Source organism: Apium graveolens, chromosome 4 (genome assembly GCF_009905375.1).
Source record: "Apium graveolens cultivar Ventura chromosome 4, ASM990537v1, whole genome shotgun sequence".
NCBI classification, from domain to species: Eukaryota; Viridiplantae; Streptophyta; class Magnoliopsida; order Apiales; family Apiaceae; genus Apium; species Apium graveolens.
Window position 1 is genome coordinate 282,813,737 of NC_133650.1, and position 72,089 is coordinate 282,885,825.

General features: G+C 35.7%; 2 protein-coding genes, 1 non-coding gene and 1 pseudogene across 3 annotated transcripts; 1 reads left to right on the top strand and 3 right to left on the bottom strand.

Moving 5' to 3' along the window:
- Positions 1 to 1,758: 1,758 nt before the first annotated feature.
- Positions 1,759 to 6,177, bottom strand: LOC141721091 (UDP-glycosyltransferase 82A1). Its single transcript, XM_074523837.1, has 2 exons — positions 5,579 to 6,177; positions 1,759 to 2,743 (listed from the first exon to the last, which is right to left on the bottom strand). Exons 1-2 carry the CDS (start codon positions 6,060 to 6,062, stop codon positions 1,854 to 1,856), a joined length of 1,374 nt encoding a protein of 457 aa, XP_074379938.1. The 5' UTR covers positions 6,063 to 6,177; the 3' UTR covers positions 1,759 to 1,853.
- A 28,178-nt stretch (positions 6,178 to 34,355) lies between these two features.
- Positions 34,356 to 36,995, bottom strand: LOC141721094 (protein ROLLING AND ERECT LEAF 2-like; annotated as a pseudogene).
- Positions 36,996 to 37,141: 146 nt separating this feature from the next.
- LOC141721093 (N-(5'-phosphoribosyl)anthranilate isomerase 1, chloroplastic-like) lies at positions 37,142 to 41,843 on the bottom strand. The gene is made up of 6 exons (XM_074523838.1): positions 41,681 to 41,843; positions 39,822 to 39,894; positions 39,541 to 39,603; positions 38,550 to 38,923; positions 37,952 to 38,115; positions 37,142 to 37,532 (listed from the first exon to the last, which is right to left on the bottom strand). Exons 2-6 carry the CDS (start codon positions 39,835 to 39,837, stop codon positions 37,292 to 37,294), a joined length of 858 nt encoding a protein of 285 aa, XP_074379939.1. The 5' UTR covers positions 39,838 to 39,894; positions 41,681 to 41,843; the 3' UTR covers positions 37,142 to 37,291.
- Positions 41,844 to 51,006: 9,163 nt separating this feature from the next.
- LOC141722049 (small nucleolar RNA R71) lies at positions 51,007 to 51,113 on the top strand. The gene has a single exon (XR_012575083.1). It is a non-coding gene; the product is annotated as a small nucleolar RNA R71 (small nucleolar RNA).
- The last annotated feature ends 20,976 nt before the right edge of the window (positions 51,114 to 72,089 follow it).

Below are 72,089 nucleotides of genomic sequence, written 5' to 3' on the forward strand. Positions count from 1 at the left end.
ATACATAGAAGGGATTGGCAATGTTTTACAATCCTCAATCTTGAAGGCGGGTGATAATATATACAGAAGGAATTTGCAATATTTTTTAATCCTCGATCGTGATGGCGGGTGACAATACACATATTAGTCAAGTTAATCATAATCATAATGATTAATAATCAAATCTAGAGATAGGGAAAGTTAGTTATAATTGGATACATTTTATTAGGGTTAAATGACATTTTGGTCACTCAACCAACTGGAAACTTACATCTGGGTCATCCAACTCAAAAAACTTTCAATCGCATCATTGTCTCTCAAAAAATTTCGTTTAGGTCATTAGCCATTACATTTCGTTAAAAATTTGAAGGAAAGCTGACTAAACTTCGTGACTTGGCTTGAATAAATTCATTGTGGAAAGCACAGTCAACTGAAGAGCGCTTTGATTACTCAACTGACTCAGAACTTGCAATTTTGTTATAATGAAAAAACTTTCATTCAGGTCACTGATCATTACATCGGTTAAAAACTGAAAAGAAACTGGGTAAATAGCTCTCCTACAACAACATCAAGGGCTCTCCTACAACTTCTCTTTATAACAAGTACATAATATCATCAATGATTTCACTCATAAAAACTTTATCTTTTTTAATCTATTGTCATTTTATAAATTTTTAGATCATTTATTTGTGAGTGTGTGTATTTTTTGCATTTTTTTATAAGTTTCAAAGTTTTTTAAGAAAAAAAAGTGGTGTTGTAGAAGAATTCTCTTTCCGGTTTCTTTTCTGTTAACGGATGTAATGGCCAGTGATCTTAATGAAAGTTTCATGAATTTGATGACTCGATTGCACGTTTGCAGTCAGTTGAGTAATCAAAACGCCGGTTCAACTTACTATACATAATATTGGCGGATTTGTTAAAGCCAACTAACCAAATTTAGTCAGATTTTCCTACAATTTTTAACAAAATATAATATCAGTTACGTCAATAAAAATATTTAAGAGAACAATAATGTGATGAAAACTTTTTGAATTGTGTGACCGAGTTGCAAATTTTCGGTTAGATGACCGAAACACTATGTAACCCCATTTTAATATGCTCATCGTAAAGTAAGACCGAGTTCTCATTTCTCTATTATCAAGTTGTAATCATTTAATACACACATACGATATATAGAAAGACAGCGAAATCATCTTCTTCATGTATGTTCATTAGCTTAATCAAGCTTTCACCTTCATGTCGACTAGTAGGTATATTTATAAAATTTTAGACTAATGTATTTCGCTATATTAAAGACTAGATTCATTCCGGTTACTAGATTCATTCCGTCCGGTTTTTTGCATTAAAGACTAATGCCCAATATCCACAACTAAATTGTAATGACCCAAACACAACTTAAACAAAGGTGGATGACAAAGCTGATCCAATTGGACAAGTGGTCAAGAACAAACCCAAAGTTTATCTAGTTTGCTGCAGAAATCAATAATTCTTGGGTCGATGTCATGCATGATATCAAAAAACAAATTACAACAGAATAGTTCTGTTGACCGCTTTGCGTATTAGTTTGTTTTTTATATGCGGTGGCTTTACTACAATTTTAGACTTTTGTTCAAAATATGTAATTAGCAGAGTTTAATATCAATTATAAATAAATTAAAATAATGTTGTGTGTATGAGTGTGACAGTATGTAACGATATTCTCATGACCTTGATTATTGATGAAGGTGAGTCGTGTCAGCTGGGAATTTCAAAAAAACTTGGGTTAAAACATTTGGTGCATTTTCTGAAACTTTGTTGAAGAAACTTACATGACCAAGACGAACTATGTCAGTGATGAAGTCCATCAAATAAGACTTTAATTAGCAAGACTATCTTTACAAATTCTTAAGTATAGAATTGGTAAATGTAGCTACATTATTCATCATTCTGAATCTAGCTTCTTTTCCCATCATTCTTTCTTTCATTTCCACTAATCTCTTATCCATTGTTTCTTCCTTCATTAATTTTTGTATACCTGTTTCCAAATCTTGGTACTCGAATCCATTTAATCTGATGCCGACTCGCCAAACCTGAACAACGTACTTGCAATTTAGAAATTGATCCCCAGCAAGCGGATAACATAACATCCGTTTCTGGCATTGTATTGCCTCCAGTGTCGAATTCCATCCGCAATGTGTTAAATAATATCTTACCGCCTTATGTTGTAGCACTTTCAGTTGCGGTGCCCATGATACAATCTGGCCAAATTGTGACACTTTTTCGATATATCCTGCTGGTAATCCGTTTCGCCAATTAGCTCCAAGTACCCATATAAATGGTTGTGTCAAGGCTTCAAGAGCTAATGCTAGACGTTTCACTTTTGTTTCTTCAATGGGGCTAACCCAACTTCCAAATGAAATGTACAAAACAGAGCCATCCTTTTGCTTATCTAGCCAATCTAAGCAACTGTGATCTTCTTCCAAGAAGCTGACATTTCTGCTTCTATGGTCATCATGAGTGAATCCGGCTGGGAGAATTTGTGGGTAATCATCACACACATCATTAGTATTGATCAGTTTTAGTTGCTTGGTTTTATCACAATAATTATCCGGGTAACTAGTTACCAGGAGCCATTCAAGGGACCTGGATCTATCCAAGGTTCTGGTCCAAAAATTAAATCTTGATTGTCTTTCAGCTGAGGTCCCAATTAACCATGGCAGATCTTCTGAACTTAAACTAGGCTCCTCCGATTTCGCAAACATTGGACCTTGACATTGTGGAATACCTGTCATTTTATTTGTCAGTTGCAATCACTTTCTTATTCCTATAATTAATGTGCACACTTTTTAGATAACATAAAAATAAATATAACATAATGAGTATTTGACTTTGAAATCATATAAAATAATGTGCACACTATTTAGATTACATAAAAATAACATAATGAGTATTTAACTTTGAAATCATATAAAATAACCTTATTATGGTGATTTTCGGTAAATCATCTACTCGCAAAAATGGATAAAAAAGGATTCTAAAAGAAAAACCTTTATGCGAATAGAGTAATATCGCCCCCATACTTTCATATTTCAGTGTCTGAAAAACTTTCACAAACATGACTAGAAATATTAATTATTTATTTGAATATTCATTCGATTTACTGTAAATTTGTAAATAGGTATCCGATCGCACTCCCTTGTATAAGATGCTAAAATATGATAAAAAAAAATTATTTATTATTATCAATATATGGGTGATGCTATGTTCGGGAATTGTTATCGTCAAATAAAAATAAATAGCATTGTGGTCTTATTTTATATTAATTTTTAAAAATTAATTGTATCTTTATATATTCTTAAAAAATAAACCTTCTTTTTGAAAATAAATGTAAGATACGAACACAATTTTGCTATTTATTTTAATAAATTAGTAGTTGATGGCCAATCAATAATTGAACAACTAAGGTCATGTTTGGTTCAATGTAACCTAGCAGAGTTCCTTGAAACTTCTTAAAATCCCGTGTTTGGTTGTAAAATTTTCTGATTTAGCTAAGTAACTCAAAGTTCCATGGTAGTTCTAGTTCCTACAAAATACCTAACCTAATTACTTAGCTAATACGTGGTTTTTTTTGTTACGTAGATGTTGCATATTCATAATTTTTATAACTGCTAGCATATATCAATTACCAAAACTTTTATTTTATAAAATAAATAAAAATTTGTATATTCAGATTAAGTGTTAAATAAATTAATTTCAATTTAAAATTTATTCATCTTATCATATTTTATATATGTAAGTATAAATTTAAAGTATTTTTAGTTTTAATTTAACATTATATATTATTTTATATTAATAATTTCATTATATATTTTTGTTTGTCTTTAAATCATTGTATATATCGTATCTTATTTACTATCTTATTTTAAGTTTAGTTGCTACATAAAAATTCATATTCTTTTATTTTACTATTATTATTTATAATTAAATTGATTTGTCATTCAATAAGTAAATTAGTTTTATTATTATAAATGAATAATAATCAATAATATAGCTTTAGACAGATTAAAAAGAATAAAATAACCATGAATTAGGTATTTACAACCAAACACAGGTTTTATTTACAACCAAACACAGATTTTTATTTTTTCACGTAACTAGTACACTGTAACTAGGTTCCATGAAATTTCAAGTTACCGCGTAACTATAAAATCCGTAAAACAAACGAGGCCTAAGTGTGAAAAAAATCGACAATATTTCTGAATATTTTGAAAATTTTTGCCGTCTTTTCAAAATCAATATCTAATACCAACATAAGTATAATATTACTCTTCTAATATTAGGAACTATATTCGATAATTTTTTACTTGATAGTACCTTACATACGTACCAAAATCGAAAGAGTGAAAAAGAAATGTCAAAAATTGGGCAAATGGTTTCTTAATATACACGGTTTCTCCGCGATGGCTTGTGTTACAACTTACAGGTGACCATTATGAAGAATTTATAACAGATTCGCTAACTGTCAATTAAGTATCGCCGTACTACTCCTAATACTTTAATAATTGTGATGGGAATACTTCTATTATTTGATTAGATTAGATAAATGTCAAAGGATGATGAGTGAGAAATATATTCCCTCAGTCTAAGATATATATTTATTTCGTCTCAAATTATATGTCTTACTTGATTATTTATGTTCTAATTGACTCAATTTTAATTATAAATTAAAATTCAAATATTTTCATTATTTTAAAAAACTAAAACATATTTATTAAATCAGATTAGATGAAGTTTTTAGTGACATAATTTTTATATTTATTTTTGTTTATATATTGTATGAAATTTTTAGTCAAAATTTAATAAATTTGACCATAAAAAATCAAGACATGTAAATTTTTGGTGCGTTATAATACTTAATGCACAAAATTGTGTATAAAATTTTTAACAAAACGGCGTGTTAAATTTTATTTGTAATGGGCCCCAAATATTCAATTAAATAGCACCAATTAAATATCACACTTCATTTATCATATTATTTTGTACAAAATTTTGTACCATATTTTGTGCTGCTAATATTAAGTAAAAATATATGAGGTATATTTATACAAGGTTAATAGAAGAGTTGACCAGAACTTCACCAACATGCACATGCAAGTACTTGGGGGGTTGGGGGTCTGTATATAGAATTTCAGTCAGCCTTCGTGTACTCAATTAGAAGCAAGTCCAGATGTTCCAAAAACTTACAGAATGTAATCAAAATTAGGATTTATAGCACTTCTCTTTGGGTTGATCAATTTTGGAGTTATAGTAAGGAATAAATTGTTTCCTACTAAGTATCTAATAATCTAATCGTTTTTTCTGCAGTGTGTCTATGAGAACATGTTAAGTACAAAATTTTATAATTTTAGCTTATTTTGATTGGTTTACATTTTTTATAATTGTGAACCTCCTGCATTTACAACAATCATACCAATCAAAATGTATACAAATCCTAATCTAATATACGGATATCATGTTCTGTCTCACAGAGGCTAAATATATATTGTTTCCAAGAATTCTTGAATTTGACATTGCAATAAGATTGGAATGCATTGTGATATTCTAAAGTAAAGAAACTCACCTGTATTAGAAATAAAGCCAGTTCGGATCATATCAGGTATAGCTTTGATCAAGTGATAAGTCTCTACCATAGCAGGCCAAAAGCCAGCAACTGGTATCCCACACTGGCAGCCAACTTTGATGGCCCATGAGGCTAACAAATCTACGACGAAACATGCAATTACTCCCCCGCCGTCTTCTTCTTCCTTTCGAGATTTCTCCACTAACTTTTCCAGATACTTAGGCATAATGTTCTCCATAGCCCTTTCTACGGCGAAGAAGTCACGAGGACTCCCTTCTTCTATCTCGTCGGGTATGCCAATAAGCGAAATCTCGGTCCCACTGCCAATTTGATGCGATATCGAACGATGAATAAACTCTGTTGTGACAATTACAGGTTTGAAACTCTGACGAGCAAGAACAGAAGCTAGATTAATAATCGGAGTGACATGCCCTTGTGCCGGATAAGGAACTAATAAAATTTTGGGCCTCTTTTTGTTTGTCATGGTTGTAGGCCTCTAGATAGAAGCAACCACGTTTTGCATGTTAGACGAAGCTCGGTTCATTCTCATCAATTTATATACTTCTAGGATAGATTGTACCGTGTTTTTTTATTGTGAGGCGTTTGTTTTAAAGTTAAATATACGTTGGATGTCGACAGAAAGTATTTCCAGCCAGCAATTTGGCAGTTTATTGGAGTACCCGTTTTTAGAAGTGGACAAAACAGAGATGATAGCTGCTCCAAAATGCATCCCCAAGATATTTGTCCATACATGCATTTAACAGTTACTATTGGGGGTCCATCTCTTTCTTTTGTCAGAATTTAGGGGTCCATCTTAATTACGAAAGAATGATAGTACAGCTCAGCAATTCAAAGCAGTTGAAGGAAGGATTTTAGAGCATTAGCAATGCAAAGACCCGTCTTCTTGTTTATCTGATCCGCTGTTTTAAAAATCGGCCGATTAATTGGAGTTCGGATGGATTCCATCTCGAATAATCAGAAAATGGGTCAAAGTGTGTTTTTAAAAAAAATCGGTCAAAAGTCGGTTGATTCGGTCAGAAATCAGTCAGTTCGGATCAAAAATTGGTCAGTTTGGTCAAATGGCGAAAATTAATAAAAATATATATTTTTCTTTTTAAAAAAATGAAATTCAAAATAATTATTAATATGTAATAAATATTGACTTATATTGAATATCACATGCCCCTAAATCCTAATTTTTAATAACTGAACAAGTTTCTTCAATTAAATTACTCTTATTCATCATTCACAATTTCTAATTTTAGCAGATTACGAAGTTATATATAATTTATATATAGTAATTAGTAACTTTTGAACTATTAAATAGTTCGTATTAATTATTATCTATAAATCAACTATCAAAAAAATGTATAAAACACTTAAATACCAAATATGAACTAATGATACATGATATTATTTTTATAAAATTTATGAAAGGTTAATGAAATTTAAATTGAATTATATTATTATTTAATTAATTAAATTATTTCCGATTAATGCTCTGATTAATCGATCTGATTAATCACCGATTATCCGATTAATCACTAAAAGGTACCTCCACCGGCCGATTTCCAATATTTAGAACACAGTTTGACCCCATTAATATGTCAACTCAGAAAAAAAAATAGGTTCGGGTTTAAATACTCCAGCGCTCAACTGTTACAAATGATTTATGTGGCCCTACCATTATTCATATTCCTTCTTCTTTTTGGTGAACACAGTGAATGACAAGGGTAAAAAACTAATACTATATGAAACAGTAAAACAGGCATGAGTCCGGCAAAGTAGGCCTGGACAATTTTTCTCATATGCTCCAACTAGAGATGCACAAAAGGCCCACCGACCCGGGCTTTGACCGGGCCGGACTTTGACTCTAACCGGGTTGGGCCGGGCCGGACTTTCGGAAAATGTCAGAGCCTGTTTGGGTCCTCGAGACGGGCCTAACCGGGCTTTTTTCCGGGCCAGATCGGATTGGGTCGGGTTTTTTTCTAATTTAAATTGGATCGAGTATTATTAGAGATTCCGAAAAATACATATGTTAGCAACTAGATCATCATAAAAATGTATTAGTTTACATGAAATATTTTATGAAAACATTATTTCGTTGAAAAATTTAAGTTCGGCAAAAAATAAATATGTTTATAGAATAATATGTTTTATCATTGTTATGATAACACTAATATCCAAATATATATAGTGTACTTATTATATCTTCTTTCATTATTTATGCAACAAGGTATATATATAATATTATTAATCACAAATATGTAAATATATATATATATGTGTTTAAAGTATTATTTATATTTATAGTAAATGTGAATTTATAAATATATAAGAAAATATATTAGAATAATCAGATTATAATCGGACTTTATTGAGCTTTTAATCGGACCGGGCCGGGCCGAAGCTCGGGCTTTTAACCGGGCCGGGCCGGTCTTTGCCTAAAATTATAGGGGCCGTCGAGGCCCGAAGCCCTGACCGGGTTTTGACCGGATCGGGCCGGACCAGATTTTCGGGCCCAGACTTTTTGTGCATCTCTAGCTCCAACACAAAATTCAGGAGACAAGTCTTTTTCGCGTGTCCCAATACAGTACTTGCACTCACGTTGGGCATGCTCTCAAGAACAACATTTTTAATTGAAAAGTAAGAGTATAACCACGTAAAATACTAGTACTTGTTAAAATCATTACTAAATCAATTAAAAATTATGAGATTTCTTGTCAAGAAAATAGATATCACCAAATTTATGAAAGATATGTGACATATATATATATATATATATCAAGTAATAAAATATTGAAATTAAGTAATAGTAATAAATTCTTAACATATTATGAGATGATATAGTTAAGTAATAAAATCAAATAGTAAATTCTTAAAAATTGTGATTTACCAATATCTTAATTATAAATTAAAAGCACGCTTTGTTTTACTCGCTCAAACATACATGTAAGAGGTTTTTGGGTTTTTATGAAAAATACATGAGTATAAAAATCAAATGTTAACTCTCTTTTTTTCTCTCAGAGCCGCCTCTCTCTTACAAATCAGAAATCATATCTGATGGGGCTTTTACCATTTATTCGGTGGAAAGTCCCAATATTTTTTACTTGTTTTGTTTGATTTGTTTCCTTTAATAATCTTTTTTTAAGGGAAGGATTTTTGTCTTTTTCATTAGGTTTGACTTGTTTTTTCTAGATTTACATCGGAGCTTTCGGCTAGCTTTTTCTTCGATTCAGATATGATTTTTTGGATTTGTAAAGTTAACCTTCTATCTGGAGTTCCAATTGTCAAATCTAAGTATTTTTGAATTTTTATTTATTTCTATTTGTTTTTTTTCAATTTTTGTCTTATATTTTTAGGTTGTTTTCTCTCCTCGGTGAGAGATTTCTTTTTCACTTGTTGATTGTAAGCGGACATCTTGATTTAGTGATAAAATTTTGTATGAAATCAGTTATGGTCAATAACTCAAATGATAGCTACATCGGGGCATGATGAATAGGGTACCGATAATTTAACGAGAATGCATGGAGTTGGTACTTGTATTTATATATACATTTTCTTCAAAATATCGTTTAACTGTCTTTTTATAAGAAATGGCGATTACAATTTACTGTTTGTTCGACTCGATCATTGGTGTAGATGACATATGATTTTTTATTATTTAATTAACACCTTTGTTCTTAAAAAAAATGTACTTATCAAAAGTAAGGACTAATAGATTTAAACCAAGCTTAAAGTCGATAATCTCAGACAAACAAAGTGTATTTATCGAGGGGAGACTGTTAACTAATAATGCATTTATTGCGTATGAGGTTAATCATATACGAGGAGACGTACGCAATGAAATAATGGGGTAATAGGCCTAAAAATTGATATCTACAAGGCATATGATCGTGTAGTATGTGGTTTTGTTCAAAACATGATGAAAAAAATTGGGTATAAATGTGTTGCGGTGGGCATTTGAATTGAGTAGTGATCAGCATTGCAACATTGCAGGATGATTGGGTTGTTGTATTGATGCTTGTGGAGTAGAAGGAATCAATGGGTGTGGGAGAATGCGAACATTTCAACATTTGGTGTTAAATCAATGGCTTCTAACATGCTTGTGGAGTGGGATAAAGCTCGAGACGAGGAAGGACATAATTGTGGAACTGGTCAAGGTCGGAGAAGAAAGTGGTGAAAGCCTCCACCTGGGTTGATTAAAATTAATATAGATGCGGCTTGTAGTCAAGGGAATGATCATGTGGGAGTGGGGTATGTAGTGCGGGATGAACATGGAGCTTTTCTTTGAGCCAGAACGAATGAAATGCGAGGTAGTTGACCACTTGCGAGGGAAGCAGAAGCCTTAAGTTTAAAGGAGGCTTTGTTTGGATGCAGTAGTAGAGATGGTATAAATGTATCTTTGAGTCAGATGCTAAACTCTTAGTTGATGCACTACTCATGGAAGATCGATATTTCATACGCTCGAGGAGGATTATCAAGATTTACTTTAAATACTTTGTAGATGTGTTAATTGTGTTTGTTCACTGATATGCGAATAGTATAGTCCATTCATTAGTACCCTTGAGGGAATTTAATTAATGCAAGTACGACTTTTAAAAAAAACATACTTCGTTTTATTTTTAGAACATAGTGAAACCACACCAACTCGGAACAGGAGCATTTTATTTGTAAAGCTATACTATGTGCATTAGTGCATATTCATATTACGTTAGTTTGGAAAATGCTAATTGTCCTGAAGTATTTTTTTATCGTAGGTGACCCCGTAGCCGCTATCCTTCGGATGCGCACTAGGTAAATCTTACGGGTTCACGTAATAGCCTGCAAATTACGTGAATTAAGGTAAAACGCATTTAAGTGACATGCTCTGGCTCAGGAGGTATAATTATAAATTCTCCTCCCGTGAGATTTGAACATGTGACCAAGAAGATAGTTATTCCCTTTTTAACCAACTGAGTCAACCATTGCGTCCTTGCGGGCTCGTGAAGTGTATTTTATTGACGAATAAGTGCGGATTTGGCGACACTAAAATCTACACAAAAATACAGTAAAGATTTAATATACAAGTGTAACTGCGTAATATTAAAGAACCAATTTGGCAAAAAAATTGAAAATCTAACATGTACTGTGTAGTAAAGATATAGCGCCCATTTGCCCATTTGAATATGTAATTTTAACCATATTATTAAAAATGAAAATGACAACACAATTAAATACAAAAATATACTAAAATCATATTTTTATTCTTGTGAACCAGGTTGCAATAGCATAGTTCAAAGGCATATCTATAATATAAATATATCAGTTTGATCATTCAAAGCTGCAACTGTTAACGCATAAAATGCATTTATAGCAGCCCAATATTGAAATTCGGTGCATGTGACATATAATTAAAAGTTATGCAAAACCTGAATAAAACCCACTGACAGCACAATGTTCGTTGTAAGGTGATCGCCACGTGATAAGAAGAAAGAAATGTCAAATGCAAACAACTGTATATAGTTCTGCGTTATGTTTTCTGTTGGGCTATTTTTTAGTTTTGGACCAACAAAATAAACCCCACCAATCAAACAGATACTTAACCCTTGGACAAGAAACTCACTACATTCTTTATTGTCTGTGGATAAAGAACAAGATGCTACATGATTGCTACTTGTACAAAACGGCAAACCAATACCATGAGCTTATAAATTTCGGGGGTGTGAGGTTTCCTAACCTTTCTAATTTATTCTGATAGGCACCCTAAAATGATTACTGTATGTCGGCATGTGTTTAATATTTTAAGTAATAGGTAAAATATCAATTCTAGCTTAAAGTTCCATTTTAAAATAGGTTGTTAAGCAGAATCGTTTCCGCTTCCCAGAAGTGATTTAGAAAGAAGAATCTTTATCCAGATACATGGGCATAATGTTCTCCGCCTTTTGGTTGGTCATCGTTGTAGCCTGTAGGCCTCGTGCTGCCGGAAGTAATTGTGTGCTGATTTAGAAAATTTTAAAATAAATAATGTATAACTTAAAATGAATAATCAATAATAATTATAAATAATAAGTAATAGATACTGATAGCATTACTAATGGGGTTGATTAAAATGGTTGGTTAAATCATATAAAACACAGATTATCTAAATATTACTGACCTGTTGTACTTTAACGGGTATGTTAATATTAATTCAAATTATTTTAAATAGAATATTTAATTTCAATATCATAGATGATTTGGAGTTATGTTACATGTTTATAGTGATTCAATAAATTTGGCCAATATGATGAGCTTGGCTAAAAAGAGAAATGTTCAATTGGAGATCAATTTATTTTTACATAATTTCTGTAAATATACATATGGGGTATGCCACCTAGATTTTTAGTTAAGGTTTTTTGAGTATTGATGATGCTCTTATAAATTAAATAAGTGTTTTGTTAAATATTAGAATTTCTTTTACTTAACTAAGCTATAATAAATAAATTTTAAATATAATTATCTTAATTCGTAAATTTTAAATTAGAAAGACATGTAAAAATATAAATTTTTAAACAAAAATTAATAAAAAGCGAAAAATAAAATAATTTAACTTATCAACTTATTAATTATAAATTTAATTTATAAATTATATTAATAAATATTCATTAATAAATATTTATTAATTTTTAAGTAAGTAAATAACTTGTTTTGTGTAGCCCAACAAGCCATATATATGTTTTACCTATAACAGGAAAGTGACCTGGTTCATTCTGATCGACATTTATAGACTTCCAAGGATATATTACTCCATGTTATGGTTATCTCTAAAGTCTGTCATCTAACAACTAATTTTTTATCGGTTTTTGTGGGGTGTGTTTATTAGTATATGTTAAGTATAAAATTTTATAAATTTAAGACTTAATTGCAGTTTATATACCTGAAGTATAATTTTGTTGCACGGAGTTGTCTAAATTATATTTGTAGTCAAGTTGAATGGTTAAATTATTATTTTTTAATATCGAAGGGGCTCCCTGTCCTCTCCGTTTGTTTCACCGTGAAAATGTAACAGAGACATGGCATGCAAGAGATGTTACATTAATTTGCACAGAAATTCATCGGTCTTACCTGATTCTCGATAAAATTTCCAAGCTCCAAATCAGAGCCAACCTCAGTCTGATGAACATGGTCTTCTTTATATTTCCAGCAGCTTAAGCGAGTTGCTCATCGGATGCACCTCGATTAACTGATCCCATGTTCATGTTGTAGCCAAGGAGATTGCTGAAGAGGGGTACGAAGCAGCAGAGGAAAAGAAACAAGAGGAATGGAAAGGAGTAGGCAATGGCATTCCAAACTAGGAGAAAAATGCAGAGAAGGTGAAGCTTAGGAGCTCTGTGAGATGATCCGAATTGATAGTCAAATAACCATATGTTGCCCATCACAAACCATATGGCTAAGAACAGCTCAATGCAGGTGCGGAATCTGTTCACCATATTCAGTCTTCTGTATGTTCACAATATCACCTTATTAGTTCCATATAGTATTTGTAGTTTTAGCTTCGGTTAAATTCTCCTCGTAATTATTATAAGCTAATTGATACAAACATGTCTAACACTAACAATATACGATCCGGTTAAATTCTCCTCCTAAGGCCTTAAGGTTTACCTGGTAATTTAACATGATATCAGATAGGGCACAACTTCGACTTCCGGTCACCACCAATATTCTCACATTAATTATGGACAAAAGCCCCGAAATGGACTTTCGGGTTAGGGGAAATGTTAAAGATAAATATATGATCACGTTAAATATATACTCTTCCCAACACCTTATACATTAACAAAGTGCTACACGTGCCTCGAAGTGGGACTAGGTGTTATACGGACTCGTTTCCGAAAAGATGCCTAACTTGGAAAAAATAATCAGTAAACTCAAAGGTACAAACATAGTAAAAAGTTATATAAAAACCAACCTGGAAAAATACTCTTCAACTCTGCTCCTCTGGTGATCATCATCAGAACTTCTCTGCAGCATGCATGAACAAAGAAGCCGATATCGAAACACAAGCAACACCAAATTCAGGAAGCTAGCAAGGTCATAACCCGAAATCCACACTCTCATAGGCCAAACAGGTTTCTCTTCTTTTGAAACACACAGTGTATAACTTATAATCATAATCTGAATACTCAATACTATAGACTCCAGTATCATACAAGTAGACGTATTATAAGGATTCGAACCAACATGCACATTCTCCGAATTCGATAACAATGATGATTCATGCATGTTATTCTGGTAATAAAACAGTCTTCTTAAAAAACTGTACCACCTTGCTCTTGATATTCTAATTGCCATTCTTACCAACAATGAGCTAGTATTCGAAGATTGCTGAGTTACACGAGGCAGATTGTTTCGATCATTGTTTCGATCTTCTGCAGCAGCTGATGCAGCACTAGCCAGTGCAGTAATCCTGGAGTTGCTGTAAAATTTGTGAGGAAAAATGTTGCAAAGACTGTTCATGGCAACTATAATTCTTTTCTTTTTGTTACTGCAGCAATTTATAGACTGGATTTATTAATATTAATAAATCCAGTACAATTAAAATGGGACGACCTTTTACGATTTCGCCTAGCAGCATCACGAACCTTCCTCTTCCTTTTCTCCTGATTAGTCTCAAAATACCTCCTTCTCTTACACTCCCGAATGATCCCAGCTCTCAAAACCTCTCTTCGAAACCTGCCAATCAGCTTCTCCTCAGGCTCATGTTCTTCCACAATAACCAGAATGATGAAGAAAAGAATTTTTGATTTTCAGTATTCAGTTAAAGCTTTGCACTGCATCTTATACACAAGATATATCCGTTCAAATACATGAAGACAGATATACCCCTAGCTCATTTTTACTTTGAAACAGACGGAGAGGATACGGAGCCCCTTCGATATTAAAAAAATAATAATTTAGCCATGCAACTAGCTACAAATATAAATTAGACAACTCCGTGCAACAAAATTATACTTCAGGTATACAAAATGCAATTAAGTCTAAATTTAATTATATTAATTGGCTTATATTTATTTATAACGATGAATTTCTACATTCACAATAACCAAAATCACACCAATTAAAATGTATCAAAATTATATATTTTAATATTTAGTATGTACTCATTTACATACATTAAATAAGCTCATTTTTTATACACACTAGATAAGCTCATTTTTTATAAGTTGGTGAATTTCAATTGACGAAAGTTTCATACCAACCACTTTTCATTAATGAGAATTAAACTAACCAAAATCTTCCAACTAAATTGCTAGTATGTGTCCCCGGACACAAAATGAGAAAAATAGTACGGTGGATGCCGACAAAAGTATTTCTAGCAAGAAAAATTAGGGTTCTGAATTTGATTTGGAGGATATGGTTAGAGCTATAAATGAACAAAATTGAACAAAATCGAGCCGAGTTTTATCTAAATCGAGTTGAGCATAAATTTTTAAAACGAATCGAGCTGAGCCGAGTTTAAAAATCGAGCCGAAAAAATATTCACGATCGGCTCCTTTATAAACAATAAACGAGCCGAGTCGCACACGACGAATAATCGAGTTGAGCCGAACTCGAGTCAACTCGAGTTGTCCAATAATAGTTCGCATATATTTTTTAATCGACCAAATTTAAGGTATATTTTATAATTTTATAAGTTATATGGAGATCAAATACTAGTTTAATCTTACAATTATATACGCACACTAACACTCTTTCTTAATCTGTATAATTTTATCAATTTATTTCACAAGTTGAGTTTTAAGAATAAAATCAATTTAATATTAAATTATAGAGACATTCATAACTTTAGAAATCTTACATTACTTTTAAATTGTTGATGTCGATTGTCAAAAATTTAATAATTTTTGATATTTCAGTTAAATTGGTTTAGATTAGAAAACACATATGAAATAAAATAAAGGAAGTAAGCCCCTTTAAGTGGTCGAGAAATATAATTATTAAAAATTATTCTATTTTTTTCTTAAAAATATTATAATGTTATAATTTATTTTAACAAGTCACTATTTTAATTTATTTGAAATCGCAATTTTGGTCAATTTTATCATCATAGACTCCTCTAATGAAAGTGTGAGATGAAATTTAGGGTTAGGTTTAATTAGAATTTGTTTGTAAAAGTAATAAAGTTCTAGTGATATGTATTAAATTAATTAAATTAACTATTTTGTTTATTATTAAAATATGTATTAAAGTTTAATTAAATAAATCATTTAACTTTAAAATAAGTATTAAATTTTAATTAAAAAAATTTAAAATCTTTTTGCAAGTGATTAGTAAATATTTATTATTTGTTATATATAAAAATTTTATCCGTACCGAGTCGAGTTACCGAGTTCGAGCCGAGTCCGAGCTAAACGAGCCGAGTCCAAGCCGAACATACAAAGAACTCGGCTCGGCTCGTTTAAATATTCGAGCTTGTTTTTATATTCGCGATCGGTTCGTTTAAGAAAATGAGCCGAGCTGAGTTCACTTAAACAAGCCGATCACGAATTTTATTTACGAACGCCTCTGTTCATTTGCAGATCTAGATATGGTAGGTCAAATAGTAGAAAAATCAATAGAAAATCACTCTCATTCTATTTTTCATTTTCTTACTTTTTGAATTTTCTAAATTTTTTTTTTGAGGTAAACGTACTTGCATTCAATAAATCATATCCAAGTCCAATACATGATTAAGAAAACTAGGTGAAGTTACATATCACTCTCCTACGCCTGACATAGAATAGATAGCTTGTGCAAGCACATGTGCCGCACTATTCGCAGACCTATAAAATGAACTCAACTAGCACAGGACTAACGTGCTTAAGCATATTAATACAGTCTCTAACAATGGTACTAAAATAAGCCTCCCCCGGACTACCGTTACATGCTTTAGCTAGAAGATGCGAGTCTGTCTCAAACACACAATTCGAGTATCCTCTCCCAATGATCCACGGCAGAGCTTCCTTAAGGCCAATCGCCTCTGCCTCCCTTGGTTTCGAAGCTCCTACAACCCATACTCCTTTAGCTGCTAAAAACCTTGCCGGATCATCTCGAACAACCGCCGCCACACCAATGCTACCATCCAGAAACACAGCAGCATCAACATTAATTTTCATCCATCATTCCCTCGGAGGTCTACAGATTTTAGCACCTATCTCTCCACTACTCTCCACAATTCTCAACTGGGCTTCCTTCCAATCTCTCAGTTGGTAGTTTGCTTTTTTCCTCTCCCCCAAAACTGACCCATTCGCACGCTCCCTGACCCATTTGTTCCTCCTGTCCCAAAGACTCCAACACAGCATAGCGATCTCAACACATTGATCCTTCGTTCCCTGTCTAAACACCCTTGCAATAACCTCACAGGCTGGTTCAAAAGGCGAGCACTTCATCACCTGTGATAATCCTGTAGTTGACCACATCATTTTTGCAAATTCACAAAGATATAATACATGCATATCAGTCTCTGGTTCACAATGACACCACGGGAAATTTACTTCTATATTAACATGCTTCAACACCAGAGCTGCATTCGTAGGCAGACAACCCTTACAGAATCGCCATAGCATATTGGACACCTTCTAAGGAAGCTTAAAAGACCATATTTTCCTCCATAATTCAGAATACATATTATCACACTCTCCTGTTAGCCACCTATAGCAACTCTTAACCGTGAAAACTCCTTTCTCATCAAACAACCAGTGTGACCAATCCACACTGTCATTCATATATATCGGAATTCGTCTTATTAGATCAACATCTCGAGAGCAGAATACATCGCTCAGAAGGTCAACATCCCAGCTTTTCTCATTAACAGTCATTAAATGACTAACCTTAACATTAGACATCTGGTCATTTTCATTTGTACAAACAAACCCATTACTCACTTCAGGAAGCCAAGGCGTACCTCAGACCAACGTGTCATCCCCATTCCCTATCTTTCTTCTAGCCCCTGCTTTAACATCCTCCGAAGCGCCACACATAGCTAGGATTGGAACCTAGTTCAGCATTCAACACACTCGTGCCCAAATAATATCTAGCTTTCATAATCGCACTAACCAGAGGGTTTGCTTCAATAAGCAGTCGCCACCCTTGCTTTGCTAGCATAGCCATATTGAATTTCGTAAGCTCCTTCAACCCCAAACCACCAAACTCTTTAGGCATACACAAACGCTTCCAAGCACACCATTTCACCCCTTTACCATTCGACCCCCCACTCCAGAAAATAGCATTCATTTTTCACTTTATGTCATCACATATTGTTTCTGGTATGAGAAATAGACTCATCCGAAACGTAGGAATAGTTTGTGCTGAAGACTTAAGCAATGTTAGTTTCCCAGCTTTCGACAATTCCTTGTTACACCATACCTTTAGTTTACTCTGGACTCTATCACTAATAAAGCCAAAAACATCCTTTCTTCTCTTTCCTACAAATATAGGTATCCCTAAGTATATTCCCGGTTTACTGATTTCTTTTACCCCCAGACATTCACAAACATTCCGTCTATCTACTATACTTGTATAATGACTAAAGACAATATCAGACTTCCCATAATTCACCAATTATCCTGACAACAATTCATACTTATTCAGAATATCCCTTATACCCTTTGCTTCCGTGTGAGTAGCTCGAAAAAATAAATAACAATCATCTGCAAAAAGAAGATTAGAGATACCCAATGCTTCTCTAGCTACTTTACACCCATGAATTAAACCACTGTCTTCATATGTCCGCATAATTCCAGTCAAACCTTCCGCACAACGAATTGTTACTCCCTAACAATACAACAAAAATTACAGAAGGGGGGGTTGAATGTAATTCTGGCTACTTTTTCAAATTTAAAGAATGTTCTAACTTGATAAATATAACAGTGTTTGATTAGCAATGGTGCGGAATAAAAGAGTGATAGAAATCAAAACAGTAAGTAATAAAAACACAAGTTTTTAAAACTTTGTGGTGGATTAGAAAGTATCCACCAGAGATATATATATCAATTGAGAACCCTGTGAAGCTTTGAATAGCTCACAGCTGCTTTACAAGTTTATACAAACAAAACTACAGAGAAATGCTTACAGAATACAACTTGATATGTTTCTCAGAAAATAAGCTTGCTTAGTTGATTGTTCTACTTGCTACACTTGGTTTATATATTACCAAGTTACATGACAATAAGACAAGACAATAAAACAAAATTTATCTAGTCTAAAATCATATTGCTTCATTACTCATTCCAATATCTTTGACAATCTTCACAATTGCATGGTAATGGTAATGCTTCTTTGTTCTCTAACACCTGCAATTAGGCTGCCACGTTCCATTTTCCAACACCCAATGCATGTGACTGTGTTGTCACTATCAACAGCTATTTGAATTAGATCATTCGTCGGGAGCCTTTGTGAACCATCCGTCTGGAGCCTTTTTTGTCACTTGACTCCATTTCATTTATACAGAATTACAAGACATCTTATATTTATAATTAGTCATCCTATTTTATATATCAACTAGTAGTCAACATGACTTATATACTCCTACAGAATCTACACATTGTTGCTTGCAGAAATGTGCTACAATCTTATTATTACATAAGCTACACTCTCGATGGATGTCAAATTATCATCCGTCGGGACTATAAAGTTCATCCGTCGGGATTATATTAGATCATCCGTTGAGAGCTACAAAATATTACTAAGTTAAATCTACTAAGGTATTTTGTTTAACTTATCATCAAGTTCACAATATATTCTTAACAAGAATATATAAATACGGGGAGATGGGGTCTCCCTGTCTAATACCACGTTGTGGATGCACATCTCCAAAAATTTTACCATCCCATAAAAAGCTGTAAGAAATTGACTTTACAAATTGCATAACCCTTTGAATTCACACTTGGGGAATGCCAAGTTTAGTCAGCATTGTTTCAATAAATCTCCATTCCAGCCAATTATATGCCTTAGCAACATCTATCTTAAAAGTTGTCACCCCACATTTCCCTTGAGTCTTTCTGTGTATATAATGATTAACCTCGAAGGCCACTAAAACATTATATGTAAGGATATGACCTTCTATAAACGCACTCTATTGACCATAAATAATTGAATTTAAGCATGGTTTTAGTCTATTTGCCATAACCTTTGATAAAATACGCATCAAAACATTGCACAAAGAAATAGGACGCAAATCAGTCACATGTTTAGGCTGCTTCACCTTAGGAATAAGGCAAACAAGAGTACAGTTTACATTCTCTGGCAACACACCATGATCAAAGAATTTTTTACAGAATTCAACAATATCTTGTTTTACAATAGGCCAATATACCTGGAAAAAACATGGATTGAACCCATCAATTCCCGGTGCTTTGTTCGGGTACATTACAAAAAATCCACCTTAATCCCTTCTTCATCTACTAGTTGTATAAGGCCATAACTCCGCTCATCAGTAATACACTTAAAAGTGATTCTCTCTGACAGTTTCTCGTCCGTTGTTGTTACAGTAAACATGGTCTCAAAATAACGGATAGTATCCTGGATCATGTCTTCAGTATCTTGCCATTCTCCAAACCTCATTTTTCGGTCTCTTTATTTTATTATGCTCCTTTCGGATAGAAGAAAATTTATGGAAGAATCGCATATTATTGTCTCCATCTCTGAGCCTATACTGTTTAGCCCTTTGGCGCCAAAATACTTCCTATTTTTCCAGCAGCCTCAAGAAATTCCAACGAGCTTCACCATATCTACGAACCCCAAGTGAACCACGTCTTGATCTCAACCTTTACATATCCCTTCGATAATTCTCCATTCTACTTTTTAAATCCTTAATCATTCCACCACCCCACTCCTCAAATTTTATCCAAAATATCACTATTTTCCTGACCATTTCAACAATTTTGAATGATATTCTGACATTAATTCTCTTGTATCCACATATTTTCAAACCGAAACCTTTTACTATGGGGCATATACACCTTCTTATTTAACTGAAGACACAACGGTAAATGATCCGATATAGAAAGTTCATGTACTTTGATTTTTACAAGTGGAAAAAGATTATACCATTCTGATGTTGCAAGCCCTCTATCTAATCTCTCTGAGATCCATCTATCAGTCCCTCTCCCTCTCTCCCATGTAAATTTGTCCCCTGTAAAACCCAAATCAATCAGCCCACAATCCATAACTGTTTCTGAAAAGCCCTTAAGAAGAGCACGAGAATGACACTAACTTCCGTCATGAGTTCATTGAAATCCCGTATAATGCACCAAGGTAAAAAAGAAGCTACAGCCAAGTCCTTCAACATTCTCCACGCCTCTCTTCTTTTCTCTCGTTCTGAAAACCCATAGTATCCTGTATATCTCCATTTACCCAACTGTTCATGCATGACTTCGAAATCGATAAAATTATAGCAGATATTAACTACAGTGACTCCACCCCTTATTTTTCCACAAGAGTGCTACTCCTCCACCATGCGCATCTATAGAAAACACTCCCCAAACCCTAACTGCTTCCTTATACGTTCTACTCTACTTTTCTTAACTAATGTTTCACTTAAATATATTATACTGGGCCTATACTGATTATTTAGTTCCTTTAAGAACCTAACTTCCCGTGGGTTGGCCAGCCCACAACCGTTCCAAGCAATAAGACTCATAATCTTAGGCGGGCCTAGACTACAGGACCCGCCATTTGCATATTTTTTGACCCATCTGTTTAACCTTTCCATAATTACCCTCCAAAATATTTTCTACACGTTTCCTTTTTGAATCAACCACAATCGCATCTTTCTCCATACTGTCTATCCCTTGATTTACGTTTGTTAGATATATTTGAGATGTCATGTCTAATATGATTCATGTTTAGTTTTTAGATCTTAACAAACAGGACATATCAGGGCTTACTGAAGTCAGGACTTACTGGAAATCAGAACTTAATATTAGAACTTAAGGTCATATCAGAACTTAAGTGCGGGAAGACTTATAGTTAAGGAAGGAAGCTGATTTACAGTAGAAAATCGAGACTAAAACAAAAGAAGATATGCATGGAAAGAGTTAGAAGACTGGAAGACTTGTAGAAGATATCTGATTGATATATTTTAGGAGACAGAATTATATTCCATATCAATTAGAAGTTATCTTGTAACTGTGTACTATATAAACATAGACTTAGGGTTTACACTATATGTGTTATCATTATCGAGAAGATTATACATTGTAACCTAGCAGCTCTTAGTGATATTTGTTCATCACTGAGAGAGAACAACAGTTCATATTGTAACAGAGTTTATTTAATATACTTGATCTTTGTTACATACTTGTGTTAAATCGATTTGATTGTATAAACATTGTATTCAACCCCCTTCTACAGTGTTGTGTGACCTAACAATTGGTATCAGAGCTTATCTGTTAACACACATACAATAAAAATCCAAACAATCATGTCTAAAGAAGCACAAACTCCAACCAAGCCCACCAAAACTCAAGAAACACAAAACACTCAAACTCACAGTTGATATGAGACTATTAGGGTTCCCATACTGAGACCTTCTGAGTATCCCATATGGAAAGTAAAGATGGCTATATTTCTGGAAGCTACAGATCCGGAATACATTGAGAGAATTAATGAAGGACCATATAAGCCTACTAAGCTCTCTGTTGTAGTTGCTGATCAACCAGCAAAGACCATACCAAAGGAGAAATATGAGTACACAGCTGAAGATATCTCATCTATTGCCAATAATGCAAGGGTAAGACATTTGTTGCATAGTGTCATTGATAATGTCATGTCAAACAGGGTAATTCATTGCAAGATTGCAAAGGAGATATGGGATGCTTTGGAGACAAGATGTCAGGGAACTGATGCAATCAAGAAGAACAGGAAGACTATACTCACTCAAGAGTATGAGCACTTTGGCTCAAAAGCTGATGAGTCATTAACTAATTTATGACAGGTTTGCCAAACTCTTGAATGATCTGTCACTGGTAGACAAAGAATCTGATCTTGAAGATTCAAATCTAAATTTCCTTCTAGCTCTTCCTGAAAGTTGGGATTTGAAGTCTACTACCATAAGAGACAACTATGACCTTACTGGAACTACTCTTGATAAAATTTATGGTATACTCAAGACTCATGAACTTGAGATGGATCAAAGGAGTAAGAGGCATGGAAGAAAGTCAAGTTTCTCTTAAAGCTGAGGAGGAATCTCCTAAAGTTGTTGCCTCAAAGAGGGGCAAAGGAAAGGCTCTCATCATAAAGTCTGATTCAGAGTCATCATATTCTGATGATGATAATTCAGAAACTGAAAGTTTACCTGAAATGGATGATGATGAAGAGATGAAGAAATTGTGTGCTCTTATGGTGAAGGGTATCACAAAGATAGCCTACAGGAAATTCGGGAAAAGCAAGAAGTTTTCCAGGAAAAGTGGAAGTTCTGATAAGAAAGGATTCCGAAAGTCTGAAGGTGAAGGAAAGTCTGACAGAGGAGACAACTCAAATGTCAAATGCTACAACTGTGGTGAAAGAGGCCACATATCTCCTGACTGCAAGAAAGGAAAAAGTGACAAAGGCAAAGCACTTATCACAAAGAAGAAAAACTGGACAGACACTTCAGATTCTGAACATGAGTTGAACTATGCCTTGATGGTAAATGCTGATGGCAGTCCTGAAACTGCTGAATTAAAGGTACCTCTAACAACTTATGCTTTTCATACTGATGATATTACTGAGTTGAGATTATATCTTAAAACCATGTTCATTAGTTATAGAGATCAGACTTTAACATGTGAAAGATTAACATCTGAAAATCTTTCTTTTAAAAATAGGAATGACTATTTAGAAAATGAGTTAGTTTTTCTTCATCAAACTAAGAAAGAAAGAGATGAGGCTTTGTATGTTAGAGATGAAGTGTTAAAGTTGAATGGATCTCTAAATGGATCTCTAAAAGCTGACTTAGAAAAGGAAAAAGAGATTATCAGAACTTGGACTAACTCTGGCAGAACAACTCAGAATTTACTAAGTAGTGGAAACTGGAAAGAAGACTTAGGATATGGAGATGATAAAAGTGAAAACGGAACTGATCAAATTGAGCCAGTTGTTGTTAAACAGACTGCTAAGCCAAAGGTAAATCCCGTTAAGTTTGTAGCAAAAACTGTAAAGTCTGATTCTGAAAAGATGAAAGAGTCTAGGACAGAAGTCAAGGAAAAGTCAACTTCTGACAAATTAGAACAGGATAAACCAGCTGAAGTAAACATAGGCTTTATGAAAAAGAAACAGCTTAAGCATAAGCTGAAAGAGATTAGGAATATCAACAAGGTAAAGGAAGCTAGGAAAAATAGGAATGGAAAGGAAGGTGTGAATAAAAACAATAATTATATGCCTATTCCTAATGCTCCTAGAAAGAAATGTTATAACTGTGGAAACTCTAACCATCTTGCTTCTTTTTGTAGGAAAAATAAAGATATAAACTCTTTATCTCCTAAATCAGGAGTTAAGAGTCAGTCTTTTAGGTTTAAGGCACAAAATCCTTATTTTCATTGTGGTAGTGTATGGCATTCCATTTATACTTGTAAGGAATATCATAGTTTGTACTATGATTATTATCAAATAAAACCTTCTTTGAAGAAAGTTAGAATTGTTCCTTATAGTGTAAAGTCTGATACAAAGTCTGATATAAATTCTCATAAACAGCATGTTAGCATAAACTCTGAAACTAAATCCGCTGCAAATGTTAACAAACTTAAAAAGGCCAAAGGATCCAAGCAAGTATGGGTCCTTAAAACTAACCAATAGTGGTCTTTGTGATTGCAGGGCAAAAGGAAAAATATCCTAGTGTTGGACAGTGGATGTTCAGGACATATGACTGGAAGTAAAGCCCTTCTATCAGACTTTGTGGAGAAAGTTGACCCAGGAGTTTCTTATGGAGATGGCAACATGGGAAAAACTCTGGGATATGGCAATATCAATCTAGGGAATGTCATCATTAAAACTGTAGCTCCAATCTCAGGTTTTAAACACAATCTGCTAAGTGTGAGTCAAATCTATGACAGAGGTTATCATGTCAATTTCTTTAAAGAACACTATGAAGTTGTAAGCAATTCTACAGGCAAAGTGGTTCTGAAAGGTTACAGGCATGGTAACATTTATGAAGCCAGACTTTTAACAAATTTTGATGGTTCTGCAATTTATCTGTTGAGTAGAGTATCAATTGAAGAAAGCTAGAATTGGCACAAAAAACTATCTCATTTAAATTTTAACAACATAAATGAGCTAGTAAAGAAAGATCTTGTGAGATGACTGCCAAAATCAGTATTTGCTCCTGATGGCCTTTGTGATTCATGTCAAAAGGCAAAACAAAGAAAATCTTCATTCAAGAGCAAAACTGAATCTTCAATTCTTGAGCCTTATCATCTACTGCATGTTGATCTATTTGGTCCAGTCAATTTCATATCTATTGCAAAGAAGAAATATGTTATGATTATAGTGGATGAGTTCACGAGATACACTTGGGTGTATTTCTTGCACAAGAAGAATGAAACTACATCTACTCTAACTAATCATGTCAAACAGATGGATAAATTGATCAAAGATTATGTTAAAATAATAAGAAGTGATAATGACACTGAGTTCAAGAATTCAATCATGGAAGAGTTCTGCAAAGAGCATGGAATCAAACAGGAATTCTCTGCACCTGGAATTCCACATCAAAATGGAGCTGTAGAAAGAAAGAACAGGACTCTCATTGAAGCTGCACGAACTATGCTTGATGAAGCAAAGCTACCAACCTACTTTTGGGATGAAGCTGTGCAGACTGTTTATTTTACACAGAATGTTGCACTCATAAACAAGCATGGAAAAATACTATATGAGATGGTGAAGAAAAAGAAGCCAAATCTGAAATACTTTCATGTATTTGGTTGTAAGTGTTTTGTTCTTAAGACTCATCCTGAACAACTGTCAAAATTTAATCTAAAAGCTGATGAAGGAATTTTTGTTGGATATCCACTTTCCACAAAAGCCTTCAGAGTCTGCAATTTAAGAACAAGGGTTGTTATGGAATCTATCAATGTATCTTTTGATGATAAAAATATTACTGGACTTGAAGATTTCAATTATCATGATTAGCTGAATTTAAAAATGAAGATTTAAGTTCTGATTCTGCAAATTCTGATGGCTTAAATCCTGATCCTATAAGTTCTGACGGGTTAAATTCTGATGTCATTGAAACTGTGGTAATTACTCCAAGGGAAAATGCACCTATCCAGGGGGAGCAAGCTGAAGATCCTACCACAACTCAAGACTCTCAAGAAGCATTAGAATCTGTCACTGGCTCTTCAAGTTCTGATTCATCAAGTTCTGATGAGCCAAGTTCTGATAATTCTGGAAACTCTGATTCTTCAAATCCTGAAGGATCCAACTCAAATTCTGAAGTCTCAGAGAGCATAACTACAGGGGGAGCATCATAAAATGTTGATGGAGACAGCATGGATCATGGGGGAGGATCTAGTTCTATAAATCAATTTTCATCTGCAAGGAAGTGGACCAAATCACATACACCTGACTTAATTATTGGAGATCCTGAAGCAGGTATCAGAACTAGAACTGTAACATCAAATGAATGTCTCTATCATTCTTTTCTATCTCAGACTGAACCAAAGAAAGTGGAAGAAGCTCTTCAAGGTGCTGATTGGGTGCAAGCAATGCAGGAAGAGTTAAATAAATTTGAAAGAAATAAAGTCTGGACCCTAGTGCCAAGACCAAAGAACAGATCAATTGTTGGGACAAAATGGGTGTTCATAAATAAAACTGACAGTGATGGCATAATTACAAGGAACAAAGTAAGGTTGGTTGCTAAAGACTACTCTCAACGGGAGGGTATTGATTATGATGAAACATTTGCACCAGTTGCTAGATTGGAAGCCATAAGAATCTTTTTGGCTTATGCTGCTCACAAAAAGTTTAAAGTCTTTTAAATGGATGTGAAAAGTGCTTTTCTCAATGGAGAATTGGAAGAAGAGACAGGGTTGGACTAGGTTCTGATGAAGCAAAGATCAAGACAGGAGTTGAAATTACTACTAGAGATCCATTTCTTTTGACTGACAGACCTCTTGAAGATGTTACACAGAAAGACCTTGATAAGGTTATCTCTGTTCAAGTGGTACTGGATGCTCATGACAAGCACAATGTCAAGGAAAATCTGATATTTCTTGAATATGGAAGGACATATCAGATGTTAGAATCAGATGTGCTAAACAAATCACTGGAAGAACTTCAATTCTTTCATTACCTTTTAGAGGTAAAGTCTGATATTACCAGGAGATGGTCAAATTTCATATTGAAAACCATCAGAGATAAAGCAAGAATTTTTGGTTCAAGAGTTACAGAATTCATTCCTAGTATTGTTGAAGATGATGGAAGTGAAACTCTAATGAAGAAGGATTCTGCTAAGCGTGAAGTGTTACTGAATGAGAAATGTATGTGCTATAATGAAGATTCTTCTCATCCTAGGTTAATAAGACTGAATGATGGTTTAGAAAGAAACCATATCTCTTCTTTAAGGACTGCAATCTACCAGATTGGGAGTCAAGATGAAGAGATGAAGCAAGTTAAAGCTACAATGTCTCAACTCCTGAGGAGTAAAGAAGAAAAGCTGATATCAAGCTTTGTCAAGAATCATTATGGATTCAGATTGACTCAGTGAGATTGGTAAAAGCTACAGGGACTGTAAGTTGTAGTTAGTTATCTAGTTAAACTCTTATTTGCATTTATAATTAAATGTTTTTGACATCATCAAATCTTTTAACTTGTATATTTTGCATAATTTACAAGTTGGGGAGATTGTTAGATATATTTGAGATGTCATGTCTAATATGATTCATGTTTAGTTTTTAGATCTTAACAAATAGGACATATCAGGACTTACTGAAGTCAGGACTTACTGGAAGTCAGAACTTAATATCAGAACTTAAGGTCATATCAGAACTTAAGTGCGGGAAGTCTTACAGTTATGGAAGAAAGCTGATTTACAGTAGAAAATCGAGACTAAAACAAAATAAGATATGCATGGAAAGAGTTAGAAGACTGGAATACTTGTAGAAGATATCTGATTGATATATTTTAGGAGACAGAATTATATTCCATATCAATTAGAAGTTATCTTGTAACTGTGTACTATATAAACACGGACTTAGGGTTTACACTATATGTGTTATTATTATCGAGAAGATTATACATTGTAACCTAGCAGCTCTTAGTGATATTTGTTCATCACTGAGAGAGAACAACAGTTCATATTGTAACAAAGTTTATTTAATATACTTGATCTTTGTTACATACTTGTGTTAAATCAATTTGATTGTATAAACACTGTATTCAGCCCCCTTCTACAGTGTTGTGTGACCTAACAACGTTTATCTGATTCTGCTGATCTGTTTGCAAAACTAACTCCCCCTTTTCCTGCATCCTAGTTTCACGCGACTTAATTTCAACTCTACCATATTCTCCGTGAATCACTCGAACCACCCCATCCTCCTCCATAAACTTACCATGTTCCTGACTACCTCCATGTTCTATGTTCGCCAATGTTCCATGGCCTCTCATTGTACTTCCTGGGTAATTCATATCATTCATATTACGTAACCACTTTGCTCCAGGATTGAATTTAGAAGCATTTTTAGATGGTGCTCGCAGCCACACACCATACGCTCTTTCAACCACCTTATCTGGATTCTTGTATACAATGATGCAATCCCGTTCAGAATGACGTAGGATCCCACAGACAAAGCGAAAATTCCCCATGTGTTCATATTTAAAACTAATCCCACTCCAATTATCCCCTTCCCTCTTTATTTTCGTTCTTCTTTTTAGCGGTTTGTCTACATTGATTGCCACTCGAATACGAACATACGGTTTCCAAATCCCATCAAACGTACCTGACTCCACCTTAATGAACCTCCCCAATGATGTACCAATGTTTCTCATTATAGCTTCAGATAGGAACCCTATCGGAATGTCATATACTTGCACCCACATCTCCACCTCTTGCATTTTGACATTGCATGGATCCTCCCCAATTTCAAGTTGATGCAAAATCAAAGTAGCTTGCTCAAATAACCAGGGACCTCCTTCAATAACCTTTTGTATATTTATCTTATGGAAGAATGTAAACGCATACATCATACCTCCAAGATCTTGCACCTGCATCCCCTCTATCGGTCTCCACAGCGTTTTGTCATTATTTCTGCATAACATTAAAATTGATATTTTTCTATGTCAAGAATCTGCCAATCAACACATACGATTGTTTTTGTTCCACTATTTATGTGTTTTCCACCACGATTTCATCATCCTCTTCATCAATAACAAGCTTTACATACATCGCCTCCAATGATTCCTCTCGCCTTGCCATGACTCTCTCTGATTCTAAGAACAGAAAATGATTTGAATAACACAAAAGATTATGTGACCAGTTTTTTTAAAACACGGAAATAAACCCAGAATAAGGAAAACTGTCAAATTGGACAGAGAGAAAAACCTGTTATATTGACAAAGCATATATATTCATAATTTTCTAAATTTTAAACTAAGAACAAGGAATAAAAATGCATGAGAAGTAAAATTAAAACTTAAAAATATTCATTATCATTCATGATTATGGAAATTACATGATTTGCGATATATAGTACACAACGTCACGATTGGTTTTTACAATTTTGTCCTTCAACTATAAAAATTGTACATTTTAACTTTTTTATTAAAAAAATCAATTCTGGACTTGTTATAAGTCCATTTTTAATGAATTTAACATTTCAGAAACATCATTTATGTTATCTACAACTTTCTTTTTTTACAAGTTTTCAAAAGATATATTTTAGACGGTGTAAAAATTAAATATAGCTTTTTAATAAATAGGTTAAAATGTACAATTTTTATAATTGAGGGGTAAAAATATAAAAAAAATGTTGTTTAGGGGATTGAATGAAATATGTGTTAAATCTTAAGGGTCAAATTGTACTTAAATATTTTCAATTTACCATACTACATCGGGCCTATTTAAAGGTAACACGAAAATAGACAGAATGGAAGTAAGGTGCAACACCTAAACATGTCTCGGATGCATACTACAACTGGTCAAACAGGTACTTGTACTGAAGTTAATAATGGAAAAAACCAAAGGGATACGAAATATAATTAACAATAATATAACTATTGGATTGACTTTAATTTATGAAAAATGTTAGAAATTTCAAATATTTTTGTAATATTTTTTTGAATGAGCTTCTAAATGGTAATTTTTTTATAGTGATGCAAGACTCCGTATGTATTCACATGCGCCCACGAATTAATTTTGGTTACTTATCATAACACACCATTTTGTAACAACTACGCTGTGAATATAATACTTCATTTTTTTTTTGCATTTTTTATCTCATCTTAGTCAATTCTAAAATTATGAATAATTAATAAATATAATAAATTAAGAAGTTTGAAAAAAGGAAATAGTGTCTAAATACCTCAATAATGGGGTTCATCTGCCCAAAATATCTTAAGGTGCGAAAATTTTCCAAAATACCCGTTGAATACACATGTCTGACATGTGTATTCACTTAAAAAATAACAACTTAAAAAAATAATAAAGAATACGCTTTTATAAAATACATATACCTTTTAATTCTATAAGTGAAACAAATATTTTAAAAATGTGTATTCACTGTAAGATAAAAATGAATAAGCATTTTCGGAAAGTGTGTTATATGTTATTTGTAAAAAAAAGTGAACGCATCTGTACTTCATGGTTATTTTGGGTAAAATATCCCGTGTACAGGTTTTTGGCAATTAAACTCTAAAAATGTTATTTTGGTATAACACTATTTGAAAAACCGTTCACTCGTTAAACATGTCATTAATCACTCTCTCATTGTTCACAAATTTAATATCAAAAAATCTTATTATTTATTAGTCAATAATTAATGTAATATTTTTAATTTCATATTAAAATTTTAAGAAAATTATAAAAATAGATTGAAATAATATTTACGAGAGGCGCCACCCAACAACACTCGTATTCTCCTTTACATAAATATAATTTTATGATATGATAGTTTTAAAAAATATTGAGAAAATATATTTATAAATACTTGTTTTTATAATATTTTATCAAAAATATCGTAAATTTTCTCTCTCAATTTGAAATAGTATCATCTAAAAATTTGAATTTTTTTATTATAAGACAAAAGAAATATTCAAAACATACAAAAACTTGTATGGGAATCTCGTAAGGATGATGTAATGTATATAGGCTCCCTAGACAACCAAAACAAAATCAAGTGAGAAGTTAATTCAAGAATATCAAGGGGCGTTGTAAAGTTCTTCGGGATAATGCTCATGTTGTTATTAAACAGCCAGAACTAAGGACAATTTTCTTTCCTAAAACTTTTAAAATTTTAAAGTATGCACCGTGTGTGAATAATAAATTGATACCTCTTGAAGCAGTTTGATAATCGATCAATCTAATTAGCAAATGGCAATTACCGTTTCAAGATTAGTAGAGAAGAGAACTACATAAACATGTTTTTATTACCTTTTTTTTTCTAATAAAGTAAATTATCAGGACCAGAATACCTTAAAAATTGATAGTTATTTGAGCTGGACACTATAAATTCATTACTTGCAAATTTAACCAGCATAATTCCAATATCATATAAAACTCATCATCATGGCCTCCTTCCTCGTGTCTTTTTTTCTCAATTTGTCTTCTGGCATCTCCGCTGTGTGTCTTCTTAGCTGTTTCAAGTTCTTTCAACTTCTCCTCAAACTTTGCTTCATCCTCTGCTGAGAAAAAGACAACTTCCTTCTCTCCAACTTCTTCATACATTTTCTCTATTTTGGCCTTCCACAACAGGCCCATTTCAGTGTCCATCTTACTGTATGGTGTCTTGAGCAGATATTCATCAATCCCACCTGCCTTATCTATGCAACGAAGGGCATGATTTGTTACTTTCACACAAACATGACGATCTAATAGCCGCTTCTCTTGTACATTGGGCTTTCAAAATCTCCTCGTCCTATCATCAACAAATCAGACATGCACAACTTAAATTAATTCAAACAAGAAACTTGAGAATAAAATTGTTCTTATTTAAGTTCCTCGACAGCTTTGTAAAAAATATTTATCTTTGATGAAACTTAGTTTAGAAAACTTGAAGGGTGAACATGGGTTGGGTCAGTCCCCAACCTAATATACTCGGTTCATAAAAAAATTAATCTGTTAACCCAAAATTATTTGTCTAACCCAACCCTATTATTTATATAACGGGTTGGGGTGGGGTTAATTATAAGGTTATATTTTCTTGTCAAAATTCAAACGCAAAAGAACAGAAGTACAAAACTATCAGGCATTGGTGGTCAACACAACATAAATTGAAGATAACAATTTGCTTTAGTTCTTAAAAAAGCTTAATGTGTCAAAACATCAGGTCATTATTAACTAAATCTTGTTAATGGGTGCAGGTTGCTTCCAACAGAATCGGGCAAAACTAAATCTACTACAGCTTTAGTGCAGAAAAGCGCCAAAACTACGTCAAAATCCGAGTAAAACAGCAATGCTGCAAATCCTATTCTATATGAATGCCTCGTATCAACATTTACATAATCTAAAACATCTTAATACGGTAATACCTTATATCAGCAAAATGATATTCTATAATTCTGGCTGACTTGGCAATATTGCAACCAATCTGCAACATTTTGTTTCCAGAAAAGAACATCTAAAAAAGAACTAAACAATTTCTGGAAGTGCTAGCTAAACAGACAATCAAACTGAAAGTAAATAAGTACAAACTCAAAAAGCTAATCAATGCCTACAGAATTATTGCAGACTTCAAAACACAAAGGAATTCAGAGTATAAACAAACACAGGAAGAAATTAGGACAAATGGTCCAAAATAGAACTTGCAGGGCACAACAAGTTTGGGAAGCAACTTAGCAAAAAAAAGTTTGCCAAGCAATTCTTCCTTTTATTACCATTTTCCACATTGAATAACATAGACATTCTTAAAACAACACAAACTGGGATACAACCAGTGAACAAGAATTATTAACTAGAAAAACAAGTAAAAAAATAACTATGCAGAAATACTGCAGAACTGCACAGCAGCAAGCACCAAAATTTGACATATCAGAATAATTCATAACACCAACAGAGTGTTTGATAGAATGTGATTTCGAACTAATACTGATTACTAACTATAAAGCTAATAATTCATTAGTACTCAATAACTTGAGAAACTCTTCCGATATATACAAAATTTAAACCAATTGAAATAGAGTTGTACACGTAATAACATTCAACAAATTATAAAAAAGAGATGCTAGTTTCAGCCTATCGAGAGAGAGAGAGAGAGAGCGAGAGGGAGAGAGGGAGGAGGTACTAACGTGTTTCCACCTTTCTCGCTAACATTGTTGCCGTACTGAATATGACGTCCGGCGAAGAGACATCAGTGGGCCCAACCTATAACAACTCTACCATCTGGGATGGTTTTGTTTTACTCACTACTCACCATTTCATTTTGAGGCTTGTTCTGTTACTGCCTATTATTTACTCTCTGTCTAATAACAAGTAGTAGAGTTGGCCTATTTTTTTTTGGCAGGGCTTTATTTTAATTTTTTTTGTCTCCGGAAGGTCATGCCACGAAATGAGGAGGGGTTGGATTGGAGGATTCTGAGTTATTGGTGGCGATGAAACTTTTTCTTTTAAATGGCTCTCAATAGGAATGAGATCTGATTTCAACCAGCTATTAAGGGCTTAAATGTATTGTTTCGGATTAGTCACGAGCTTGTCGAATTGAAATGCCATTCCTAAACTACATTCCAAAGCTGGATAGTACGCTCATGGTGATGTCTTCTAGTTTCTCTGGTATACCTGCCAGTTTCCCTCGGATTTCCAGCAAGATCTAGGGATTTCAAATCTTCGAACAATTTTCAACTGGCTTCGGTGATGCAAGTTCATGGAATCCCACATCTTGGTAGTCCTGAAAATTAAATTAATACATTTCTTTAGCTGTTAAAGAAAAAACAACTACATTTTAGTTCTGATGTTTGTGCCTTGTACTGAAACAGGTTACCACAAGCAGGTGATGAAAAGTGAATACACGGGTTTATCTGTCTCATTATTTATCACACATCTATACAAAGCATGGTATGTTGCCATTATGCAGAGTAGCAGGGCCCCTCTGCAGTAAAACATTTACACTGAACCATTGATATTCAACACATGAAAATAAAAGAAGAAAAATAATTCATTCATATTTGAGAGACCTTTTTATGTCAATCTGTCATTATCTCAACAACAACTTCCCAAAAAAAAGTTCTGTAAAGATATGGAGAATCTAGATACCAGTATAATACATAAGCAGTAGCCACCCCTAGTCTATATTTCTTCCTCACGAGTACACAAGAAGATGGCATTTGTATTCATTAGGTTGCAAATGAAACAACTTTTAAAATTAACAGTTACAAAATGGAGACTTTGGGTATTAGTTCTTATTACTTCTTACTGAAGACAGTAAAACAGTTCCTGTTCAACCATGGTCAGAGGCAGAGCCATAAATAAAATTCAGTATTTTACATGGTAACAAGCTTAAAAGCTCTAATTGGTCATGCACTTTGGATGTTCCCTAGGACACTACGTAACACAGATCTTCTGTCAAATGTGTTACTGTAGTAGTTTACTAGATATTGACTCGAAACAGCAGCCACAAAAACTAAATGTGTTCATAATGTCAAGTGTACCAAAATATCAAGACCAAACAGCTTAATGAAGCAACACAAAAACATGACAGTTCACATGATTTAATTTGACAAATTAGCCGTGTAAATTGGCTTATGAACAGACTCTAGAAGAATAGTGGAAAAAAGAGATAGTCTTAGAACACACCACACTGTAACATAAGCACCGTTTAACAATTTAATGAATATGTCGCGGAAATATTAGTAATAAAGTTTAAAATTTAAACACTCTCCTCTGAAATATAACTTAATCTTCAACAAGAGCGACAAGTTTTGGGCATAGCTGATCATCGTGTATATGGTTTACTTCTGAAACTGTTGAATCCAAACTCTGCATATCAACTATGTATCTTGTATGCAAATGACTTACAGCAGCCTCTGTCTTTTCCAATGATTCAGAGCTAGCACCACGTTTTTTCAGCTTGTTCAGCTGGCCAACCTTTCTCTGGTACTCAAGCTTCATAAGTTCACCAGCCTTGACAGAAAGAAAAGAATGGAATAAGATTCAAAAATATTAACCTGAATTTATGTTGATCTATATGAAATGAGTCGGACGTAGGTTCTAGAGCCATTTCATAGTGTCTTTCAGCCATACATACGTGGATATTAATTCAGAGGGTCAGAATGCAGCTGAGAACAAATTAACAAATTGCGGCCAGCAGAACTACAACAGAAAATCAACTAATTTAAATGCTCAGACATACCTTCACTTCCTCATAAAGCTTCTTCTCCTACGCCAACAACTTATCCAAAACAGTGGCATGTGTTTCATATTCCTCGGCATCATAATTATCTTTCCCACCTTCACCATTCGGCATGCCACTAAATGATTTGTTCCAAGTAATAACACGCATTACCCTTGCTGCATGGTCAATGTGTCCTGCGTTGTACAGAGTTCAGTTTGTGAGAACTTGCTCTTGGAAAATATTTACAATAACAAAAGTTTGACCATTGTCTTACACGGCCCTTTTGGCCTACTTTTTTTTTAGATAAATGGGGATTTATCATCAGATGAGAGGACATGTAAGCTGTGCGGAATGTCATTCTCATTACTGTTCATTACTGTGACGGTCTTTCAGTGATATGGTAAGTTGCAAGAATACAACTGGAAGAGGCTAGAAAATGCTTTGACATCAGCTTCTGCTTGAGGGAGTATTTATAGAACAGTGACTGCATTTTCAATATGTTAAGCGCATAACCAATCGCATACATACATAGAGATGACTGTGTTTGCATACATGGGTGTGCCTATAATAAAAACAAAGGAAGCCACTTTCATGAAAACCTTACTACATTAGCAAGAAACAAACATCTATTTTTGCAGATTGGTGAAAGCTTGACAACAATACAAATATAATTTGTACAGGTATATAATGAGAACTATAAGTTTATGTTATGCGTTTCTTTTCACTGAAGAAAGGTTTAACCACACACTAACATGTGGGTCTAGCAAACCTTACATACCTAATGTTGTAATTTGTTAATCACAAAAGGACGATAGATCATGATACAAGATTTCAAATTCAACTTAATACTGGACTTTGTGATTTAGTACCAACTACCAAGTCTAACTTTTATATTGAAAAGGTAAGAAACTTAGCAAATGCTTTAATTGCTATTAACAATTTACCCAGATTCATGCTACCGGATGCGTAAATGACCAAGTACATTAACATGATCTGTCAATAATTATGTGCTCTACAAGCTATACATATTTCCAAACATTCAGGCCAGGCCAACTATCTAAGGTAGTCACTCAAAATGGGCATATAATACTTAAAGCTAAGACACAATACTATTAATACATAAAGGTAGAGGTAGTCACCTCGATTATCAGCAAAATTAGAGTGATAGTGCAATCTAGTTGCCTCGAGCATCTTCGACACCTCTTGTGCACACTCCGATGCCTTCAAGAAATGATCATCAATGTCACCCAATATCTTCAACAAATTCACACCAGAATGACTACCTCCACCTTTACTGTAATTCCCCGGCATTCTCCTCATATCAGGAGGAGCAGTGTTAGAATGCATAAACTGTTTTTCCTTCAACCCTACCATCACCGGTGTCTCCTCAGTAGTAAACCCTTCCATTTTCACAGCGTTCTCCGGTGTTTTAGGCTCACTCATCTCGCTAAACTTCCCACCCACCATATCACTTTCCCCGTATGAGGAAAGTTAAAATGTATAATTTTGTCGTTTCCAACAGAAAGTTAATTTAGACAACTGTATCCTATTTCTATGCAATTTTACAATTCACCCCACTATTTATTAGTTTCATGTCAATAAGCAACTAAAAATAAAAATGCAAAGTTCATGCCTCACTTTTTCTTTTATCACGAATCAGTATAAATGTTTGTCTAAGTTCATGGTTTTATTTTACTTTGTTGGAAACAAATCAAATAATGACACTGATTTCTAACAGGATCCCCAAGCGATGAAGGAGATGTATTACACTACAATTGAGAAACAAACTCAATATCTTTCTTACAGCTTTTATATTACCAAAATTTTATAGCCAAGACTGACCAAAGTCTGTCTAGTTATCAGAAGAAAACAAGATTTAGATCTGCAATATGCAGGTCACAAGTCTTATGAGTTTATTACCATTCTTCTACTCCAATTTCCCTTTCCCTTTCCCGAATGGATCCGTTTCATTGCCATTCGGCGCAATTTGCACTTCAATTATATAATACTAGAACTCTAGAAGCATATTCCACGGTTGACTTACGAGCACAACATGTAATATTACATAATTAACATTTTAATGAATCAATTAAGACAATAACAATATCACTAACAAAATAATTTACCTCGTTAAAAAATGAGGTTATCATTTATTCATTCTGCCATGAACTTAAAAGAGTTTAAAATGAAGTGTACAAGATAAATCTACATCAAGCTTCAAATTCTAATCTTTAAAACTCAAGGTTAAATTAATTGACAGTTACTTCCCCAAACTTTTATAACTCACAGAATTCACTGCATCGATAAAGGAAGATATTCTTGACTTGTCTTTCCGTATGCCATCTGAAGCACAAATGCCGCTGCTCACATCGATTCCATCCGGCTTTAGAGTGGTAAGAGCTTCACATACATTTTCTGGGTGAATACCTCCTGCCAAGAGCCATCCATATTTACTCTTTATCGAAGGTAGCTTAAATTGGGACCAATTGAAGCCTTTACCACTGCATGTATAGCACAATGGAACTGTCGTTAGATCATTGTACGAAATCATCTTACTAAAGATAATAAGATATGAACTTCGGTCTGGGTCATGCAAGTGAAAAAGGTAACGAAAACTTCTTAACCTTGAAATAAATTGCAGAAATTAAATTCTTAGTCGACTTATTGTTATGGTTCACAGATTTGAAATGGAGGAAACAACTCCAAAAGGTAGACTTCACCAGTTTGACTTGAATAATATTTGTAAAGCACTGAAATGGTCTCTAAATGATTCATGCAGATGATCATTTTAAGTAGCAGATGATTCCAGTTCACGCAGATCAAAAAACTTGAAATATAAATATTGTCAAGACATAGTGGATGAACATCCAAACACATAGTATAACGCACATGAACTGTTGACCTGTAAAAAGACTCTTACCTGCCACCTTTTGCACTATCCACAAGTATCCAATCAATTAAAGAACATTCTTCATCGCACATTTGGTTTAAAAGGATCCCATCTTCATCAGCATGTAGGACATAGACTATCCGATTTTCCTTGACTAACAATGGGAATGCAGCCCTTGAAACATCTCCATGAAGCTGCAAACTTGAACCAATTACCGGATGAACAAAATCAAATTAATAGGTTTCTTGGAGCAACTCCAATAGATTAGCTATATGGGACCCTGAGCTAAAATTTAAGGAATGTTGTTCAATTTAGTGCTCCAACAATGTTATAGAGGTTCCTTAGAAATTTAGGATCTTTCTTCCATGCCTTACTTATGGGGAATCAAAAGGCAATCCTTATCTTGCTTTTGTTGATAAAATATTCATTTGCCTCCCTTTTGCACTTAAACTCTTAAAGAGTTAAAGCACATGGTCAGAGTTTGAATATAATAATATTAATAAACTAGAATGCAAATATAAGGAATATCGTTGCAGGTTAACATGCAATATGTTCTAAATCACTAAGAGCTGTTATTTTAATATTATAATTATGAAATATACTTGGACTCTTTTGGAATTCCTCTTACCTGCACAAACTCAAGTTCTGCTGCATCTGAAACCCTTAATATTGTGTCAGCATCATCATCAACAAACACACCAACAGGCTTTGCCCCATTTTCTCTTGCAGCTTTTGAAATATCCCTTGCAACATTAACTGAAACTGAGCGTTTGGAATTAGGCCACAAAATCATTCCAATATAATCAGCACCTGCTTCTGCTGCCAAAGCAGCATCTCTAGCAGACGTAATCCCACACATTTTTACAAAAGGTCTACTATCTTCTTCTTCCCTGAGAGTGGCAAATAGTTTCGTTGAACGATGGAGCACGTCTGTTCTTGCTATCTTCCCAAACACCTTCATCCTTGATGAATGGGCTTCCAGTGCCCGTGTCTCCGGCACACCTTTTTATATCAATAATTCACGTTTCAATAGCTATTATTATTAGTAGACACATTGCAAAAACGTTACGAAGCTATACTAATAGTGGAATGCAAACAACATTTACAGTCTTCAACTTTGAAAATAATAAAAAGAAAACCTTGGCTTTGCTTCTGTTTACATTTGTGCCAGAGGCACGAGGTCAAAAAACTCTATTTCCAAAGTTCAAGCATGAAACAATAAGAACATCGTAAATGGGACACAAGTAGAGACATAACCAAATCATGAATAAAGGTAAAAACTTAAAAAAAAGTGTAGAAAGTCGGCATGAAAAAATTATCCAATTGTCAAGTCAAGTGCTTATAATCAAGTCTGATCCTGGTCATGTCAAACATTGTCACCCTTAGTTTCAAATTACTCCCTCACCTGACACAACTTCATGATTGATTCACAAGTTCACACACACGCACACATAAACAACAGAGAGAAAAAACAAAACATTACTTCTACGCAGATTTCCCCTTCTTAGAATGAAAAGAAGTCGTAAAAGAAACATACATATCTTGATTGGCACATACCACATTCACAGTTTAAACAATTAGAAATAGCAGAGCAGTTATGATATTAAGTATTCACAAACCAAAGCTTTGTCTTGTGTATATATTTGTTGACATGACTTGAGACTGAATCCCCATATTCAGACCTGAAATAAAGAATACGATTACTTGTCGAAACAAAAATGAGAAGCACACTACATGTTACATAAACACAAAAATAGCAAGAAATGAAAGAAGTACACTTTGATAAGGACAAACTATGGGGCAATCAATCAAACAAGTACACTACAATTATGAAAGTGTTTATTTACATGTTCATTTGCTTGTATGAATTGTGTGTGTGTAAGTTGGGGAGATACTAAACCTGAGAGAATTTGCATTTTGTAAGTAATATTTGGCGGCTGATGTCTGAAGATTTTGAAGCTCCTTTATTTCCTCTGTAACTAAAACTGTGTTAATACTTAATGGGAGAGAAATATTTTTAAAACTAGATTAGTTCACGTATTAAATTTATTTTTTAATCATATATACATTTATCTATCTTTTCTATATATAATAGCCCAACATGATTATAATATTAATGAGACATTTTACTTATTCACCAATATATGTTTAAACCACTACACCAAATTATCACTTTTCTTCACCATACATATAATATGTGAGTATCATTTAATACTGAAACATTCTATTTAACTTTAAAAATAAATGCTAGATTATTTGTCGAGTTAATTTTAATAAATTAAATTTAAATATAACTTCAAACATAATACATTAACAAATCATTACCTTACTTATTAATAATTTCTATGTTTAAAAATATGTTATAAACCTTTTTTATATAAATTAAAATCTACAAATCCCTATATTTTTTAAAATTTACTGCAAATAAAATTGCATATATATATATAGGTCAGGATTATAAAGAGCCGGTGTACTTCAGTTGAATTTGAAATCATAATTTGACCCAATTTTTTTAAGAGAAAACACTTGAAGTACTTCTGCTTTAGTTGAATTCGGACTTTGGCCCACTTTTTTGAAAAATATTCGTCATTTCATGTGAACCGATTCACTACGTAAGTTTAGTCAATTTAAATTATGAGCCTAATGAGGAGGACATCTGATCAATAAGACGGAATGTTCTATATCAAGTGAGGTAATAGCTCAAACTAAGATATTGTGCTTGTACGTAATGTTTTGCTACTAAACTACCAGGTTTATGTGGAGGTGTAAAGTGCATAACTAACAAGGCTAGTTTTATAAAAACTAGTTCCGGGTTCTGACTATGTAAACTCACAATCAAGTAATTAACTACCATTGCAAACAATATTATTCCTAGTCATGCTAGCATACTATACTATATGTGTGTGTTAAAAAAAATCACATATCACTACTTGGTATACACTAATGAAGCTTCCATATCCAATTTACATTCAAATTAAACAACCCCGGCCAAATCTTGGGCCGACAACCTTTTTTTTTTGCACTAAATCTTCAAGTCGTATTTAGAATTTTAGTTCCAGGCATTCATCAATTACATTGTAAACGCCAACAAATACTCCATCCCATTTTAGTTGTCACATTTCCTTTTATAGAAGTCAAACTGGCCAATTTTTGACCTAAGATTAAACATTTCTCTTATATTATTTCAAAAAACTGAAAATTATATATTAAAATAGATTAAATCTAATCTACTTTCCGGTAATATAATTTTTTAAATTTGTTCAGTTATAAATTATTAATAAACTTCGGTCAAACTTAAGTTAATTTGACCGACACAAATTCAAATGTGACAACTAAAATGGGACGGAGGGAGTAATAAACTTCTTTGGGTACTTTTATCAAACAAGTAGCAGACATCAAGTAAAAATAATACTCCCTCCCAATTGTTGTGTATAGTTCTTTAATTTTTAAAAAAAAAAAAAAAAAATTCTGAATAAAAATAGAATGTTTAAACTTTTATTCAGAAAAATAAAATTTTAAAAAAAGGTTAAAGAACGATACTTACAGAAGCCGGAGGGGTAACATTTTTTCTTGAAAATTAATTCCTTTCCAACTAGGGTTATTCCGTATGCACGTTATAGAAGAAAACAAGTAACGCAATAGACACATACAAACAGTGAAATCACAGATATAAAATCAAGAAAATGATAAAGGCATAATTTCGAATATATCAGGGGGGAAAAAGCGCAAGTGAAGAAGCTAGGGCACAAAGAAAATTACCCTGAGTTGCGAGAGAGGACTGAGATGAGAGACTGGTGTTTTGATGGAGATACAAGCTTCAAATTTAAATAAATGCTGCACCAAAGAAGAAGAACCTGCAGTTAGTCTTATTTCATTTCTATCCCGACTTAAACGGGGTGTGGGCCCCAAATATTGCTATATTTCAGTAAAAATACCCCAACCTAGGAAAAGTTTGCCTCAGATGTCGCGTTTTGTTTGAGTTGTGAGTTTTGTTTTCAATTTTTTTGTAATTGAAAACGTAACATCAATTCTTGTTCAGGCGAGGTAAAATACAACCTCAACTTTGGTGTTTAAGATTAGCATACGTTGTTTTTTTTCTTTTTCTTTTTTTATTCAATATGTTAGATAATATTATATTTTTAAGTTTTAAATTTTATTATAACGGGCATTTTATTTCATATTTTATTCGAATCTATAATTATTTTAATATTTAAAAAACCCAAATTAGGAATTGGTGAAAAAAAAACCCTAAATCGGTTTATCTTTTTTAATTTATTTTTTAATATTTCTGTTGTGGAATAAAAACTAGAGTGCGTTAGTAATTAATGTTAGGGTTTGTGAGTTTCGAGTTTTAATGGCTGCTCTCGCGTTCGGGACTATCGGTCCTTATGAAATGTCTACGTATCTCTGTGTAGTAGAGAATCAAGTCAAAAACGTATATCTAGGTTGAGGGGTAGAGCCCTTTATATAGAGGTGAGTCTAGGGCTAGACTTGTGTGGTGATTAGAAGTCCGAACTCCAGAACCTACTATGTAGGACTTTGAGTCCGTTTTGGACACATGTCTCTACTCTTCCAGCCGTATTGGGCCTAGTCTGTGAACAACTTGTGTTTGTGGACCTTGACGACCTCTGCTGGTGGGCCTTGACTACATGGGTCGTCTTGAGTCTGCTACGAGCTTTGTCCAGACAGGTCTGTACGGGACTTCAGACAAGAAGCCCAAGTGTAATTAATGTAACATTTAATGTGTCTTTAGGATGTATTTTATATTCATATCATTTGCCCCAAACTTCCGGGAATACTGCTCGAATTTTCGTGGAAGTTATAATGGTCTTTCGCGACTTGGGGTACTTCTGGCCATTCTCGGGTATCGGCCCTTCATGGGTGTCGGCCCTTCATGGGTATCGCCGTTTTATCGTAAAGTGTGGAGCGAGCTACACGTTTACGACGACTTATATAGTGCGAGTATACGCACTTAAGGCCTTTGCACAGGCCAACTGGATAGTGTTTAACACTAAACGGTCCTAATCGGGACTAAAAAACGAGCGTTTATCACCCCTTAACCTTCGTCAAGGTTAATCACAGGATGAAAGTTGCTAACATGCCCTATTCGAGGTTAATCGACCCTAATCAGGGCTAATTTCCATGTATAAGCTATTAACTAGGCTTAAAAGAGCCTAATTTTAAGCTTGAACGCACTAATTGGCCTTAATCGAGGCTAATCTGCCCTAATCGAGCTACTCTATCTTAATCAGGACTAATCACACTAATTATCCCTAATTCACACTAATCACGTGAGTGAATAGGTTAAACGGCCCTAATCAGGACTAATTTCATCACACGAGTCACTAATTCCCCCTAATATGGGTTAATTACGTGTAATAGACATTAATTGGCCCCAATCGGGCTATATATTACTAATCAGCCCTAATCGGGGCTTAATCTTAAAATTCTGAAAATTAAAAAAAAATCGATTTTTTTCTATTTTTCCCTATTTTAAAAAAATTCAAAAAATTTCGCAGGGTGGTCGCCGGGACTCTGCAGGACCTCCTACATGACAACATGCAGGAAGTCCTGCTCGGCCAAAAGGCCCTTCTACAGGCTGGTCGGCCGGGCCTGCCCCTTGACAAGGGGTGTTTGCTCCAAAAAAAAAATTGCAGAACCTTCTATCCAGACGCAAGCCCTTCGTGTATTCTGCTAGGCTCTTCATGCTCTTGGTTATCCATGCAATTAATCTCATGGTGATCCTAGAGTTCCTTGTGGTTCTGCTACCCTTGTTTCAGCCAACGTTCTGTACTCATTCCATCGAACGTTCTGTACTCGTTCTACCGAACGTTCGGTGCTCTATTGAACTTGTTCTATAGAAAGTCCTATACTCCATTGAACTTGTTCAAAACTTGCTTTATAGGATATTCTGTACTCCAATGAATAAGTTCTAGTCTTCACGAAACATATTTCCGCTGAGAGTTATCATTTCCAAGAAATTTCCAAAAGACTTCAAATGAGGGTCTCCGGAACAACTTCAGAAGGCCTTAGGGCTCTCCTACAGAGGATCCTCGTTGGCCTCAAGGCTCCATTTGTAGCCTAGTCGGCCAGGCCTGCTCTTGGTAGGCCTTGGTGGTTTGGTCGGCCGGGAGGAAAAGTTCTCTGAGCTTGCTACGGTGAACGCTTTACTCTTCACGGAACTTATTTCCGTGAACCATCTGGTCTTCACGGAACTTGTTCTCGCTGACGTTTTGATCTTTATGGAACTCATTCTCGTGGACGTCCTAGTCTTCACGAAACTTGTTTCTGTTGGAGGTCAGCCCCTTTTTACGAATTCACACAAAATTTCACAGGAACTTCAGAAGGCCTCAGGGCTCTCCTACAGAGGCTCCTGGTCGGCCGTAAGGCCTCATTTGTATTCTGGTCGGCCAGGTCTGCTTTTGACAGACCTTGGGGCCCTTCGGGCTCTCCTACATAGGCTCCCGGTCGGCCGTAAGGCCTCATTTATTGCCTGGTCGGCCAGTTCTGCTCTTAGCAAACCTTGGGGCCCTCCTGGCTCTCCTATAGAGGCTCCCGGTCGGCCTCAAGGCTTCATTTGTAGCCAGGTCGGCCAGGTCTGCTCTTAATAGACCTCGGGAGTCTCTTTCAAGGTAGTCTAATCCGTTATGAGGAGAACGTTCTGTTCTCGTACTCATGAGTACTCTGGCCTTCACGTAACTTGTTTAGCTGAAAAGCTAAACTTGTTTTAATCTTATAAGTTTTTCTAATCATGGTGATTAATGTAATCAGCCCTTAGCTAAGACTAATGACTTATATTTAGTCCCAACCAGGCTTTTCTCGGAGGACTGATACGATAAACGGTGTCATGCATCGCTTTCTTCGTTTATTATGCCGTCCCTTCTAATTTTTCAATCATTTTTATCCACCATTTCCGGTGTTCTTTCGAGAGGTACATGTTAACGCGAACCAAACAGAGTTACGACCTGCTGTAACAGGTAGCTCTTTTCCTATAAAAGAAGATGAGAAGTGTTCATTTTCATTCACACTTTCATTTCTCAACTTCTCAAATTCTTTCACAAGCTCCCAACTCTTCTCAAGCTTTTCAAGGATGTCTCAAGATCAAGGTCCTAGCAAATCTTCTTTTTCCACGAAGGAAGCTATGCACAAGAGGGCTACTATTCACACTCTGCAAGGTAAAACTTTTGTTTCTCCTTTCTCTATATACCGTTGTTCTAACAGTCTGAAGAGTATGCTAGATGAGAGGGTGGACGAGTACCCAAGTAGTGTCCACTTTGATGCATTCCATGACAGGAGTATGCTCTGTGAAGGGGGTGTTGAAGAGATTCGGTCGAGTTACTCTTGGCCCGAATGTTTAGAGATCTGTAAGGCTAAGCCTAGTGAGAGGTCTTGTAATCTCAGTCCCCATAGACTATTTGTGTACAAGGCGGCATTGAAGTCCGGGCTAAGGTTTCCTCTGCACCCCTTTATTCCGAGGCTTCTGGCCGAGCTCAAGATTCAACTGTGTCAGCTTTACCCCAACAGGTGGGCTTGTATCATTCTCTTCATAGTGAGGTGCCATGACTTGGGCATCCCATTGAGCGTAACAATGTTCTGAAGCATCTTCATGATGAAAGCTTCTTCTCTGAATAGACCAGGTTGGGTCGTGATACAACATAGAGCTCATGTTCCTCACATAGTGAACATGAGTTATCTTCATGACTCAAACCACAACTTGAATAAGAAGTTTGTGGTCTTAGAATGGAAGGGTGGATACTAGGGGGCGTACTTCAGGCGTGACTTCAGTAGTCCAGTTGACAGTTCTTATTACATTCTCAATCTTTTGGATGTTGAGCTTCTTGCTTGCGACCTCCTTATTGATGATGACAGGAGAACCCCTTATTGGGAGTTCGGAACAGAAACCAAGCTCATCGAGGCTGGCATTAACAGACTCTCTATAGAGGGTATTTATTTTTATTATATCTCAACTTTGTGCAAGTTTATTCTTATATTTGTCTTCTTTTCATCTCGTTCCAGCTGCTGAGGCTCTTGACGCCAAGGTCAACAAGACTCTTGACGCCAAGGTCAACAAGAGCGATTTGGTCACGGGAAGGATGGCTCGGGATGCGGCCAAGCAGGCCAACCGTGTCCCTAAGATTTCTGCTTTCCTTGAAGCGTCTGGATCTGGCCAGAAGAGGACCAAACACTTCGATGAGAGTGCAAGGATGCCTTGGGAACCTTCTTGGGGTATCTCCACCAATGACTTGGTGTTCGGCATTCCAGGTCTAGCCCTCGAGTGGTCGAGGAACTGTGTTACTTCTGCCGACCTTCTGCTTGTCTACTCTGGGGAGAAACTACTTGAGACCGAGATGTTGGGGGTTCACGCCTTGTATCATGTACACTTCAACTTGTATTAACTTTCATTTGAGTGCACTTCTTTTAGAACTTGAATAAATTTCATAGGAATCACCCTTACAGGGGGTCCGGCTCAGCCAAAAGGCCTTGTTTCATGATGGTCGGCCTAGGCCTTGTGTTTGGGGACTCGGCCCTTCGGAATTAAAATTTTTATAACTCCTCTTTATGTTCTCCATGTCAAGCCAATGCTTACTTCGTTACGTCCTTCACTCAGAGCATAAAGATGAGAAGCGACTATGCAGCACTGTAGACCTCAATGAACAAGATGAAGATCTCTTTGGATGAATGAGAGTTCAAAGCCCATGAAGCGGAGGGAAAGATTGTATCCTTAGAGAGGAAATGTGCTAAAGTGGAAGAGAAAAGGAAGAAGGAGTGGAAAGACCTCGTGGACTCATACCATAGATCATCGTCGTTCACTAAGATGATGGATGAGCACAACGATGAGATGCACCTTGTTAATCTAGCCATAGGTTGGAAGAGGGGAGTCATAGATGTTAATGGCATGTATCCAGACGTGGTCGACCCAAGTCTCCTATGTTGCCCCTGGGAGTTATATATTATTGACCCATCCGGGAAGGCCTCCGGGTCTGTGCCCGAGACTCCCCATATGCGGTCTTAGTCTAGTTCCAGTCGCGGGGGTTCCGGTTCTAAAGGTAAGGCCCCTTTGGGTAGGCCCAGCTCCAAAGAAGCCCTTTACAGGAAGATCAGGGAGCCGGTTGCAGGAAGCAGCAACTCCTCCTCCGAGGCTAGTTCAGATGAGGATGAGGAGGGGGAGGAGGAAGAAGGCCAGGGAGCGGGGAATGGTGAGGAAGAGGAGGGCTCTTCTAACGAGTCAATTTTATGGCATTGCATGGCTTTGATTATTGTATGTGGCTATATTTCAGACTTTATTTATTCATATTATATTAGCTTGTATTCTGTTGGTCCTTCGGGACTTGACTTATGATCCTTCGGGATCTTTATCTATACATTATGTTTGATTTTGTTTCATACTTTTTTTTTATTTTCGACTTTTGGTCCTTCGGGACTTGCATTCTTTAGATGCTTGTACTTAAATAAATTGGTAGACAAGATGATAGAAATAAACTTGCATAAATAGATAATATCTCCGAGAAACAGGTTCAACCCTTACATAAGATGGTTTCATCGACCTTATTCATAAACTTAATACTAAGTACTAGGAATATATCACGAACTTCCTAAATATAATAAACCTTCATGTTTGAAGCGTGCCAAGTACGGCGCACTTCGTCACCATTCAGGGTCTCCAACTTGGAGGATCCTCGTCCTAATGTCTTCCTGACCTTATAAGGCCCTTCCCAATTAGGGCCAATTTTCCTCTCTCCCCGACTCCTGATGCCTCAATCTTTCTTAGAATCACGTCTTCATGTTGAAATAACCTTTCTATAACCTATCTATTGTAATAGAGGGAGGCTCTTTGTTGATGCTCTACATTAAGGGCGTTGGCCTCGTCTCTGACCTCATCAATGAGATCGAGAGCGAGCCTCATGCCTTCTTCGTTGGTCTCTGGTTCATAAGCTTTGATCCTAGGTTATCCATGGGTGATCTCGAGGGGCACCACGGCCTCGGCTCCGTAAGCCAGCATAAATGGGGTAACTTCAATAGTCACATTGCAGGTGGTGCGATATGCTCATAGTATAGCCAACAACTCATCTTCCCAAGTGTTCCTTGAGCGTTCTACCCTTTTCTTAAGTCCATCAAGGATGATTCTGTTAGCAACTTCCGCCTGCCCGTTTGCTTATGGGTGTGCAACCGAGATGAAATGAAGCTCTATGTTGTCATCATCGCAATACTCTCTGAATTCTGCATTATCAAATTATCACCCATTATCTGTGACAAGGATGCGTGGGATCTTAAATCAGCATATCACATTCTTCCAGAAGAATTGGGCAATTTTCTTGGTGGTTATCTTGGCTAGTGTCTTAGCCTCAACCCACTTTGTGAAGTAGTCTATGACTACCACTATGAACTTCCTCTATCCCGATGCTACAGGAAATGGTCCAAGTATATCCATTCCCTACATTGCAAAAAGGATGGGTGTGCTGATAGATGTAAGCCTCTCTGGGGGTTGTCTTACTATTGGAGTGTGCCTCTAGCATCTGTCGCATTTCTTTACATAAGCCTTTGCATCGGCTAGCATAGTAGGCCAGTAGAATCCCAATCGAATTATCTTGTGAGTGAGGGCCCTGCCCCCAAGTGTTGCCCACAAATCCCTCATGGGCTTCTTAAGCGCCTCCACTGCTTTGAGAGGTCTCAAGCACTTCAGGTATGGAATAACATGGTACCTTTTGTATAGAAGGCCTTCAATCAATGAATATTTGAATGCTCTCACTGACAGCTTACGTACCTCCTGGGCATCATCGGGGAGCCACCCAGTCTCTCGGGTGGGTTTTAATCGGGTCTATCCAATAACTTGCCACACCAACTGGTGTTATCAGATTTATGACATGTATAGTAGAGGTCTTCAGGACTTGGAGGTAGATACTTCTAGGATAGTTCTCGATTTCGGATGAGGCGAACTGGGATAGGGCATCAGTCGTAGTGTTCTCCTCTCTCGGAACATGCTCTGCGTACCATTCATTAAACTGAGTCAGTATTCCCTTCACGACTCTCAGGTACTTGGCCATAGTATCATCTTTTTCCTCAAATTCTCCATTAACCTGAGCAACTACAAGTCTTGAGTCTCCACAGACCTTTAGGTTTTTAGCCCTCACGGCTCTAGCCAAGCCTAAGCCGGCTATCAATGCTTCGTAGGTGGGAAATCCAACTTTAAATCATACTCAATCATGAACCCGTCGGGGCTTTGCAAGACTAGGCCTACACCACTGGATTTTGTTTTAGACACTCCGTCAAAATGGAGAACCCAATACTTTTTCAGGGTTGTTTATTTATCCTTTTATTTCTCTCCTTCTGGGTTTACTATCTCTTGCCCCCTACTTCTTGGTCGTTAATGGTGCATTCGTTCCACGAAGTCTGCTAAGGCTTGAGCCTTGATGGCCGTTCGAGGCTTGTACTTGATGTCAAATTCTCCTAACTCAATTGCCCACTTGACGAGCCTTCCATTGGCCTTCGGGCTATGAAGAATGTTCCTCAAGGGTTGGTCCGTCAGGACTTCAATCTTGTGAACCTGGAAGTACGGTCTCAACTTCCTTGAGGTTGTAATGAGAGCAAGCACAAACTTCTATGTAGTGGAGTAATTTAACTCTGCTTCATTGAGCTTACATAGTATACAGGCTTCTAGAGTTTCTGTTCTTCCTTTATGAGGATTGCACTTACGGATTGTTCAGATACCGCCAGGTACAAATAAAGGGTATCCTCCAGACTCGGTTTGACCAGCAACGGGGCTTCAGTCATATACTTTTTTAGCTATTCAAAGGCCTCTTGGCTCTCATCTGTCCATTCAAAATTCTTCACCTTCTTAAGGCAACTGAAAAAAGGCAGACATTTATCTCCAGACTTGGAGATGAACCTCCCTAGAATTGTGATTCTTCCTGTTAGTTTTTGGACGTCTTTGATGGAGCGTGGTGGCTCCATGTCCAGGATGGCTTTGATCTTGTCGGGGTTGGCCTCTATTCCCCTCTTAGAGACCATGTGACCCAAAAATTTCCAGACCCAACACTAAAAGCACTTGGTGGGGTTTAACATCATCTTGTGGTTCCTCGGCACTTCAAATGCCTCTCTGAGGTGACTAATATGATCGGCCTTGCTTAGGCTTTTGACTAACATGTCATCAATATAGACCTCTATGGTCTTCCAAATTAGATGGGAAAATATCTTATTTACCAACCTTTGGTAAGTAGCTCATGCATTCTTAAGTCCAAAAACCATATCAAAATAACAAAAGACACCAAAGTCAGTTTTAAAAGATACCTTGGGGGTGTCATCCTTATGCATTTTAATCTGATTGTAACCACTGAAGCCATCCATAAAATTTAGCATCTCATGTCCATCAGTGGCATCGATCAGGGTATCGATCATTGATAGGGGGTAGCAGTCCTTGGTACAAGCATCATTCAAGTCAGGGAAGTCAATGCACATCCTCCACTTCCCATTGACCTTCTTAACCATTACGGGGTTGGCCAAGCACTCAGGGAATTGCACTTCCTTAATGAATCAAGCTTCTAAGAGGGTTGAATTGTTTTGCTGCATACTGCTGAAAACCAGGAGGGTTGAATTGCTTTGCTGCATACTACTGATGAGGCTGTTGCACCGCATTCTGATTGTTGCTCCTGCTAAAGTTAGGATGATTGCGGTTATTAGGATGATAAGTGACTAGAATTGGTTGCTGCGACCTCTGAAAGTTGCTTACAAACTGAGCTGATTCACTAGAAATATCACACTGCTCAGTTTCATGCACACCTGCACAAAGCTCACAAACACTTGTGATCTGATTAACTCCATAATTAGCCAAAGAATCCACCTTCATCGTTAAAGCCTTAAGTTGAGCAGCTATAGCAGTAGCTGTATCCACCTCCAGAATTCCTGCTACCTTTTCTTGAGGTAGTCTCTGAGTTGGGTTCTAGTATTCATTAGCATCCATCAGTTCAATCAATTCATAAGCTTCTTCGTAGCTCTTAGCCCATAAGGCTTCACCTGATGCTGCATCGAGCATGGGTCTAGACTGTGCTCCCAAACCATTATAAAAGCAGTTGATAATCATCCAGTCAGGCATCCCATGAAGAGGACACTTCCTAAGCATCTCCTTATAATGCTCCCAAGCTTCACATAAAAACTCTCCTGATTGCTGCGCAAATTGAGTAAGAGTGTTCCTGATTGCAGCTGTCTTTGCCATAGGGAAGAATTTAGTAAGAAACTTCTTAGCAAGATCTTCCAAAGTAGTAATAGAACCTTCTGGTATAGAATGCAACCAGCACTTAGCTTTATTTCTCAGAAAGAATGGGAAAAGCCTTAGCTTAACAGCATCTTCAGAAACATTGTTGAATTTGAAAGTGTCGCAGATCTCGATGAAATCTCTAATGTGCATGTTGGGATCTTCCGTTGGAGAACCCCAAACTGGACTGAATTCTGCACCATCTGAATCGTGCTAGATTTGATTTCAAAAGTATTAGCCGTGATAAATGCTAGATTGAATGTCATTAATCTTCGGTTGAGAAAAATCCATCAAAGCCTTCAGATTCGCTGCTGGTTCTCCGATTGGAACAAAAACTTCTTCAACTTTTTCCTCAACAAAGAATTCTTCTTCAAGAACTTCTTTTTCCTCACAAGATTGAGAATGCGTTCGCATGCACGCTCTCTAGAGTACCTGAAACACAATAAGTACCCTTGTAAGTAAGATATCCGAGTCAGTGAACTTTAACGACCACTAATGTCAAGCACATAAATTAAATTAAACACCGAGTCCCCGACAGCGGTGCCAAAAACTTGTTCGGGCAAAAAAACGCGCTTAAATTACACGCAAGTATACGCGTTCGCAAGTAGTATAAGATTATGCACCTATGCAACAATGGTATCTATCGCTCAATGCTAAGACGATAACAAGTTCAGATGTTTATAATTAAGATTAAACTAACATGCAATTAACTAAGAATAAAAGTGATTAAATTAACTATATGAGACAAATATGGGATTCTAACTTCATTAAATACTTCATTCAAAGTCATTGTTATTAACCTTAGCATACAATGGTGATGATAACTAATCAGATAACACGGAACTAGTAAACGCCAACTTTCGTTGCATGAATACCCTACTACTAGACATCCAAAAAAAGATAGAAGCTAAGTAGATACCAATTATGCTTAGACCCTATATGTCTATAAGATTTGAAAGCATAACGGTTTAATGCGCAAGTTATCTATCACGATTACATGGGGCAAGTAAGATGGTTAAAATTACCTACGAATCATGCATAACAATTATACATGAACCTATGCTAGCATGGCAAATTATAAACCTCTATATTAACTTTTACTTTAATAGAGATTAATACGCTATCTTATATGTTAGCTATGCATGTAAGATGAATAAGCACAACCAATACTAGGATATCAATCAATCACCACACACCAAGATATTGAAACAAATCAACTATAGAAATCCATAAGTAAATCCGTTAGAACCCCACGATAATGATTAGTTTATAACCGAACTTATTGGCATCATGGGTTTCAATGAAAGCATGGTATAAAAACTAGATCTTTATAAACTGAATAATAATCAAAAGTGCGTTAACAAGAGTGTAAGCTTCAAACGAATAAGAAAACAAGCATCCAACGTTACAATTTAAGCAAAGGATCACAAGTAAAAATGAGATCTTTGTCTCCTTCGTTGTATTGTGCTATTAGGTCTTCTTACCGCTCTCTCCTTCTTCTCGTTGTTATCAAAAACGTCTTCAAAAGGCTTTATATATAAGCCCAATTTGATTGAGTCTGAAAATCATTATTATATTGTAATCAGGATTTTGCAATCCCAACCCAGCGCGGCCGCCCCCGCATACCAGCGCGGGCGTGCTCACTTTCTGACAAACGGGCGCGGCCGCTCCCAAGACTAGCGCGGCCGCCCTGACATTCTGGAAATTCTGATTTTTCTTGTTTCCTTGACTTCAATTGCTGGTTTCTTTTGTACTAACTCCCGAGGCTCCATCCTAACACCTTTTAGCATAAAAATAATGTAAAATATATTCCTTCTTCCAAATATACCCTGAAATGCAAAACACTACAAAAACACATCAAAAACACAAATAACTTGAGTACAAATCACCAATTCGAGCCTTTATGAAGCATTCTAAGTGGATATAAATTCCACTTATCACACCCCCAAACTTGAATCGATGCTTGTCCTCGAGCATAAACAGACTCAAAGAACAAAACAAAAATGCATGAATGCAACTAACATGAATGCAACTATCCCCTTAGAATAATTTAACCAACCAATAAGCAACATCTAAAAGAATGTAATTATTCGCACAAAGTTCAATCAAATCCCACAAATCAACTTGTAAGTCATATGTCATAGCCTATTTGTATATTCGAGGATTCAACTCAACTCAAATAAGAATGTAATAAGTAAATAGTGGATCGACCGTCAGAGAGATCTCGCAAAGTAATATCTGTCAAAGGATTCAGAACAAGGTTCATCTACAGACTTGAGGAGTTAATTCACTGGAAGAAGTTCAAGAAGTTGATCATGCCTCAGTGATATAAATCAAGATCGTGGATTTAATCAAGTGACAGAGATCTCGTCAGAGTATCATTAATTACAAGGATTTAATCTGAAGAAAATCAAAGTGTCAAAGTCAAGACATGAAGAAACGTCACGGAAGTTAGTCACTCATGAACCAGACAGTACATCGAGTGTCAACATTGAAGTGGTGGAATTGATTCATAATTTTCAGTGATTTCCAGAAGATCTGCAGAAGGATGGGTGCTGTTGAAGACTAGAATTAATTCTCTATTAATTAATTAAGTCATCTAATTTAATTAAGAAAATAAATTATATCTGCGAAGAATAATTTATTTATTAATTGAATTAATTGATTAATTAATTCTGAATTAATTTTAGGAATTTTCAGAATTTAAATTGGATTAAAATCTGCATTAAATCAGCAAGACAATTGAAAATGAACTAGCATGACAATCAGGATTGTCATACCGATTGTCATGCTAGGCCATTTTCAATAGTCTCACCGAAAGTTACACTAGGAGAAGGATTGTCTTGCTAGTTCATTCTGATTGTCATGCTAGTTCATTCAGATTGTCTTGCTAGTTCAATCCATTGTCCTACCGAAAGTCTTGCCAGCTATAGGATTGTCATGCCAATTCAATTCTATTCGGTTGTTGATTAAAAAGAAGCAGAGAGTCATTCAACTCAATCATCCATCCAACAGACTGAAAAAATACAAGAACAAAGAAAAAAAAGCAGCCGCCTTTAAACATTTTATTTTCTTCTCTGCTTACATCAAGATCAAAATTCTAGTTTGTTAATGTTAAATCCAAACCACTAGAATTATTTATCTTGTTCTTGTTAACAATCTAGCGGATCAATATCCCTAGAACTTAATCTCAAATCGCGTTTAGCATTTGATTCTAATTATTGCAAAAATAGAAAAAGTTCATGTCGAATTTATTCTAGATTTGTGATAATTGATTTGAGATTAATACCTTGTAATCGATACAGTTGTTGTAACACCTTTCAAGTTTAATAATATTTTTATTTAACTTGAATTTTGTTTCACATTTTTTATTCCGCATTTATTCGATTATTTGGTACTGTTTGTATTCAACCCCCCCTTCTACAAACAAATTGGGACCTAACAATTGGTATCAGAGCCTTCTGATTAACGAACAAATCAAGATCCTAGACTTTTGTGATTTTTCAACTCCTTGAATTTTTATTTATTCAAAAATTCATAATGACTTCACATAAAGTTGGAACCGTTAAAATTCCACAATTTGATAAAGAGAATTATATCATGTGGAAGAAGAAGATGCTATTATTTTTACAAGTTGCAAATCCCAAATATTCAAACTTGTTAAAGAAGGGTATAAAAACTCCTATGGTTATTGAACCGGAGGTAATAATAGATGGTGTGGTGACTACTAAAGCTAGAACCTATCCAAAAGAGCCCGAAGATTTTACTCCTGCTGAGAAGGAAGAAGCCTCCTTGGATGCCAGCCTTCAATTAATATTAATTGATTCCCTTGATCCTTTGATGAACAGACATGTGATGAACTGTAAAAATTCTAAACACATGTGGGAAACTATTGAGGTAATTAATGAAGGCACAGAGGAAGTTAGGGAGAACAAGTTGGAAATCCTAACCTCTGAATATGAACATTTCAAATCAAATCCAGGAGAAGGAAATACTGAAGTGTTTGAGAGGTACAATGCGTTGATCAACAACCTGAACATCAATGGAAAGTATTATTCAATCAGGGAGGTCAACAAAAAGTTCCTTTTAACACTGCCAGCTCATCTTGAACATAGAATCACTGCCATTAGAGAAGCTAGAGATCTGAGTGAGATTTCTTTGGACAGGCTCTATGGAGTGTTAAAAACCTATGAGTTGGAGCAGATTCAACAGAAGGAAGTCTACGGGAAGGATAGAATGGTCAGCACATCTACTGCACTTGTAGCTGAAGGTCAACAACAACAACAATCTCAACAGTTAGAAAGAATGGTACAGTTTTCCAAGGGTGAGGAAAATGAGTTAGTAGCAGAATATGATCCTCCTACTACAAATCAATCAAGTGATGATTTTTATTCCTTGGAAGAGCTGGAGCAATTGGAAGATGAATCAATGGCCCAAATTGTCAAGAGATTCTCTAATGTCAGATTCAGGAGGAATCCCAAGCTTAAGTACAAGTCCAACTACAACAAATTCCAGAAAGGTGGATCTTCATCCTCTAACACCAGCAGTGGTGGGTACAAAACAGGGATGGTTGATCGAAGCACCATTAGATGCTATAACTGCAATGAGTTGGGACACTTTGCCACAGAATGTAGGAAGCCAAAGTAAGTAAGAAAGAACTCTGAAAGGGCTTATCTGGCAAAGGGAAGAAGCTGGGATGATACTGATAGTGAAGATGAAGAAGAAGGAAATCTTGCTCTTATGGCTATTGATGGAAAAGCTTCATCATCAAGAATAGAGGTAAAACTTTCTGATGCTGAAATGGTTTATCATCTAAGAGGTAACTTAGATTGTGCACGTCGTGATAATGAACTGTTAAGTTTAAAGATCACAGACCTTGAGAAAGAGGTCAATGAATTAAGACTTGTGCATATTAATCAAGACAAATTAAAAGAACAGGTATCTTTTCTAGAGAATAGAGTTGACTGTTATAGAAAACTTGAAACTATTCTCAAAGACAAGATCACCGGTCTTGAGACTAAGGTTAGAGCCTACTTCAATTCTTGTTCGAAGGCTAAAGAGTTCTACAGTAAGCAAGCTGTTAATCAAATATCTGGAATAGGTTATGATTACAATGCTGCTATTGGAGAATTAGGCATAAACTCCCCTCCTCATGTCTGTGCTAAAGGGAGGGAAGTACCACATGTGCTTAAGGGTGTTGATGAACCCCTCTATAAAGCATCAATTGCTGAACCATTTGATGCGACCTCTTCTGTTATTCAAGAAGAAATACGTGCTGAAGATCTTGCTAATGAGAAGGTTGTTTCCAAGTCAAGTGTGTCGAAAGTTCCAGTCAAAGTTGTGAAAGCAACTGAGACTAACTCAGACACACATGAGTTGGATAACAAAAATGCCATGTCTACCATGCATAAATTGCCTGCTGTTAATCACTCTCATAAAGCATGTGGTGTTTCTAATTGTATGTCTTGTGCTTTTAATATGATGTATGCTTATTTTAATGGTAAGCATGTGTCTAATGATAAGACTACTCCTCGTCAGCATGTGAATAACAAGAAGCATGATAGGTCTAAGACTGCCAGTCCTTCTAAGGCTAGAAAGGAGACATTTGTGCCTAAGCTTAAACAGAAATTTGTTAAGGCTGTTTACAAGGTCAAATGTTCAGTCATTGAGAAGTTGAGACAATTAAAATTAAAAATGTTGTTTTGCCTGACAAAGGACAGTTCTACAAGTATGCCGGGCCCAACCAAGTTTGGGTTCCGAAGAAGGTCTAATCTATTTGTAGTGCAGGGCATTAAACAAGTATAACCGGTAGTGTGGATTCTTGACAGTGGATCATCAAGACATATGACCGGAGATAGAGCCCTGCTATCAAATGTGGTTGAGAAAGCTGGCCCCATGGTTACCTTTGGAGATAACAGCAAAGGTTTATCTAAGGGATATGGCTGTTTGCAAGCTGGGAATGTTATCATTGTAATTTTGTATATTGTGCTAGGTTATTATCAGGAAGCAATATCTAACATATAGCACCAGTGACGAGACTTGAGAATATTATGACATATCAGGCACCTGTTGCACATTACACTTGGAATTGTACTCTAGTAAGATGTGTACAAGTGTACTCCTGATTGGTGAGTTAAAAGAGGAAGTCAGTGCACCACAGTTCATGGACTTTGCAGCTGCAGATCTATTGGACTATGCAATCTCTTCTTCACAATCTCACTTCAGGTTGGTATGAACTAGTATACTGCTCAAGCAATCGTCAAGGACATGGTATGGCACTCTAACAGAAGTTATAATTTTATATGAATAAGTAGAGTCGTCATATTTATAACTATCTTATCACTAAGCACAATCATATTGTTTTATATGTGCAGTGGTATATTGTTTATGCAACATAACAATTAGTATCTAAAGTACTTGACAAGTATCGGTCAATGATATGTTGTTAACATTATGTTGCAGATATTTGTAAGCTTTTGACATGAATGAGAATTACTTAGACTTTACCCTAAGTGATCAATGTTTTATCAAAAACTCATTCATAGTGAAAAATAAAAATTAAACTTCTTTCTACATTAGTGATTTCTTATTTCATGTAAAATCTTTTGAAATCACTATTGTAAATCATTTTCTCTCTATTACCATATGTTCTATGATACAGGTTCAGTCTCCAATGACTTTCTTTCATTGACAGTCATGAGGTTGAAAACCCACAACGTCTATCCCAGACTGTAAAGACAAACACAAAAACAGAACCAACCAACACTCTTTTACCACTAAAAGTAGTATGAATGAGCGTGAGGGAGATAGTGCCTAGTGCACCACATAAGGAAGGTTCTGTAGTCAACCCAGTAGCTCTGTCTCCTACATAGATGAGTAGTATTTAAACCGAGACAACTGCTAGCCCCCATACATCTTCTCAAAAAGATGTAATGGCTGAAAAGGCACAAAAACAGTTACTAGATTCATTCTCTCAACAGGGTGAGTCTATTGAATTTTGCCTGTCGGCCAAGGTATCCGATGTAGTGTCACCACTTCAAACATAATCAATTCTTGATGCACAAGGAGAGGTTACACACACAAAGGATGAGTTGACGGAAACAAGAGTTTCGACCATTTTAAGGTCAGATTCGATTGTTCAAGGTTCGTTAGTGGACCAATTGCCTTTACAGGTGTTAGGAGAGGATACTGATCCAAAAGCCATATGTCAGTGGTCAGTGTCTACCTCCCCAGGCTTAAATCCCTTGGATGCATCTGCGGATAGTGGATCTGACATAGGTGCAGATCGGCAACTTGTTGACAATAATTCAGATATTACCTGATGAGTCACAAGGAAATGTCTTTACAGACATTAGAAGGGAACTTTGATCTTTATGCTAAATTCGTTGGATCATTGTTTACCTTCCCAGAATTCAAATCTGGAACCCTAAAAAGGAAACTAGCAACTTGTAGATTATGACTCAGATTCATCTGACGAGTTTAACAAGGATGGGGATTTGCGAACTCCCATTGCACCACCTGTGACCTCCTTAAGGATGGCTAAGGTGATTTTCCTTGCAGGTACAGCTGGATTATGGAGCTATGAGAGAAGAGTGATACACTTGTGAGAATGAGTGTAAACACGAGTGGAGAGAAGAGTGAAACACATGTGAGGTACACTAAACAGAATCACACACTCACAGTGAGGAAGAAAGAGAAACTTCTTGTTATTTCTTTTCCAACCAAGTGAAATATGAGAACTCCTTCAGACGACGGCATACATTCCTTCTTTAAGGGGGAGATAAAAGCTTAAGTAATAGTTTGGAGGATTCCTCAACTAAGGGGGAGAAATAGCAGGGAGGAAGAAAAAGATCATATGTACACTACACCACACCATTGTTGTTTGTAACTACGGATCCTATTGTACGGGAGAGGTGGTAAACACAAGGTGATTTCCTAGTAAGGGAAGAAGCTGTTAGGGGAGTACCATTGGTTTTTATCTGCGGAATCTATTGTACGGGAGAGGTGGTAAAACGAAGGTAATCTTCTTTAATCAGTTGATTCTCATAGGGGGAGAAGCAAGAGATATGGGCTTCTCAACAGGAAATGTGGTTGTACAAATGAAGATGGAACTACTTGAAGATATGTTCAGTCTAGAGGAACATCTACTTGGAATCTGGAAAATGTTAAATCTAGTCCAGAACTTTTCTACTATTTACTTTGCATGTATGTTTATATCTTTTTCTTATATGTTAGTTGAGTTATCCTCTAGGTATTTGTGTGTTATTGTCTAACAAACAAATAGAGGGAGATTGTAAGTCATATGTCATAGCCTATTTGTATATTCGAGGATTCAACTCAACTCAAATAAGAATGTAATAAGTAAATAGTGGATCGACCGTCAGAGAGATCTCGCAAAGTAATATCTGTCAAAGGATTCAGAACAAGGTTCATCTACAGACTTGATGAGTTAATTCACTGGAAGAAGTCCAAGAAGTTGATCATGCCTCAGTGATATAAATCAAGATCGTGGATTTAATCAAGTGACAGAGATCTCGTCAGAGTATCATTAATTACAAGGATTTAATCTGAAGAAAATCAAAGTGTCAAAGTCAAGACATGAAGAAACGTCACGGAAGTTAGTTACTCATGAACCAGACAATACATCGAGTGTCAACATTGAAGTGGTGGAATTGATTCATAATTTTCAGTGATTTTCAGAAGATCTGCAGAAGGATGGGTGCTGTTGAAGACTAGAATTAATTCTCTATTAATTAATTAAGTCATCTAATTTAATTAAGAAAATAAATTATATCTGCGAAGAATAATTTATTTATTAATTGAATTAATTGATTAATTAATTCTGAATTAATTTTAGGAATTTTCAGAATTTAAATTGGATTAAAATCTGCATTAAATCAGCAAGACAATTGAAAATGAACTAGCATGACAATCAGGATTGTCATACCGATTGTCATGCTAGGCCATTTTCAATAGTCTCACCGAAAGTTACACTAGGAGAAGGATTGTCTTGCTAGTTCATTCTGATTGTCATGCTAGTTCATTCAGATTGTCTTGCTAGTTCAATCCATTGTCCTACCGAAAGTCTTGCCAGCTATAGGATTGTCATGCCAATTCAATTCTATTCGGTTGTTGATTAAAAAGAAGCAGAGAGTCATTCAACTCAATCATCCATCCAACAGACTGAAAAAATACAAGAACAAAGAAAAAAAAGCAGCCGCCTTTAAACATTTTATTTTCTTCTCTGCTTACATCAAGATCAAAATTCTAGTTTGTTAATGTTAAATCCAAACCACTAGAATTATTTATCTTGTTCTTGTGTAACAATCTAGCGGATCAATATCCCTAGAACTTAATCTCAAATCGCGTTTAGCATTTGATTCTAATTATTGCAAAAATAGAAAAAGTTCATGTCGAATTTATTCTAGATTTGTGATAATTGATTTGAGATTAATACCTTGTAATCGATACAGTTGTTGTAACACCTTTCAAGTTTAATAATATTTTTATTTAACTTGAATTTTGTTTCACATTTTTTATTCCGCATTTATTCGATTATTTGGTACTGTTTGTATTCAACCCCCCCTTCTACAAACAAATTGGGACCTAACACAACTCACAAGCCAAAAACGTGTGTGTGTGCAATTGCTTAACATATATACTCTCGAAACTAGATCAATAATCATAACTCAACTCTCGTCAAGACAATCACAAGGTTATAAATAGAATAAATGATAAACAGAAAATGACTGACAATACTACAATTTTATCAGAGTTATACAAGGATTCATGCTTTTATTGATAACACATAAAAAACACAAACATGCTTATTTGATCGTGCAATGAGCGAGGTCCAAGACCTATGCAATAATACCCATATAGCGAGCGTTAGGTTAGGGGATCCCATACTATAAAAGCCTTAGGTCACTAGGCACAAAGTCCCCTAAAAATAACTTGTTAGATATATTTGATAATGTCATGGCTAATATGTTTTATGTTTAGCTTTCAGATCTTACTGAACAGGATAAATCAGTACTTAACTGTTGATCAGTACTTATACTGGAAGTCAGGACTTAAGGATATCAGTATGTATGTTATCAGGAGATAATCATCAGAAGATAGATATCAGAGCTTAAGTGCTGAAGGATAATCAGATAAGGACAGTAGCTGATTAAACAAAAGAAGATTGAGATAAACATAAGAAGAGATATGCATGAAGAAGGAATTCCGTGAAGAATGGAATACTTGGAAGAAAAGATATCTGATTGATATATTTTAGGAAGCAGAATTATATTCCATATCAATTAGCGATTATCTTGTAACTGTGTAGTATATAAACACAGACATAGGGTTTACACTATAAGTGTTATCATTATTAGAGAAGATTATTCATTGTAACCCTAGCAGCTCTCGTGATATTTGTTCATCACTGAGAGGTAACAGTTCCATACTGTAACAGAGTTTATTGTTTCAATAAAGTTTGTTTTCTGTTACTTAAGTCTTAAAGTTCGATTTGAGTGTACTATACACTGTATTCACCCCCTCTACAGTGTGTGTGACCTAACAATTGGTATCAGAGCTACTCTGTTAACACACATACAGTTAAAGATCCAAACACAATCATGTCGGACACAGAAACTCCAACTAAGCCTACCACAACTGAGGAACCACCAAAGACACAAATTCAGAGTCGGTATGAGACCATCAGAGTCCCCATACTGAGACAATCTGAATATCCCATATGGAAGGTAAGGATGACCATGTTCCTGGAAGCAACAGATCCAGAATACCTTGATAGAATCAAGGAAGGCCCTCACAAACCAACCAAGCTCGCTGTTGCAGTTGTAGGTGAAGCAGCAAAGACCGTACCAAAGGAGAAGAGTGATTATACTGCTGAAGACATAGCATCAATTGCTAAGGATGCTAAGGTACGACACTTACTGCATAGTGCCATTGATAATGTAATGTCAAACAGGGTAATCAACTGCAAGACTGCTAAGGAGATATGGGATGCTCTGGAAACAAGGTGTCAGGGAACTGACACAATTAAGAAGAACAGGAAGACAATATTCACTCAAGAGTATGAACACTTTGACTCAAAGGATAAGGAGTCATTGAATAATTTATATGATAGATTTGTCAAACTTTTGAATGATTTGTCATTGGTTGATAAAGAGTATGATCTTGAAGATTCAAATCTTAAGTTCCTGTTAGCTCTTCCTGAATGCTGGGATTTGAAGGCAACGATAATAAGAGACAACTACAATCTTGATGAAACAACTCTTGACGAAATCTATGGAATGCTCAAGACTCATGAGCTGGAGATGGAACAAAGAAGCAAGAGGAAAGGAGGAAAGTCAAGGACAGTTGCTCTTAAGGCTGAAGAAGAATTCCCCAAAGCAGCTTCATCAAAGAAAGACAAGGGTAAAGCTCTTTTCATAAAGTCTGATACTGAGTCATCAAGTTTTGAGAGTAATGATGACTCAGATTCTGAAAGCTTGCCTGAGACTGATGCTGATGAGGAGATGATGAAGCTGTGTGCTCTTATGGTGAAAGGAATCACAAAGATTGCATACAGGAAGTTCAGGAAGGGAAAGAAGTTTTCCAGGAAAGGCATAAGTTCTGATGAGAAGAATTTCAGAAGATCTGAAGGCAGAGGAGGAAAGTCTGACAGAGGAGATTACACCAATGTTAAATGCTATAACTGTGGTGAGAAAGGCCACATATCTCCTGACTGCAAGAAGGTAAAGGGTGACAAAGGCAAGGCTCTTGTCACAAAGCAGAAAAGCTGGACAGACACCTCAGACTCTGAAAGTGAGGAGAACTATGCCTTGATGGCAAATGCTGATAAAGAAAGTGCTGAGAGCAGTTCTGAAGCTGCTGAAACAAAGGTACCTCAGACTACTTATGCTTTTCATACTGATGATATTAATGAGTTGAGAAGATATCTTAAAACCATGTTTGTTAGCTATAGAGATCAAAATTTAACATGTGAAAGATTAACTTCTGAAAATCTTGTATTTAAGAAAAGGAATGATTTCTTAGAAAAAGAGTTAGTCATGTTCCATCAAACTCAGAAGGATGGAGATGATGCTTTTTATGTTAGGAATGAAGTGCTAAAATTAAATGAATTTCTAAAAACTGAGTTAGAAAAGGAAAGAGAGATTATCAGGACTTGGACTAACTCTGGCAAAACAACTCAAAATTTGCTAAGTAGTGGAAACTGGAAAGAGGGCTTAGGTTATGGAGAAGATAAGAAAGATAAAGGAACTGAAGAAATTAAGTCTGTTGATAAGCAAAAGCCAAAGTTAAAACCTGTTAAGTTTGTAACTGTAAAGTCTGAAAATGAAAAATCAGAAGTTACAAAGGAATCAACTTCTGACAAACTAAAACAGGAAAAGTCAGCTGAAGTGAACATAGGCTTAATGACGAAGAAGCGGCTTAAACATAAGCTGAAAGATGTTAAGAATGCAAACAAGGTAAAATCACCTAGGAAAAATAGGAATGGAAAGGAAGGTGTGAATAAAAGCAATGATTATAAACCTGTTCCTGATGCTCCTAGGAAAACATGTCATAACTGTGGAAGTTCTAACCATCTGGCTTCTTTTTGCAGGAAGAATAAGAATATTAACTCCTTACCTTCAAAATCAGGAGTTAAGAGTCAGTCTGTTAGATACAAACCACAAAATCCTTGTTTTCATTGTGGTAGTTTATGGCATTCCATTTATACTTGTAAGGAATATCATAGTTTGTACTATGATTATTATCAAATAAAACCTTCTTTGAAGAAAGTTTCCATTGTTCCTTCTAGTGTAAATTCTGATTCAAAGTCTGATAGTGTAAGTTCTGATAAGAAAAATGTTAACATAAACTCTGATGCTAAATCCGCTGCAAATGTTAACAAACTTAATAAGGCCAAAGGATCCAAGCAAGTCTGGGTCCTTAAAACTAATAATTAGTGGTCTTTGTGATTGCAGGGCAACAGGAAAAATATTCTAATTCTGGACAGTGGATGTTTAGGACATATGACTGGAAATAAGGCCCTGCTATCAGACTTTGTGGAGAAAGCTGGCCCAAGTGTTTCTTATGGAGATGGCAACATTGGAAAAACATTGGGATATGACAATATCAATCTTGGAAATGTCATAATTAAACAAGTAGCTCTGGTCTCAGGACTTAAACACAACCTACTGAGTATAAGTCAAATCTGTGACAGAGGTTATCATGTTGATTTCTTTGAAGAACACTGTGAAATTATGAGTAAATCTAAAGGCAAAGTTGTTCTGAAAGGATACAGGCGTGGTAACATTTATGAAGCTAAGCTTTCAACAAGTACTGATGGTTCCGCAATCTGTCTGATGAGTAGAGCATCAATTGAAGAAAGCTGGAATTGGCATAAAAAACTCTCTCATTTAAATTTCAACAATATAAATGAATTGGTCAAGAAAGATCTTGTGAGAGGATTGCCAAACACAGTATTTGCTCCTGATGGTCTTTGTGATTCATGTCAGAAAGCCAAACAAAGAAAATCTTTATTCAAGAGCAAGACTGAATCATCAATTCTTGAGCCTTATCATCTAATACATGTTGATCTATTTGATCCAGTAAATGTCATGTCAATTGCAAAGAAGAAGTATGCGTTGGTCATAGTGGATGAGTTCACCAGATACACATGGGTATATTTCTTGCATACAAAAAGTGAAACTGCATCAACCTTGATTGATCATATCAAACATCTGGATAAAATGGTCAAAGATTCTGTGAAAATTTTAAGGAGTGATAATGGCACTGAGTTCAAGAATTTGATAATGGAAGAGTTCTGCAAAAGCCATGGAATAAAGCAGGAATTTTCTGCTCCTGGAACTCCACAGCAAAATGGAGTTGTTGAAAGGAAGAATAGAACTCTCATTGAAGCTGCACGTACAATGCTTGAAGAAGCAAAGCTTCCAACCTATCTCTGGGATGAAGCTGTGCAGACTGCTTGTTTTACTCAAAATGCAACACTCATTAACAGGCATGGAAAAACACCATATGAGATGGTGAAGAAAAAGAAGCCAAATCTGAAATATTTTCATGTATTTGGATGCAAGTGTTTTGTTCTCAAGACTCATCCTGAACCGCTATTAAAGTTTGATCTAAAAGCTGATGAAGAAATCTTTGTTGGATATCCACTTTCCACAAAAGCCTTCAGAGTCTATAATTTGAGAACAAAAGTGGTCATGGAATCTATCAATGTCTCTTTTGATGACAAGAAGATCACTGGTCTTGAAGATTTCATTGACCATGATCAGCTGAGATTTGAAAATGAAGACTCAAATTCTGATACTGAAAATCCTGATAGTCTAAGTCCTGATACTGTAAACTCTGATGGATTAAACTCTGATGTTATTGAAACTGTGGTGACTACGTCAAAGGAAGACGCACCTATGCAGGGGAGCATACTCAAGAACCTACCACATCTCAAGAAACATCAGAACATACATCTGGCTCTTCAAGTTCTGATTCGTCAAGTTCTGATAAGCCAAGTTCTGATAGTGCTGAAAATCTAAATACCGAAGAATCCAACTCAGAGAGCATAGTTTCAGGGGGAGCATCAGAAAATGAAAATGAAGATAACATGGATCATGGGGAAGCATCCAGTTCTAGAGAAAACCTTCCATCTGCAAGGAAGTGGACAAAATCACATACACCTGATTTGATAATTGGAAATCCTGATGCAGGTGTCAGAACTAGAACAGGTACTTCAAATGAATGTCTTTACAATTATTTTCTCTCTCAGACTGAGCCAAAGAAAGTGGAAGAAGCTCTTCAAGATGTTGATTGGGTGCAAGCAATACAGGAAGAGTTGAATGAATTTGAAAGAAACAAAGTTTGGACCCTAGTGCCAAGACCAAAGAATAGATCTGTTGTTGGTACAAAGTGGGTATTCAGAAACAAAACTACAGTGATGGCATAACTACAAGGAATAAGGCAAGGCTGGTTGCAAAAGGATATTCTCAACAGGAGGGAATTGATTATGATGAAACATTTGCACCAGTTGCTAGGTTAGAAGCCATAAGGATATTTTTGGCTTATGCTGCTCACAAAAAGTTTACTGTCTTTCAAATGGATGTGAAAAGTGCTTTTCTCAATGGAGAATTGGAGGAAGAGGTATATGTTGAACAACCTCCAGGTTTTGTAGATACCAAACATCCAGATTATGTCTACAGGCTTGATAAAGCACTTTATGGACTTAAGCAAGCTCCTAGAGCATGGTATGAGACTTTAGCTCAGTTTCTTCTGGAAAGTGGATTCAACAGAGGGACAATAGACAAAACACTGTTCTACCTCAACCATGGAAAGGACTTACTTTTGGTCCAGATTTATGTTGATGATATCATTTTTGGATCTACAAATGACAAACTTTGTAAGAAGTTTGCCAAACTAATGCAGTCAAGATATCAGATGAGTATGATGGGGGAACTTAGCTATTTTCTGGGCCTTCAAGTCAAGCAGAATGAGGAAGGCACTTTTATTTGTCAAACCAAGTACACCAGAAACTTGCTGAAGAAATTTGGAATGCAAGATTGTTCAAGTGCATCCACTCCAATGGCCACTGCTACAAAACTGGATAAGGATACCGGTAAATCAGTAGATATTACTGACTACAGAGGTATGATTGGCTCTCTACTCTATCTAACTGCTAGTAGACCTGATATCATGTATGATACCTGTCTTTGTGCAAGATTTCAAGCAGATCCAAGAGAACCTCACTTAACAGCTGTAAAAAGAATCTTTAAGTATCTTAAAGGAACAGCTGCTCTGGGATTATGGTATCCTAGAGAATCAGATTTTAAACTAATAGGTTACTCAGATGCAGATTTTGCAGGGTGCAAAATTGGCAGGAAAAGCACAAGTGGAAGCTGCCAATTTCTTGGAGGCAGATTGGTTTCTTGGTACAGCAAGAAACAAAAGTCAATTTTCACATCAACTGCAGAAGCAGAGTATATTGCTGCAGAAAGCTGTTGTGCACAGATTCTTTGGATGAAGAATAAGTTACTGGATTATGGGTTAACATATTTCAAAATCCCTATTTACTGTGATAATCAAAGTGCTATTGCTATGACAGGTAATCCAGTTCAACACTCTATGACAAAGCACATCAGCATCAGGTACCACTTCATCAGGGAACATGTGGATGAAGGTACAGTGGAATTGCATTTTATTCCCACAGATCAACAACTGGCAGATATCTTCACAAAATCACTATGTGAAGCTACTTTTACAAGATTGGTAAATGAACTTGGAATGGTTTCAGGTTCTTTCTCTAAATCTGCTTAGATTTGTTCTGTGTTATCAGACTTTATGCTCAGTATTTACAGAATTAATCTCATTGTATATTATGTGCTTAATTGATAAATGTCTTTAAGTACTGATTGTTGTCTGATATATGTTTCTAAACTCTGATAAGTGATATGTCTGTTCTAGTAGCTATTCAATCCTATGAGGATAACTGTGCTAGATACTGACCTAGTAGTCTTCAATAAACAAATGATTCCATGTAAGAAGTAATTATTTCAGTGGAAATCTTATGACACTAGCAAATTCTGATAATTGAGCTTAGTTAAGTTTACTTTGTATATCTTATTACTAAGTCACAAATTAGAATAATGCTAATCATCTGTTAAGTTCTGATACTAGTAAAACTGCTGAATGTACTAAGTGCTGATAAACCTCACTTATCAAAAGAAAAAGCAAAAAGATCAAAGAATAAAATCAGGTACTCCTTTGAGATCTAGAGTAAAAATGTGGAAGGGACGACCCAAGTGCATTGCTAGTATTAAGTAAATATGCATTAGAAAAGCAAAATATTTTCTTGGTGACTTTTCACACTCTATGATTACTGGAGAAATACTCTGATAATAGCATAAATTCTGATAAACAGTCGTGACTCACTTACACTGAGAAGCCACTGTAAAATAGAATTTCAAAAGATGCATAAAATTAGCACAAAATAGTTGAGGTGGACTCAAGCATAAACTCATTCATCAGTAGGTTTCAGGACAATGACAGCTCCTTAGCAAAATTTTAGTTATGCCTTATTTCTAAGATGTACTGAAGTGAATCAGACTTTACTCTTTGTCTGTTATTTAGCTTAATGCACACACTAATCACTCCATCTGAATGATGAAAATTTCTGTGGTGGTCTATGTTATTTTAGATAAACAGTCATTGTGTCACTTTGCACTAATTCTGAGGACAAGTTCTAGTTACATGTTCTAATGATTAAGTTCTGAAGTCTATAACTCAGAACTTGTATGAGTATTTACTAAGATGGGCATTCCTTTTTCGAGTTAAGAATTTATGTTCTGATGACTGTTAAGTTCTGATATAAGTCTAAGTTCTGATATTACAGTATAATGTTTTACTTGACTTATCTGTGAATAAAATTTAATAAAAGTCGCAGTTAATAATTGAATATGTTGAAGTGGAAGATTAATAGTCACTATGATTAGGATTAATGGTATTCGTACTTGAACAGTCCACTGTTTCTTGTGTCTTGTGCGGTCTAAACCATGATTCCTCTTTCCAATGAATGTTATTCTTTTTCAAAGTCTAGGGAGACGAGGTAGAATTAATTCTACCTGTCAGCATTCAATTTCTTTGCGTCTCCTGGCATTCTCTTATCTATATAAGCAACCACTTCACATCAGTCTTTCCATCACATTCTTCTCACACACTTATCCTCCTTTTTCTTTCAAAAACACAATGGTCAGATACAACATGTTTTTGAACTACCAAACCTTCAATATGGAGCTAAGTTGTGCCGAGTGGCAGCAGGAATGGCATGTCACAGCCATTCCTGAGGAGATATGGGACTCTGTCCCACAGGAGGTACTGACACGCCTCCTATTCTTCTATATGGACTACCATCGCCATCTGGAGCGATTGGAGAAGGAAAGGCTGGAAGCTCTCCGCCAACAAGAGCGAATCATCAGACTCGCCATTCTGTTTGTCGAGAGTAGGAAGAAGAAGATGACTTAATCTCGTCTTCTTCCTGTTTTTCTTCATCATCAGCTTTGTCAGGCTTCTTATCTAGGACTAAGGCTGTTGATGTTAGGATTAGAAGCTTAGGGAAAATCTTGTATAAGTATTAATGTAATTTCCATTTCATAAATGTATTGTCTTGATATATTAATGAAAATTGTTTTTACTTCAAGATTTTATCTCTGAGTTATTTTGTCTTGTGTTGATAAATCCTGATTGATATTCTGATGACCATATAAATTTTGTTTTATATAAAGTTCTGATTCATTTTCAGCACTTACTTATCTAATTTATCTTGGTCATTTTCATGTGATGTATTTTCAGAATATTAATGATGCAGTGAAAAATAATTCAATCAGTGCTAACGGTTTAAATTTTGAATTAAAACTGTTTCTCTTGATAAATGGAACGGTTTTTCCTTAAAACTAGGCAACTGGGTAAGTAATGATTCCTGTTTTCTCGAGCACAGTAACTGTCCGTTATTACTACATGTCTGACAGGTGTCCAACGGTAACATTTTTGTTCAGAGTATAAGTACAACAGAGAGAAGATTTCTTTAATCTTTTATTTTCTTTATACTTTATCTCTCTCCTTACTTTTACTCTCCTTCTCCTTCTTTCTCACGTTGGTTTTTCATACAAACATTATCTCAAACACCTAACAGGCATACTTGAATCTTATTTTTTTTACATGGCACCAAAGGATTTAATCATTGATGGAGCTAAGTTTGTCCCCAACAACTATGCTGCAGTTCTTGATCACACTGAAGCTCCATCTGAATTGCACTTTGTACAAGATCTTCTTGCACATAGTGAGGTTGGGTATGCGTTTCTTTTCAAGCCAACAAGTTCTGAGGTTTTGGAGGACTGGACTTTTTGATGATGGCGGTCAACGTGGAACTCCCAGTATTATCTTCCAAGTGGGTGATTCATCCTTTGTAATCACTCCTGGTACAGTACGCAGGGCTTTACATCTTCCAGAAGATTGTACTTTCTCAATTCCAGAGGACTTAGCCCTTCGGGAGTTAATGGCTGAATTGGGATATGAAAAGAGTCTGACGAAACTTGGACAGTTGAAACGGGCTAATATCAGAAGAGAATGGAGTTTCTTCTTTGATTGCATCACCAAAGCTTTTGGAAACAAATGTTCGAATTTTGATGCTATTCCCATTATGAGTCAGCACATCGGGTATGCAATTATCAATCAAACTCATTTTGATTTTGCAACTGCTTTAATTGGTTTTATTGGGGATAGGATGACAGAGGATCGAGATATTGTTTATTTTGCTAGATTCCGTCAACTTATTTACACTTATTGTACTGATGAACCTCAGTTAGTCAGCACCCAAACCCCACCTTTTAAGGTTGCAAAACGATACTTTAATGACCTGGTAAATGCTGATACTAAGAAAAAAGTGCTTAGACCATTACAGATTCTTAAATCTGTAAAACAGATCCTGGTAAGTGCTGATCCTGATACTTATAAATCTGTTTACTCTGATGTCCAACCAACTCCAAACACCCAAAATCCATCAACCTCAGTACCTACCTCTCATTCTACTCAACCTACCCTCAGAACATATCTCAAATCCTATCTCTCCACTTCACAGACTGCTCAACCTTCATCTTTAGCACCTACTGTGAAGCCTTCATCTTCCAAGCCAAAGAGGACAAAGAATTTTCCTCAAACACCTCAAAAGAGAAGGAGGATTGCCTTGAGAGATGACTCTGATTCTGAGGAACCGGTTCCTGCTAGAGAACCTGTTGTAACTGAAGCTGAGAAAGAGGTTTCTCAGAAGGATTCTGAATTTGGGGGTTCTAGGCTTCTCAAGAGGCTTAGACGAATGATAGTTCCTGAAACTCCCAAGGAATCCAAATCAACAAGGAAGTACAAGAAACAGAGGGCACAAAGGCCAGTTTCAGATGATGAAGAGGAAGCAGCTAAGGAAGGGGATCAGGAATCTTTGATCTCACAAGACAAGGAATTTGCTCCAGTCACTTCTTCTCCATCAACTCCATCTCAGAAAGCTGTATCTGACAAGGCTAACTCACCATCTGTGTCTCTTGTTGATCCAGGCACAAGTGCTGAAAATTGATATTCAGAACCTGGTTGTGCCTGAAATACTTTTCTTAGAAGCTCCAACAACAAATAATCCTTTCATAACACCTGTTACTGATGCTGTTCAAACTCCAGAGTTATCAACAACACCTTCTTTGCATCAAGATGCTGATGATCAAACTTTAGGTGAGCATCAGGATTTGGCTGTTGATCAGAACTTAGTATCAGATCAGCAATTAGAGGATGCTGAAGCCTCCATTGCTACTCACACTGTTGTCTTATCCGAAGATACTGTTTCTTTAAGTTCTGATGCTGCAAATGCTGGAGATACTGGTGATGTTGCTCCAACTGTAGATGCTGATGAAGCAGGTCCTTCAGGACATACTCCTCCACAGACTCTTCCTAAGTCTGAACTGGTAGAGAAGTTTGTTACTGGGGCTGCACCAGCACCAGTACCTTGGAGTGAAACTCCTGCAGGTCAGGAGTGGACTAAGGAATGGAACTCAGTTTCATGTGTTCCAAATGCATTACATCTTGCTGAGCACTTGACTAAAGCTGATGAAATGTTAAATTCTGATGATTTTAAAACCCAGCTTAGAGTCACTGCATTGAGTACTAAACATCTACAAGGTCTTCATTCAACTACTCATGCAGAGCTACACAAGATTCAGGAGAACTTTATCAAACAAGAACAAGTTTGGAAAATTGATAAGAAAAAGTTCTTTCAACCTACCATTGACAGGATTGCTTATATTGAGAAAACTCAAGAGAAACAACAAGCTCAGATTGATGACATTCTGACTAATCAAGCTTCTCAGCAATCTCAACTTACTGAAA

Coding starts and splice junctions, on each gene's coding strand:
- LOC141721091 (XM_074523837.1), bottom strand. CDS start 6,062: ATGACAAACAAAAAGAGGCCCAAAATTTTATTAGTTCCTTATCCGGCA. Junction 2,744..5,578: donor TGGCTTTATTTCTAATACAG/GTGAGTTTCTTT, acceptor ATAAAATGACAG/GTATTCCACAATGTCAAGGT.
- LOC141721093 (XM_074523838.1), bottom strand. Junction 38,924..39,540: donor ATACACAAGACAAAGCTTTG/GTTTGTGAATAC, acceptor TGATATAAAAAG/GTGTGCCGGAGACACGGGCA. Junction 38,116..38,549: donor CAGAACTTGAGTTTGTGCAG/GTAAGAGGAATT, acceptor TCAAGTTTGCAG/CTTCATGGAGATGTTTCAAG.